This window comes from Coffea arabica, chromosome 8e (genome assembly GCF_036785885.1).
Source record: "Coffea arabica cultivar ET-39 chromosome 8e, Coffea Arabica ET-39 HiFi, whole genome shotgun sequence".
NCBI lineage: Eukaryota > Viridiplantae > Streptophyta > Magnoliopsida > Gentianales > Rubiaceae > Coffea > Coffea arabica.
The window spans coordinates 24,485,341-24,557,429 of record NC_092324.1 but is presented as its reverse complement, the minus strand read 5'-3'; the positions used below and the strand labels follow the sequence as shown (position 1 = coordinate 24,557,429).

The 72,089-nt window shown below is 39.9% G+C and overlaps 1 protein-coding gene across 1 annotated transcript; it reads left to right on the top strand.

The window, feature by feature from the left end:
* Positions 1 to 18,207: 18,207 nt before the first annotated feature.
* On the top strand, positions 18,208 to 39,138 carry LOC140012692 (uncharacterized). The gene is made up of 3 exons (XM_072060974.1): positions 18,208 to 19,130; positions 36,193 to 38,040; positions 38,214 to 39,138. The coding sequence occupies exons 1-3, from the start codon at positions 18,208 to 18,210 to the stop codon at positions 39,136 to 39,138; spliced, it is 3,696 nt and encodes a 1,231-aa protein (XP_071917075.1).
* The last annotated feature ends 32,951 nt before the right edge of the window (positions 39,139 to 72,089 follow it).

The window sequence follows — 72,089 nt, the reverse complement described above, 5'->3', positions numbered from 1 at the left end:
ATAATTTTTGGGGATTTTTCTGTTTTCATATGGATATGATTATGGGGTCATGTATGATGATTGGAAATGATGTTTAAGGACTCTATGAGGTGGAAAAAGTGGTTAATTGCAAACAATTTCTGTTTTGGAAGAAATTTTGGAAAGTTAGGGTTTATGATTGTGCATTCTGCCCGAATTTATAGCTCATAGATAGAGGCCGAATTGGCCTTGGCGTAAAACATGAAAGTTGTAGGGAATGATATTTTAGAGGTGCCTACAAAATGTCAGGTCGATCGGAACAGTGTAGCTTGTGAAAAGTTGAAATTACCCTTGCTGTCCTGGTTTTACTCGAATGTAAGAATTGCGCCTGTAATTGGTTGTTTTGGCTGGAATTGCTTCCGAATTGGTTGTTGAGGTATTCTGATGAAATGTAGCCCTGTTTCTTAGATTTCAGCTGGCTTTGGAATTTCTGGATTTGGACTTGGATAGCCTGCTTTATGATGTTTCCGCTAGAATGCGTTCTGTGAATCTGTTTTTCCGGTTCTGGTGTAGTTTCTTGCATTTTTGACCTGGTTACACTCAAAACTGGGTTGAGTGACCTTCTATAATATTGTAGCCCTATCTCTTAGCTTCGAAACGGTGTATCTTTCACCTTCATCCGACAATCATAGTGCCTTTGGTGCCATTACCGCAAAAGGATGTCAAAAGCTGTTTTTCTGGTTTTGAGCTTAACTTTCATTTCCGAACTTTTCCCTAGCTTGACTTGTACTAGTACTACTTGGAGCTTGCTGAATGGCTATTGGATGAACTTGTTGTTGTGTGTGTACCTTTGGGACTGGCTGAGGAAATAATGAAGCCATGATGGCTGGAAAAGTTAGCAAATTTAGGGGAAGTGCTATCCGAACTTTTAAAGGACTTGATTGCATTGAGTTTACGATCTAAGGCTTGGATTTGAGCAAGGCAATGATATATGATGGATGGTTTCTGAGCCATGGAGGTGAGTGACCTCAAACTATTTCTAAAGTGCTTTATGAACCGTTTCCTGCATTATTTACTCGATTGCATCTCATGCGTGCTTGCATGTGAATTCATGATATGATTTTGGCTTCAATGAGTTCTTGGGGAGTCTTGTGCTGGACACCAACGTCTCCACCTCTGTTCACGTGGAGCAAATGGCTCCGGAGCTCAAAAAGGGGCTCCCTCTTAATGTTAATGTTAAATGATCTATTTGAGCGTTGGGTGTTCAAGTACTATGATTTCACTGGCTCACGAGAGCAAAAGACGTACATTTGATCTCTGAATCATGACATCATCGAAATGCATTATTGTGAAATATATTTGATGACTGCTTTTACTTGTTACTCACTGAGCTTCTAGCTCACCCCAAAAATATTTTATTCCCCTCCACAGGGCTCAAGGCGAAGGAAGGGCTTGTTGTGCTTATTCACGTGAATGGATGGCCTATATTTTGTACAATTTGGATTTGGAATCATTTTATGTATAGTTGGGAATTGTTTCCGCTTCGCTTTTGATATGTAATTATTGGAGAATTTGATGTAATATTTGAGATTTGTCTCGTAATTCATTTGAGGATTGTAGTGAACGACTGAGTCCCGGCGAGAGCTGGGCAGGCGACCCGCCGAACCCTCTGGTTCGCCTTAGGGGGAGGTGGGGCCGTCACACAGTTGAGCTGTGAATTTTCAGCTCTTAGTTGCAGCTTTTGTTGAGTTTTGCTACGAAATACCTGATTAATACCTCACTTTATGTTATAAACATGTTATTGTGTGATTTATGGATGAAAGTAAATAAGAAAGGTGCTGCATTTGGTGTTTTTAAACAAGTGAAAGGTTGAAATTTTGGATGACAGTCACCCCTAGACAGGTTTAGTAAAATTGATCATAACTTAGTGTAGAAAAATCGAAATTGAGTGTCGTCAATTGCGTTTGAAATTAGACTCGGAGATCTTTCTAACGATATAAAATTTGGGCTGTGGTTCATTTTATACACACACCAGAAAATCAGCAAAGTTGACTGAAATTCTGCCCTGCACAAGTAAAAAAAACTGGAATGTTGCAGTAGCTTGCAGCTCAATTTGGACCAATTTATGAACTGAATCTCTTTGAGGAGTCTTCTAAGGATTGTTATTGCTTCGAGTCTAGTTTTGAATGGGGCAAGTTGTATGATTTTTTTGACATTTGTAACTCAAGTTATGATTTTTCAAACAAGCGATGCTTGCTGAAAATTTTTCGCGCAGGATACTCTAAGCAGTTTTGGGAAATCTGTTATATCTTGGTGTAGAAAAATCGAATTGAGTCTTGTTTGTTGAATTTGAAACTAGACTCATAGATCTTTTAACCATATAAAATTCATTGTTTGGTTCACTTTCTATAAATACCAGTAAAATTTCAAAGTGGGCTAAAAATCCAAGACTGTCCTATTTTTGCACTTTGTTGAGCAGTGAATTGAGGCTGAGATTTGACTAATTTATGGGCTGAATTTTATGAAGATATCTTCTAGAGAGATGCAGTCTTTTGAATCTATTTTCTAATTGTATAAGATTTATGATTTTTGGACTTACGAAACTCAAGTTATGACTCTTCCAAGAGTATTACAAAAACTGAAATTTTTCTTATGAAATGACAAAAAAAGCGTGGAAGGGCCTTGGAAATATTTTCTGGTTTTTAAACCTAACTTTCTCGATTACTTCCACTCCATTTCATACTTGAATCATGGATTTATTATGTATATGAGTTTTCTGTAGACTTGAACAAGAAAACTTGACGTTTTGGATCAAGAACTAGAGGTTTAAATCTTGAAAGTTATTAGCCCTTTTAAATGTATTTTTAGTGGTGAACTCTCATGCTTCACTCAAGCACCAAATTTGATCTCAAGATTTGGAAGTGATAACTTTGCATTTTAAAAGTGAAATGAGGAGTTTTTCTTTAACCTTGTTTGCTGGAAATTTTGAAAGGTTTGGCCGAATCTTGGATAGAAATTTGTCTCATTTTCTCTAGCTTTAAAGTGAAATTTTACTCAACATAGTTTGCTAATCAGTTGCCCTCGAATGTGATTTTAAAAGGAGCAACAAATTTGAATTAAAAAGGGGTGAAAAGTGGAGCGTCATGCCAAGAGTTTTGTGGGAAAATTTCACTTGCTTGATGTTCAAAACATGGAGGATTTGTTGGTGTCTTCGCTAAGAAATAAATGGTGATTTTGGGGAAGTTTTGACTTCATAAGTTTTAGTAAACTTGAACACTCATTTATATATCAAAACTTGGGCAAAAGATTAGGAGTTAAGGTGTGATACCCCGACTTTTAGGATATTACGGTTTCTATACTTTATTTTTTGTTTTAAGACATTGTTTTGTTTTAAAGATTAGAAACCCAAAATTCTAATCAAAAGAAAAAAAAAACCCTAGTTTACTTGTGACTAACCGGTTTTCTTAAATCTCTTATATTTTAATCGAAACCCTAATTGTAACCAATGGAATTGTAAAATTCCTCACATTTTCTTAAAATTCCTTTTATTTGGCATTTATTCCTTTCTAATAGCTTTACTACTCATTCACACCCTCAGTAATTGCAAGCAACTATAGAATCAAGGGTTTTTCCTGTAGGTTCTTAGTTCGGGTAAATCAGGGCTTTTTGCGTATTTTGACCGTGTGATCACTTGGTGAGATGTGTGCACTAAATTCGGTGATTAAAGGTGAGTTTAGATGATATTAAGTGTGTGAATAGAGGTGATAATAATAAGTTATTGAATTATAAGTTAAAACCCTAGTATACGCGATTTAAGGAAAAACGGTTCGGACCGACGGGTGTCGCGCGCTACCGATTGAACACACCACTTGAACACTACTCTATTACCTCAATCTCCTTACTTTTATTTCAACAAAAATCATCCCAAAATACCCTTCAAGGCAGCCGAAATTCTTGACGCCAAGAGAGAGAGAAAAGAAAAAAAATTGTGATAACCTAAGTGTGACAAGTGTTGGCCATTTAAGGCCCTTTGACCAAGCCAACTTTCTTACCTTTGTGAGGCCCCAGTTCGTACTATGTTGATATATTCATTAATTTGGCGGTAACGTTTGGTTTTGGGAGTATTTCGAAAACCCTAAGTAGGAATTAAGATTTAAACCCTAAGTTCCGGTTAAGATTGAAAACCCGTTTTTTTTCTACATTTTCTTGATTAGAAAATTCCCCAGACAAAGTTTATGAGCAAATATCGTTTTCAAATGATTTTTCTAGTATTTTAAAGTTTTTGAGAAATTACGGATATATAACGGACGTGGGACCCACTAGTGCGCAAAGTTCGGAAAAATTCGGCCAATTAGGTTAAATTCCGGATACTGTGTAAAATTTATCGGGTGTTAAGAGATAAGTAGAGTGTGTGAAATGATTGATGTGAGAGAGAAAAGAAAGGATAGAAATGCATTTAATGGAGTGACAAGTGTCACATTTCCATTGGTTGAAACCTAAGACAACTATTCACCTTTTTGACCTTTCTTACCCATGAAATAAATATCTCAAAAATTGACCAAAATTCACCATTTCTTCTCCTTCTTGTGGCCGACCAACATCAAGCAAAAGGAAAGGAAAAGCTCTCCAAATTTCATGCTCCAATCTTGCACAAATCAACAAACCAACCGATTAAACTTGAAACCTCTCCATAAAATCCCTTAAGTGAGTGATAGTGAGTTGTGTGGTGAAGTTGGTTGGAAGCTTAAGGTGCTAAGTGGTCTCTCTTCTTTGGTTCTAAGGTAAGTGACTATGGAACCCCTCTCTTCTATCTAAGATGCTTAATAAATGATTTGTGGTTATTATAAGTGTGATTTTGTGGACTATTTCTTGATTTTAGTCAAGATTGATGAAGTTTTCTATTTATTTGGGATTTTTGCTGGTTGCATATGATTACTATGATGTGGCTATGTATGATGAGTGGAAATGTTATGTAATGAAGCTAGAAGGTGGAAAAAGTGGACAATTGCAACCAATTTTGGGTTTGGAAGAAAATCTGGAAAATTAGGGTTCTTGGTTCTTCATTCTGTCCGAAATTTTTGGTCCTAGATAGAGGCCGAATTGGCCTTGGCTCAAAACATGAAAGTTGTAGGTATTGATGAGGTTGAAGTGCCTGCAAAATTTCAGGGCATTTGGAGTAGTATAGAGTGAGTTATGCCGTTTTTACTGTTGCTGTTTTTGGTGAACAGAATGTCCGAACTGCAATAGTAATCGTTTGTTTTCACTGGAATTGGTTTGGATTTTGTTGTTGGTGTCTTCTGATGAAATGTAGCTGGACGTTTTAGCTAACTTATGCCTTTGGAATTTCGGCATTTGGACTTGTATGGACTGAGATATACCGATTACAGTTTTATGTGATTTGCAAACCTGTTTTGGTAATTCTGGATTTGTATTTTGCATATTTGACCTAGTTGTGCTAGGATTTGGACTGAGTGGCCTTCTACATTGTTGTACTCCTATTTCTTAGCTTCGAAACGGTGGGTCTTACACCCCCATCCGATAACCGTAGTGAATTTGGTGCCATTACCGCATATTGAGGTCAAATACGGTTTGTGATTCTGGTACGTTTTTGGAAAGTTTATGGCTGGAACTTTGGCTTCACATTTGACTGAGTTACAAGCTGTTTGGACTTCCGACCAAAACACCAAACTTATAGCCCTATATCAGAGCTTTCTAACGCCCTTGGAATTTCATGAATCGGATTTATAAAACCTGAGATATAGCCGAGCAAACAAGGCTTGCCCGTGAAAATGACCAGAAATCTGTTTTGGTCCTGATGACCAATTTCCGTTCCGAATTTGGGTTGCCGACCTTCATGAAAGTTGTTCCATTTGGAATGAACTATCTAACTGCCAATTTTCAGCTCTTTTGACCATGTGTAGCATAGAAAACAGTTTGCACTCAAAACTGACCATTTGTGCATTTGCCAGATTTCGTAAGTGATTGTGTTTGGTTCATTTGGGACTAAAGCCTCCAGTTTCAGTTCTGGATGTCTTCATAACAGTTGTTGTTCATCCTTTAAGCTTCGATATGGCGTCTCATATGCCTTAATCCGATATTCGTAGCTCAACTTATGAGTAAACTAGAAACGAGTGTCAAATCTGCCGTTTCCGCTAACGGCCGTCTCCGTTTCCGTTCGTCATATTTATGTGCGCGCGTGCCGTTTTTGCCGTTTTGCTTGTTTTAGGCACGATAGTAGCCGTTTGCGATATTATGTGACACAATCTTCTATTTCAGACGGTGGTGAGCTGGGCGGAACTGGTGGGGCCCACTACTAGCTGTTCATTTCGATCCGACTTCGTACTTTTGCTATTTCAGTTTCTGAGTAAGTATTCAGGCCGGTTTGGTGTGTTTTCTTTGCTATGTGTTTGAGATATGTGAAAAGGGCACTTAGGCGAGGGTGTACTTTATCGCACTCGACCTAAACCCTAATTTGAATGTATAATTGTACTTGGCATCTGTATATGAACCTTTTGGAACCAAAACCCTTGAGCTTGTGGCTCGGGGCGACTTTCGAATAAAGTTTGTGAAGTTTGCAAAGTTTGTGATTTTGAATAATTTTGTGAAGTTTGTGAGTTTGGGGCGAACTCTTGACCTGGTTGGACTATTCGAGCCGGTTAGGGCTTGGTCGAAGGCAGTCCAACTTAGTCTGAGGTCACCAAGTTTGTGGGTTCATGTTATGAACCAATTTTGTGAATCCGGTTCACCGAGAAGGTGACCAAGTTTGTGGGTTCATGTTATGAACCAATTTTGTGAATCCGGTTCACCGAGAAGGTGACCAAGTTTGTGGGTTCATGTTATGAACCAATTTTGTGAATCCGGTTCACCGAGAAGGTGACCAAGTTTGTGACCCGAGCTTGTGACTCAAGCTCAAGTTTGTGATTTCGTTCGCTCGGGCAAGTTTGTGAGGTGACTGGCCAGTGAGGGTGATAAGGTGTCGGTGGGTGTACAAGTGAAGTTCTACGGACTATTTTTGTGGTCGACGGAGTGTCGGCAGGAGATCATACATGGCACATGAATTGGCTTTGGAGCCACCCGTATCCTTATTATGTGATGTTACTTTTCTGCTTTTGCTTTACTCTTATTGTGTAACTGTTATGTGAAATTTATGCTTTCGCCCCTGTTTACTTACTAAGCATATAGCTTACCCCATTCCTTTTGTTTTCCTTAGCAGGGGTCGACGCGGGGACTTTTGGCTCGTATACTAGTATAGTTAGATTGGCTTGTAATAGTTGAATAGTTAGAATGTTTGTTTTTGTTTTGGTGGTTTGTATAAGGACCTTTCTTAGGGTCTATCTTCTACTGGTTGTGATTGTAGTATATTAGAGTGGTTTGACTCGAGACTTTTGAAGATGTGAATATAACTTTTGGGATTGTATACATTGTATTTAGTGCTCTTTCGATCTTTAAGTTTTGAGTCCTGGCGCGAGCTAGGCAGGCGGCCCGCCGATACCCTTGGGTTCGCCCTTGGGAGAAGTGGGGTCGTCACAACCTTCTTATCTTCATTTTCGCTCATTTCTTCACCATTTTTTTCTTGTTTGGCCGAGAGCAAGGAGAGGGAGAAAGAGTGAAGAGAGTTTCTATTTCCAACCTCAAATCAAGAGTTGTGAGTGAAATCAAGAAAAACTAAACCGATTTACTTGTAGGTTGAGAGCTTGGGAAGCTTAAGGAACCCAAAATTTCAAGGAGAAGTGGAGGATAACTCTAGCAAGCTTTGTTTTTGAGGTAATATGGCTGACCACTCTTATCTTTTTTCCTTAATCATGTTGGAGTTGCTTAGTAGCTTGTATTTGTGGTTGTAATGCTTATATCAAGTGATTTTGGATGGTTGGGGTGATGAATTTGAGTTAGGATTTGAATGATTCACTTATCATACTTGTTGTATGGGTGGTATATGATGTATATAAGTTGGTATAAGAGGTGGTAGTGATGGTTTCAAGCTAAAAATGAGATTTATACCTTGATTGTAGCAAATTTCCAGAATTGAAGTTAAGGTATACCCTGTTCTGCCCGGTTCTGGTTGACCATGATGGAGGCCAAATTAGGCTTAGGACAAAACATAAAAGTTGTATGGAATGATGTTTTATAACTTCCTGTAAAATGTCAACTCAATCCGAGCACTGTAGCATGTGAAAAGATAAAAATACCCATGACTGCCATAGATAGAACTTGAGGGACAGTTTTGACATTTCACCAATCTGACCGCATCTGTTCACCCTGATGCGTACTGACTTAGCATTTGGCCAAAACATAGAAGTTGTAGTGCTATGTCTTATCTTTCCAACGCCCCTGAAAACGCCTCAATTGGACTTCGGTAGCCTGAGTTATTGTCATTTAACCATAGTCCGGTTAGCTAACTTGTTTGTGAGATTCTGGTTTTGTACATTGAAATTTTGACCTAGCTACACTACGAACTGGACTGAGTGGTCTTCATCAAAGTTGTAGCCCTTTATCTTATCTTCGAAATGGTATAAATTGCATCCCAATCCGATAAGCATAGCCTCGGTTGTGTCCTTTGTGTAAAACAACATCAAATCTGTCTTTTGTTTCTTGACTCAAACTTCATTTCCGCACATGTCCTAGCTTGATTTTGTACTTGTATGACTTTGAGCCTATTGAACGGCTATTGAACTGAGATTATTTTGTGTGTGACTTTGGTACTGATTGAGGAAACGGATGAAGCCATAAATGGCTCGAAAATAGGTAAATACAAAGGGCGTGCTGCCTAAATTTACGCTCGAGGGCTAGGTAGATATACTTGCGACACGAGTAAGACTTGAGAGCGAATACCACTTGAACCATCTAGGATATTTGCATCTTCTTTTATCGAGATATATAAGTTAGAACTTGGCCGACCTTGTACCCTTGGGAAAATGAAATTTACGACTCATAGAAATACGTTTTCTCCATTTCTTCGACTCAAATGGTATTTCAAGTGTAATTGTTTCAAAGTTTCAAAGGTTTAAGAGAGAGCATGAATTTTTTGAAATTTGATAAGTATCGTGAATACTACTTAAGCGAATTGCATTTACTTGATTTTCTTGAAGCAAAACTCCTATGTTTCGAACTCTAGAGAGTTTTACATTTACAAATGATATTTTATCGCAGATTTGGACTCCAACCAAGGAGTTGGATCTGAACGTGACTTTTGAGAGGCATTAGACCTTTGGTGAGTGCTTCCAAATACCTGATTGAACCGGACACTTGTCTTCAATACTTGACCAATGTGATTTAATGATAGGTCATTTGTTTGATCGGGCAAGAGTGTACTTTATCGTACTTGCCCTAATATGAGATATACTGTTTATTGTTGCCATGAATTTGAGATATTGGTGTATATGGTGCGCACTTCCTGAAATTCCAGAAACCCTGTGGCGAGTTACTCGAGTCGAGCCGGCACGGGCTTGGTCGATTGGATAACGAACCCTGGGTCTTTTGTTTTGTCGAGTGGAGTGATATCTCCTCGACTAATCGGTATACTCGAGTATTACCACCAGTGTTTATTGAGGATTTTGGGCCCAGTAGGGGGTTTGGATGGTGGACGGAGTGTAGTTTAAGTGCTGCTCTACTGGATTGGTTACTTACTTGAAAGTTGACGGAGTGTCAACTATTACTTGATCAAGCTCTGGTGATGCAATGGAAAGTTGGCTCCTGAGAGCCATCCGTATCCTTATACCTTGGAATGATTAGTACTTATCGTGTTATTGTTTCATTTTAAAAGAAAAAACTTTACACTTGCTCATTTTGAGATTTGCTACTTGAAGTGTTATTGCCCACTTTTATGAACTTTTCATGCTCATTACTTTGCTATATTGACACTTGTATTTGTAAACAATGGTTGATTTGCTATTTGGAACCTCACTGGGCTTTTAGCTCATTCCACGTCATTTGTTTTCCTTACAGGGGGTACGAGCGAGGCGTGAAACATGTTGATATAGGCAACCCTAGGGGAAGACCCTCCTAGAACCTCCCAACCTTGTAATTATCAGAGTTGGATCTTTTCTCCCAACAGAAATTGAACTCGATTGTTCTCATGAACTCAAGACCTCTGACACACAAAGGTAATCAGCAACCTTAAGCAAATAAGGATGGATGAAGCGACACCACGATTAGGGAACAAGCTAATCGATAAAGTCATATTTGAATCCTAAGCCATGAACTCAAGAATTCAAGAGTAAGTTCGATTAAGAACTTGAAGGAAAATTCCTCACGATTTCTGGTTGTAATAATCTGTGTTTTACTCTTACAAGAGGTGCCTTTTTATAGGCTAAAACTAGGGCAAAATCCGGCCCACATAAACCTGGAAGAGATTCGGTCCGCATAAAAGAGCTTAAAGAGCTAGCTCTTTAAGGCTTTCCGATAAGGCCCGATAAGTAATAAAATACTCAACGCCTAACAACTACTAAACTGGACAGTCTTAAAACAACTACCAACTAAGCTAACAAGTATGAGATCACTCCTTTACTTCAAATGTACAAGTGAACAAAGTAACTTCATGGTCCATCAAATCTTCAAACCTAACTTGTTCCTTGCTTGTATGGTGAATGATCAAGGCTCGTAAAGCTTCTTTCACCTTCTTGGTTCTTGACCTTGTCATCGGACCGCCAATGTGGACCAAAGGATCCTTGCCCCAAGGTTGAAGTTATTGCACACCCGTATCCGCATCATTCCCTCTTTCCTCGAAAAGATTCGTCCTCGAATCTTCAAAGTCTCCTCTTGAAAGTGAGTTGTCCACAAATCGATGTTGCGCTTAAAGGACAGCAATGTTGGAAGTAGACGAATGACTACAAGCCATGTTGCATGTCGTTTGGTCAGCTGCGGGAAGCTCTCAAACAAGAACATGCGCCAAGGTAGGAAAGAGCTTGTGTAAGGCATGTGAAAATCCCAAGTGGCAATGAAAAACTCTCTAATTAGTCTTTGGTCATGGATCTTCACATTGACACCTTGATTGTGCAAAGGTGTAAAATCCAGCACTAGTTGACATTGATTTGAATCATCTTGCATGGATAAATTGTGAGCATGTTGTTGCATGGATGAGGCACTAAACAACTCGTGGAGGACGGCTTTGGGATCTTGCGTGACACGCAATTTCTTTTCTTCCAACATATAAGGTAGCAAACAATTGAATTCCACTTCATGAGGGTTACTCGAACTAGCACAAGTTGAAGTTGACAAATTGAGCACTTGGCCACCAGCTTTTAGTTGTGTGACTAAGCATGAAAGATCACCACCTTTAGTTGGAATAAGCACGAAATCAGGTTGTAAGTCTTTAATCAAAACTGAAAAATTTTGGACAGCTTTACAACCTACAAAAACAAAATAACCTTCAACTTGAAACAAATTAGAAATCGGGTAAAGAAGTAATGGTACATTATCAACTAAATGGTAAGAAGGTATAGAACAAGTTTTAAATGTGAATACTCCCTTTGCCACTTCATTATTCCTTCCACCAATTGATTCAACTTGAGGAGGCATTGCTAGCCTTTTACACTTTCCTTCAAAATCTGCATCAGAAATACAAGTGTTAGGATGGAAATTATACTCAAAAGAAGGTAAAGATGAAGAATGAACCATAGGTAGTAAATGAGAGTCAAAGTTTGGAATTCTCCCTTCATGGTTGGTTTGAATTGATTCCCCTTTGGTATGGACAGATTTGAATTGAAATTGTTCCATGAGGTGATCCCAAATAGATTTAATTCCTAAAAGACAAACTCCATGGAAACTAGTGAATTGTACAAGTGACTTTGGAATGGAGCATGGCATGACTAACTTCACTTGACTTTGCTTAATCTGCACAATTGAAGAAACACTAAATAAAGCAAAGGTAAGTTCGTTAGAAAAACAATAAGCCCTCACATTTTTGCTCAAAATCGTCTCACTTTCTCTCTTTTCTTCCTTTTTACCACTCATCTCATCAGATTTTTCCATCTCTTTATCTAGTTTAACGCCCTCGATTGTTTTCTCATCATCAACCTCCTCAACAAATGGTTCAATAGGATGAGATACTCCTTTGTTGGGAATAGGGTCAGCTATCTCCTTCTTAGAAAACTCACTTTGATAGCATCCATTTGACTCCATTTGTTTTTGGTGTAGAAGACGTTGATATGTCTCCCAAAATGACTCCGCATGAGGTGGTTCAACTCTAGGTTTAGTCCTAGAAAATGTTGAATGAACCTTCTTGTCATCTCTTGTATAAACTGGCTTTAAAGAGGTAGATTGCATGGAACCCCTTCTCTTGAGAGATTCGTTCTCTCGTTGGAGCCGATTGTACAAGTCCGCAGTATAATGGGAGGGTACAAATCGTTTCCTCATCACTTGCTTCATTTCAGTCCAAGTGTCAATTGGTTGTTCCCTATTTCTCCTCCTTGTGGCACATACTTGCCCCCACCAAATAGATGCATAATCTTGAAATTCAATAGCTGCAAGTTTCACCTTTTTCTCTTCAGAGTAGTTGTGGACTTCAAACACTTGCTCAACTCGTCTAACCCAATCCAAGTAAGCTTCAGGATCATTTTTCCCATGAAAGGTAGGCATCTTGGTCTTGATCGAACCAAGATTGTCATCGGTTCTCCTAGGTCGGCCTCGACCTTCCCTCGCTTCCCTCTGGCTTTTCCTTGATCGAAAAGAGATGTTAGAATGATATCTCTCATCATCCGCATCATGATCAGCACTCTGAACACTCGAAACCCTATTGTGTGTATCTCCGGTACCTCGCATCGCAATGGCAGCCAACCTGTCGGTTATTTGTGCCATCGCAAATTCATGTCTCTCCGCTTGTTTTTGAAGAGTTTGGAGCACCAGTTTGAGTGACACGTCGGTCTCAGACGGCTCAGGCATGTTCCCTTCTTGAGACATATTATCCAACCTGTAAAACAAGTGTATCCTAATCTACCTTGCAAAGCACTCGTGTATCACTCAAGAAAACACACTCACTCTCAAATTTTTCCTCTCGAAGTTGTTAAAACAACTCAACTCTCAAAAATTCCAGAATTAATTACCCTATAAGTAATAAGACACAAAGCAGAATTTTTGCAAATCCTAGAAAACAAAACTCTACCTGAAGCTGGAACTTTTTTTTTTTTTTTTTTTTTGAGCAGTTGCTTTGCTGAGTTTCTGGTCAGTATTTTGGAGTATAAATGGTGCTTTTGGGGTGCTCAAATAATGCAAGAACCAGTCCTCAAATTTCAGGGAAATCGGCTCGCAAAGACTAGCTCAACCGATTTTAGAAACCCAAGAATTTAAAGGCGGTGTGGCTAAGGTGTTTGTGGCGGTTTAGGTTTGGTTTTGGAAACTGATTTTGGGGTGCTTGGGGTCTGGTTAGGTAGTTTGGAGTCGTTGAAATTCAATTAAGATTGGAACTCAAGAGTTGGAAACCAATCAAAATTAGGAAACCCAAGTTTTGGGAAATCAACCAAGATTTGGAGACTAATCAAGATTTGGGAACCCACCAAGAATTGGAAACTCACGATTTTTTTTGGAAACTTGATTTCCTTTGTATGAGAGCCAATTCCTTCTCTTCTTCCCTTTTTTTTTTTTTCTCTTTCGTTTTTTTTTTCTTTTTTTTTTTCGGCTCTTCAAGGAACACAAATTCAGATCACACCAACAAGTTCAAGAAAACGGATGAAAGGTTATGCCAATTCCAATAAAATCCTAGTTCTTGGTTTATTGTTCAAGAATTTTCAAAACAAGATTTGGTGGTCCAAGAACTTCAAGAATTTTGTTCAAGGAGCTCAAGAACTTCCCCAAATTATGTTGTGGTGTCTAGGGTTTGCAAGAACAACAACCAATACTCAAGAAATAGGCAAAAACAGAATTTCAGCAATACTCAAAAGAAAATTCCAGCAATACTCTGAACACTAAACAATATAAGGTACGTGACTCTCTTTTTTTTCTTTTTTTTTTTGTCTTTAAACCCTAACAACCCAAACAAAAGTATAACAGACTCAAGAACAAAAGTTGGACAGAAAAACACAAAAAAAACAACACCAAACAGATATTTTTTTTGACTCGGATGAACAGTAACGTGAACAGTACGCTACAGTACGATTAACAGTAATTCGGAACAGTAACGATGAACAGTATCGCTACAATTTTTTTTTTTTTTGACAAAAGACATAAACTAACAGGATATGAACAACTTCAATTAAAAGAGAATTAACCTGATGCTCTGATACCAACTGATATAGGCAACCCTAGGGGAAGACCCTCCTAGAACCTCCCAACCTTGTAATTATCAGAGTTGGATCTTTTCTCCCAACAGAAATTGAACTCGATTGTTCTCATGAACTCAAGACCTCTGACACACAAAGGTAATCAGCAACCTTAAGCAAATAAGGATGGATGAAGCGACACCACGATTAGGGAACAAGCTAATCGATAAAGTCAGATTTGAATCCTAAGCCATGAACTCAAGAATTCAAGAGTAAGTTCGATTAAGAACTTGAAGGAAAATTCCTCACGATTTCTGGTTGTAATAATCTGTGTTTTACTCTTACAAGAGGTGCCTTTTTATAGGCTAAAACTAGGGCAAAATCCGGCCCACATAAACCTGGAAGAGATTCGGTCCGCATAAAAGAGCTTAAAGAGCTAGCTCTTTAAGGCTTTCCGATAAGGCCCGATAAGTAATAAAATACTCAACGCCTAACAACTACTAAACTGGACAGTCTTAAAACAACTACCAACTAAGCTAACAAGTATGAGATCACTCCTTTACTTCAAATGTACAAGTGAACAAAGTAACTTCATGGTCCATCAAATCTTCAAACCTAACTTGTTCCTTGATTGTATGGTGAATGATCAAGGCTCGTAAAGCTTCTTTCACCTTCTTGGTTCTTGACCTTGTCATCGGACCGCCAATGTGGACCAAAGGATCCTTGCCCCAAGGTTGAAGTTATTGCACACCCGTATCCGCATCACATGTACAGACTAGCGTAGTCTAGTTGTTTTGACTTTTGAATTTGTACTCACGCTAGTACCCGACTAAGGTTGATTGTACTCGAATTGTAATCACTTTGAAGTATTTTGGTGTGTAGAAGCTTTGTATCTGGATTTGAGCATTCATGTATATATTAAGTTGAGGTGGATGTGTTATTTATTTTCTATGAATGTACGTTATTTTTCTTGAGTTATGAGTGAGTGAGTCCTGGCGAGAGTTGGGCAGGCGGTCCGCCGAACCCTTTGGTTCGCCTTAGGGGAAGGTGGGGCCGTCACAGATGGTATCAGAGCTCCTATCGAGCTCGTGCCGGGAGAGGGTTCTCGGACTGTGGGGATTGGCTTGATAAGTGTGAAATAAATGTCTATTGTTGGGGACTTTAGATATGTATGTTGGGTAGGAATCTCAAAAGTGGTTGATTTCCTCTTGAGCCTAGCTAACTCGTGTGGGGAATGATCATATTTTCGGATTCCTATACCCGAGTACCAAAGAGTGATACCTTTATGATAAGTTGGTATCCTGAGTAATATGAGGATAAGTTTGGATGGCGAAAACCAAGGCAAGGGGGATGCGAATAGTCTGGACTTGGGATAAATTGAAGATATTAGTGAGCTTGGGGACCCTTACTATTCACGCGTATATACTTGGTTGTACCTCGTCAAGTTTTGATTAAGTATAGTGCCTGAGCAATACCTATGGTTACTGTCCCGTAGGATGTGTGAATTACTATGATATACACAAAGAAAGTGTGTTATTTTCAATGTGTTTTATTAATTTTCGTTTTATGATTTGAAAATGCTTTTATTGAACCTTATAGCTATTTTAAGCTTTTTTACGAATAAATATATGAATTTACGAATAAATGAATGAATTTCGAGGACGAAATTCTTTTAAGGAGAGGAGATTGTGATACCCCGACTTGTAGGATATTACGGTTTCTATATTTTATTTTTTGTTTTAAGACATTGTTTTCTTTTAAAGATTAGAAACCCTAAATTCTAATCAAAAGAAAAAAAAACCCTAGTTTACTTGTGACTAATCGGTTTTCTTAAATCTCTTATATTTTAATCGAAACCCTAATTGTAACCAATGGAATTGTAAAATTCCTCACATTTTCTTAAAATTCCTTTTATTTGGCATTTATTCCTTTCTAATAGCTTTACTACTCATTCACACCCTTAGTAATTGCAAGCAACCATAGAATCAAGGGTTTTCCCTGTAGGTTCTTAGTTCGGGTAAATCAGGGCTTTTTGCGTATTTTGATCGTGTGATCACTGTGACGACCCCACCTCCCCCCAAGGCGAACCAAAGGGTTCGGCGGACCGCCTGCCCAGCTCTCGCCAGGACTTACTCACTCGTAACACGTGCATACATCCATGGACCATAAATAGCGTCGCAATTCAAGCTTAGAATTTACATTGATAAAAATCAAGGTACAAAGCCTCAGGGCTCAGTTGACTTCAACCACTATCTTCTTCAAGGCGACATTCCCATAACAACCATAACAACTGGAGTTTTTCTTAGGTCTAGGGTTAGTTGCATGGAGGGGCCGCAGTGGCCGCCGCCGGCCACTGGGGGGTCCTCTGGCGGAGCGGCATTGACCAAGTCGTTTGTCGATGCGCTCTCGGGTTCATGTCGGAAGGAGGGGGCTGCAATTCCAGATCTGGGGTGTTGTTCGACTCATCGTGGAGAGCCTGCACTGAGGTTATCCCAGCACGAGTTGAACTTGCTGTCGTCTCCTTTTCAGAATGCATTGGTGGGTCGGTTTCCTTTTCGTCGGCCGCCAATGGATATCATTAGGGGTTTTTTTGTGTCGCTTGGGCTCAAGGGTGATTGTGAGGTTGGTCTGTTGGATTTGAATCACGTTCTGATCAGGCCGTCGTTAGAGGAGGATTTCACGCGGCTCTTTGTGCGTCGTTCCTGGTTTGTGAAGGGCGCGCAGATGCTGATATCCAAATGGACACTGGATTTCAAGGCGAATCAGGACGCTACTTTGGCGCCTGTGTGGGTGTCCATGCCGTGTCTTCCACTGCCTTTATTTAATGCGGTGTATATTGCTAAACTGGCTGGGTTGCTGGGAAGATGCCTGAAGATTGATTCGGCGACTTTGTCCCTTAGGCGGCCTTCGGTGGCGAGGGTTTTGATTGAGATGGATGTTTCGAAAAGGCCCCCCCATCGGGTTTGGATTGGGGAGGAGCAGGAGGGGTTCTGGCAGGAAGTGGTGTATGAGAGTTGGCCAAAGTTTTGTGGTTTTTGTCATCGTTTTGGGCATGAAGATGGTGAATGTTTTAGGAAGCACCCCGCGCTTAAATTGGACAAAAAGGATGTTAGGTCAGAAGGGAAAGCCACAGCAGTCTACCGGCCTAAGGGAACATTGGATCAGCATGGTCCTGGTGGAAAATTTCTGCTACGTGGGGAGTGTCATCAAAGCCCTGGGGGGAGTGTCGATCCTGGACAAGGCAGTGGAGGGAAAAGTGTGGATGATATGGATCCTGGGGTTTCTTCAGCTTTGGGGCCGGTGGAGGTGGAGAAGGAGATGGAGCGGGAGGGAAGGGCCACAGCAGTGGATACGGGCATTGAGGCTCCAGGGTCGTCGGCTCTGGTGGCGGAGTCTGTGGTCCAGTTGGAAGGGGTTGAAGGGAGAGGTGATGAGACGAATGATGGTTTGAACATCGTTTCGGTAAGAGAGGCAGATTGCCCTGTGTCTCCGGCCAGGGAGAGGAGAGGGGAGAGTAGGCAGATTGGAGGGATGGAGAAGACGTCTCCCAACTCCTTTGGGATTCTCCAGTCACTGTCAAATATGGAGATTCAGGATTTTGTGCGTAATCCATCTAGTTCGGTGGGCTGTGCACGGGTTGCCGGACACAGACATAGACGTCAACTCTTGGAGGGAGATACTCCGGGGGAGACAGTGCCATGGGAGCAGCTAAGGCAATTCCAAAAACTATTGCATCACCAGCTTCCTGACGCTCCGAGTGGGGGGCTGGGGAGTGGGGTAGAGCAGGTGGAAGGTTTGGAGCAGCAACACGCTTTGGAGTTTGGCCCTCGTGGAGCTCGGCAGAAGGGAGGTAGGCCGGCTAAAGCTAGTTTGAAACAGGTTCCTCATCAAACACAAACTCATTACTCTTTGCGGTCTAATGTTAAATCCCATTAAGTTTGTTGTGTGGAATATTCGAGGGGCTTCACGTAGGGATTCACTTAGATATTTACATAACATTTGTAAATCTCATAAGGTTCGGCTATTAGTCCTGCTGGAACCATTGTCGGATCCGCCACAGATGGAGGTGGTACGTCGATCACTGGGATTTGATAAGGTTTGGGGTGCACTAAATAACAAGGTCTGGGTTTTCTGGTTTAATGAGATGGCAGTGAGCTTCAGGGAACTGGCCGAACAACTTCTTCATATGCACATTGTTTTCTCTTCGGGCTGTTCGGTTCATTTTTCGGCAATTTATGCTCGATGTTCCAGGGTGGGGGGCCGCGAGTTGTGGGCAGCAATGGAAGGTTTGTCGGGTGATGTATGTGACCCATGGTTATTGGCAGGGGATTTTAATGTTATTTCCAGTTTGGAAGAGCGAGTGGGGGGGTCCCCGGCGAATCAAAGAAATATGGAGGAATTTAATGAGTCGATTGGAATTTGTGGGTTAGCGGAGGTGCCTTTCGATGGTGCTGCTTTTACATGGACGAATGGGAGGGTGTGGCAGTGCTTGGATAGGGCATTGATGAATCGGGAGTGGGCTGACGGGTATGATCTATCGCATGTCTCACATTTGGCCAGGGGCCGTTCGGATCACGCTCCTTTGCTGATATGCTGTCGGAATGGAAGTCCTCCCAAACGCTCATTTAAGTTCCTAAATGTTTGGCGGGGCCAGCCTGGGTTTAAGGAGGTGGTCAAGCGATTTTGGGAGAAGACGGTGGAGGGAGAGGGGATGCCGAAGTTCTATAATAAATTGAGAGAGGTGAAGGGTGGTCTACAGGTCTGGAATGCCCAGGTTTTTGGAAATATCTTCAACAATGTAAAGCAAGCTGAGGCCATTATGAAACAGCGAGAAGAGGAGTTTGACACAGGCCGAGATCCTGCGTCCAGGGCTTCACTGGAGGAGGCCAAGGCGGTTTATGCAAGGGCATCGGCTGTGGAATGTGAGTATTGGAGACAGAAGGCGGGTATCAAATGGTTACAGGTGGGGGATGCTAATACGGTGTGAGAACCCGTAAAACCCTAATATTTTCCCTAGGGTTTATTTCCCCTTAATTGCATGTTTTCTGCATTTTCTGGCTTAGGAATATTTTCCTGGTGAATTTTATGAGTAATTATAGTTTTAAGATGAGTTTTCTCGTATTGGATAGTTTTTAGAAAATTAAGAATATATATTGGACGTGGGACCCACGAGTGCGAAAAGTTCGGGAAAATTCGGCCAATACGGTTAAGTTTCGGATACTGTGGAAAAGTTATCGGATGTTACGAGATAAGTAGAGAGTGAGATTTGATTGATGTGAGAGAGAAAAGAAAGGATAGGAATGCATTTATTAGAGTGCCAAGTGTCAATTTTCCATTGGTTTGACTTTAAGAGTTACTATTCACTATTTTGACCTTTGACCAAAATTGGTTAAATATCTCCAAAAATTCACAAAATTCACCATTTTCTTCCCTTGTGTTGGCCGAACCTCTCATCAAAGAAGAAAGAAAAACTCTTCCAAGTTTAAGCTTCCAACAAGCTCAAATCACCCAACTCAAGTCCTTAAACTAGAATCTACTCCATGAAATTCCTTCCTTTGGTGCTCTTGAGTGTATTAGTGAAGTTGATTTGAAGAGCTAAGGTGTCCACACTCCCTATCTCTCTTGATTGCTTGGTAAGTGATGCTTGAACACCCTACTACATCTAATGATGGTTATATTATGCTTAGAAGTGGCTTGAGTGTTGGAAAATGTGATTTATTTCTTGATTTGAAGAGTTTTGGTGAAGTTTTCCATTTTATGATGAATTTTCTGGTTTCATATGATTTTGATGTTTTGGACTAGTATGATGGTTGGTAATAAGGGGCTTTGGCTCTAGTAGGTGTGAATTGTGGTTAAATGCAACCAAGTTTGGATTTGGAATGAAATGTGAAAAGTTAGGGTTCTTGAACCCCTATTCTGTCCGAAATTTTAGGTCATAGCTAGAGACCGAATTGGACTTTGCTAAAAACATGAAAGTTGTAGGTATTGATGATTTTAGTGTGCCTACAAAATTTTAGGGCATTTGGAGTAGTATAGAGAGAGTTATGCCGTTTTTACTGTTGCTGTTTTTGGTGCACAGAATGTCCGAACTGTGATAGTAATTGCCTGTTTTGACTGGAATTGGTTTGGATTTTGAAGTTGGTGTCTTTTGAGTAAATGTATCTGGATGTTTTAGCTAACTTATGCCTTTGGAATTTCGGCATTTGGACCTGTGTAGGCTGAGATTGACGTATTACAGTTTTGTGTGTTTTGCAAACCTGTTTTGGTAATTCTGGTTTGGTATTTGGCACTTTTGACCTAGTTGTTCTAGGATTTGGACTGAGAGGCCTTCTACATTGTTGTAGCTCTGTTTCTTGGCTTCGAAATGGTGGGTCTTACACCCCCATCCGACATTTGTAGTGAGAGTTGTGCCATTACCGCATTATGAGGTCAAATCCGGTTTTCTTATCAAGGCTTAGGTTAAAGCCCTTTCTTAATTTCTGGTTTGCTTTCATGCTGGTATATGTTTATAAAACCCTATTGGGGTTGTGAATTGGTGTTGTTTATGGCTCGGTATGGTTTCTTGTTTTATGATATTGTGAGCCTATGGAACGGCTATTGACATGAAATGCTTATCTGTGTGTTGTTGGGTTGTGATTGAAGAAAAATAATGAAGCCTTAATGGCTGGAAAAGTAAGAATTTTAGGGGAAGTGCTGCCCGATTTTCTAGGCCGTTGGTTCCTTTAAGTTGGATTTGCCTTTTGGTAGAATGAAAGGCTTTTGGGTTGTTTGCGCCTAAGTCTTCATGTTACCTTTTTGTTTCCAAGAAAATCATGTTTTCCACCCTTGCATTAGTAATTATTTTGGCGAGGCATACGACTAGTAGTCGAGCCTCATGTGCATTGTGTTTACTCGATTCTGGAAGTAAAACCTTCAATTGATTTATTTTGATTATTTTAGGGTTTCTTGGCGATTAAGGCCAATCTGAAGTGAAAACTTTTGAAGTTGAGCCGGTGAGTGTACCACTCCCCTCCATTGCTATTTAACTTGATTTCTGCTCTGCAATCTGTTTATTTGTTCGAGACGAGGGTGTACTTTATCACACTCGTTCTCTAGTCTGCTCATATGCCAATTTACTATGCAAAATTTGAATCTGTTATCTGTGTCTGCATCTGTTCGGATTTCTGTTCGGATTTCTATGACCTATGAGCTCAATCCTGTGGCTAAGTTATTCGAGTCGGGCCGGCAAGGGCCTGGACGATTAGATAACGAACCACGGTAGTCTGTTCGGGGATTTTGGGTATTGAGACCCTTGATTCCGGGTATACTCGAGTATTACCATTTTTGTTCGTTTGAGGTGAGCGGGCCCGGTAAAGGGGTGTTTGGTGGACGGAATTCGGTGATAAGAGGGGTCTACGGACGCATTGGTTCTATATACGTTGACGGAGAGTCAACCGGTTTGGATCAAGTATTGCGCTGGAAATTTGGCTCCTGAGAGCCACCCGTATCCTTCTGATTTGAATCATTGGTTCCTTTGCTTTACATCTGACATGTGTATCTGATTTGTTAAATGTGAAATGCCATGATTTTAATGCTATCTGTTTGGTACCTCATTGAGCGCAAGCTCACCCCGTTCTGTTCCTTTTGTTTTCCTTACAGGAAAAATAAATACTTTTGGACTGGATTTGACAAATGGCTGCCAAATTGAGCTAGTTGAACATATCTTTTGCATAGCTCATGTATTAAAACCCTAAGTGTACTTTTGGGGCGTTTGTTTTTGATTTGGCAAACCGTGTGTATATATTAACTTTTGAAACTTTTGTATGTCATTTTGATTGGTAAACGCTAAAGTTCAGATGTGAATGTTTGTTAGCTATTTCGGTTGGGTTCTGATGGGTCGGTTACTATTCATGGCCGACTCCGGATTTCATTTTTCTTATTTTGGGTTATGTTGCCATTTTGACTTGCTTACGCTCGTTGGTACGTTTCGGAACTTGTTAGATTGACGTAAACGAATCCGTAGTCCTGGCGAGAGTTGGGCAGGCAGTCCGCTAACCCCTTTGGTTCGCCTTAGGGGAAGGTGGGGCTGTTACAATTGGTATCAGAGCCACTTCGCGTGGTCTCTGCGCGGAGTGAGACTGGGCCAAGTGGTGTTGTGGTCCTAATTTCATGAATATGTCTAAGTGCTCGTTTGAGCGTAAGTTATGAACCGGGCATGTGATAAGTGTGCGAATCATTATCATGGGACTCGAGGAAACTAGGTATGTATGTCGGGTAGGAATCTTTAATAAGGATGGTTTACTCTTGGGACCGGCCGGCTCGAGTTGTGAATTATCTTAGATGGGATTCTTGTGCCCGGATACGGAAGAGATGAGAGCCTAGGTAGGCAATTTGGGCTAGTCATTTGCTTGATCCGTTGGGTACCTTAGATTTGAGGGATTCCGCTGATAAGGAATTTCGAGGACGAAATTCTTTTAAGGGGGGGAGAGTGTGAGAACCCGTAAAACCCTAATATTTTCCCTAGGGTTTATTTCCCCTTAATTGCATGTTTTCTGCATTTTCTGGCTTAGGAATATTTTCCTGGTGAATTTTATGAGTAATTATAGTTTTAAGATGAGTTTTCTCGTATTGGATAGTTTTTAGAAAATTAAGAATATATATTGGACGTGGGGCCCACGAGTGCGAAAAGTTCGGGAAAATTCGGCCAATACGGTTAAGTTTCGGATACTGTGGAAAAGTTATCGGATGTTACGAGATAAGTAGAGAGTGAGATTTGATTGATGTGAGAGAGAAAAGAAAGGATAGGAATGCATTTATTAGAGTGCCAAGTGTCAATTTTCCATTGGTTTGACTTTAAGAGTTACTATTCACTATTTTGACCTTTGACCAAAATTGGTTAAATATCTCCAAAAATTCACAAAATTCACCATTTTCTTCCCTTGTGTTGGCCGAACCTCTCATCAAAGAAGAAAGAAAAACTCTTCCAAGTTTAAGCTTCCAACAAGCTCAAATCACCCAACTCAAGTCCTTAAACTAGAATCTACTCCATGAAATTCCTTCCTTTGGTGCTCTTGAGTGTATTAGTGAAGTTGATTTGAAGAGCTAAGGTGTCCACACTCCCTATCTCTCTTGATTGCTTGGTAAGTGATGCTTGAACACCCTACTACATCTAATGATGGTTATATTATGCTTAGAAGTGGCTTGAGTGTTGGAAAATGTGATTTATTTCTTGATTTGAAGAGTTTTGGTGAAGTTTTCCATTTTATGATGAATTTTCTGGTTTCATATGATTTTGATGTTTTGGACTAGTATGATGGTTGGTAATAAGGGGCTTTGGCTCTAGTAGGTGTGAATTGTGGTTAAATGCAACCAAGTTTGGATTTGGAATGAAATGTGAAAAGTTAGGGTTCTTGAACCCCTATTCTGTCCGAAATTTTAGGTCATAGCTAGAGGCCGAATTGGACTTTGCTCAAAACATGAAAGTTGTAGGTATTGATTATTTTAGTGTGCCTACAAAATTTTAGGGCATTTGGAGTAGTATAGAGAGAGTTATGCCATTTTTACTGTTGCTGTTTTTGGTGCACAGAATGTCCGAACTGCGATAGTAATTGCCTGTTTTGACTGGAATTGGTTTGGATTTTGAAGTTGGTGTCTTTTGAGTAAATGTATCTGGATGTTTTAGCTAACTTATGCCTTTGGAATTTCGGCATTTGGACCTGTGTAGGCTGAGATTGACGTATTACAGTTTTGTGTGTTTTGCAAACCTGTTTTGGTAATTCTGGTTTGGTATTTGGCACTTTTGACCTAGTTGTTCTAGGATTTGGACTGAGAGGCCTTCTACATTGTTGTAGCTCTGTTTCTTGGCTTCGAAATGGTGGGTCTTACACCCCCATCCGACATTTGTAGTGAGAGTTGTGCCATTACCGCATTATGAGGTCAAATCCGGTTTTCTTATCAAGGCTTAGGTTAAAGCCCTTTCTTAATTTCTGGTTTGCTTTCATGCTGGTATATGTTTATAAAACCCTATTGGGGTTGTGAATTGGTGTTGTTTATGGCTCGGTATGGTTTCTTGTTTTATGATATTGTGAGCCTATGGAACGGCTCTTGACATGAAATGCTTATCTGTGTGTTGTTGGGTTGTGATTGAAGAAAAATAATGAAGCCTTAATGGCTGGAAAAGTAAGAATTTTAGGGGAAGTGCTGCCCGATTTTCTAGGCCGTTGGTTCCTTTAAGTTGGATTTGCCTTTTGGTAGAATGAAAGGCTTTTGGGTTGTTTGCGCCTAAGTCTTCATGTTACCTTTTTGTTTCCAAGAAAATCATGTTTTCCACCCTTGCATTAGTAATTATTTTGGCGAGGCATACGACTAGTAGTCGAGCCTCATGTGCATTGTGTTTACTCGATTCTGGAAGTAAAACCTTCAATTGATTTATTTTGATTATTTTAGGGTTTCTTGGCGATTAAGGCCAATCTGAAGTGAAAACTTTTGAAGTTGAGCCGGTGAGTGTACCACTCCCCTCCATTGCTATTTAACTTGATTTCTGCTCTGCAATCTGTTTATTTGTTCGAGACGAGGGTGTACTTTATCACACTCGTTCTCTAGTCTGCTCATATGCCAATTTACTATGCAAAATTTGAATCTGTTATCTGTGTCTGCATCTGTTCGGATTTCTGTTCGGATTTCTATGACCTATGAGCTCAATCCTGTGGCTAAGTTATTCGAGTCGGGCCGGCAAGGGCCTGGACGATTAGATAACGAACCACGGTAGTCTGTTCGGGGATTTTGGGTATTGAGACCCTTGATTCCGGGTATACTCGAGTATTACCATTTTTGTTCGTTTGAGGTGAGCGGGCCCGGTAAAGGGGTGTTTGGTGGACGGAATTCGGTGATAAGAGGGGTCTACGGACGCATTGGTTCTATATACGTTGACGGAGAGTCAACCGGTTTGGATCAAGTATTGCGCTGGAAATTTGGCTCCTGAGAGCCACCCGTATCCTTCTGATTTGAATCATTGGTTCCTTTGCTTTACATCTGACATGTGTATCTGATTTGTTAAATGTGAAATGCCATGATTTTAATGCTATCTGTTTGGTACCTCATTGAGCGCAAGCTCACCCCGTTCTGTTCCTTTTGTTTTCCTTACAGGAAAAATAAATACTTTTGGACTGGATTTGACAAATGGCTGCCAAATTGAGCTAGTTGAACATATCTTTTGCATAGCTCATGTATTAAAACCCTAAGTGTACTTTTGGGGCGTTTGTTTTTGATTTGGCAAACCGTGTGTATATATTAACTTTTGAAACTTTTGTATGTCATTTTGATTGGTAAACGCTAAAGTTCAGATGTGAATGTTTGTTAGCTATTTCGGTTGGGTTCTGATGGGTCGGTTACTATTCATGGCCGACTCCGGATTTCATTTTTCTTATTTTGGGTTATGTTGCCATTTTGACTTGCTTACGCTCGTTGGTACGTTTCGGAACTTGTTAGATTGACGTAAACGAATCCGTAGTCCTGGCGAGAGTTGGGCAGGCAGTCCGCTAACCCCTTTGGTTCGCCTTAGGGGAAGGTGGGGCTGTTACAATTGGTATCAGAGCCACTTCGCGTGGTCTCTGCGCGGAGTGAGACTGGGCCAAGTGGTGTTGTGGTCCTAATTTCATGAATATGTCTAAGTGCTCGTTTGAGCGTAAGTTATGAACCGGGCATGTGATAAGTGTGCGAATCATTATCATGGGACTCGAGGAAACTAGGTATGTATGTCGGGTAGGAATCTTTAATAAGGATGGTTTACTCTTGGGACCGGCCGGCTCGAGTTGTGAATTATCTTAGATGGGATTCTTGTGCCCGGATACGGAAGAGATGAGAGCCTAGGTAGGCAATTTGGGCTAGTCATTTGCTTGATCCGTTGGGTACCTTAGATTTGAGGGATTCCGCTGATAAGGAATTTCGAGGACGAAATTCTTTTAAGGGGGGGAGAGTGTGAGAACCCGTAAAACCCTAATATTTTCCCTAGGGTTTATTTCCCCTTAATTGCATGTTTTCTGCATTTTCTGGCTTAGGAATATTTTCCTGGTGAATTTTATGAGTAATTATAGTTTTAAGATGAGTTTTCTCGTATTGGATAGTTTTTAGAAAATTAAGAATATATATTGGACGTGGGGCCCACGAGTGCGAAAAGTTCGGGAAAATTCGGCCAATACGGTTAAGTTTCGGATACTGTGGAAAAGTTATCGGATGTTACGAGATAAGTAGAGAGTGAGATTTGATTGATGTGAGAGAGAAAAGAAAGGATAGGAATGCATTTATTAGAGTGCCAAGTGTCAATTTTCCATTGGTTTGACTTTAAGAGTTACTATTCACTATTTTGACCTTTGACCAAAATTGGTTAAATATCTCCAAAAATTCACAAAATTCACCATTTTCTTCCCTTGTGTTGGCCGAACCTCTCATCAAAGAAGAAAGAAAAACTCTTCCAAGTTTAAGCTTCCAACAAGCTCAAATCACCCAACTCAAGTCCTTAAACTAGAATCTACTCCATGAAATTCCTTCCTTTGGTGCTCTTGAGTGTATTAGTGAAGTTGATTTGAAGAGCTAAGGTGTCCACACTCCCTATCTCTCTTGATTGCTTGGTAAGTGATGCTTGAACACCCTACTACATCTAATGATGGTTATATTATGCTTAGAAGTGGCTTGAGTGTTGGAAAATGTGATTTATTTCTTGATTTGAAGAGTTTTGGTGAAGTTTTCCATTTTATGATGAATTTTCTGGTTTCATATGATTTTGATGTTTTGGACTAGTATGATGGTTGGTAATAAGGGGCTTTGGCTCTAGTAGGTGTGAATTGTGGTTAAATGCAACCAAGTTTGGATTTGGAATGAAATGTGAAAAGTTAGGGTTCTTGAACCCCTATTCTGTCCGAAATTTTAGGTCATAGCTAGAGGCCGAATTGGACTTTGCTCAAAACATGAAAGTTGTAGGTATTGATGATTTTAGTGTGCCTACAAAATTTTAGGGCATTTGGAGTAGTATAGAGAGAGTTATGCCATTTTTACTGTTGCTGTTTTTGGTGCACAGAATGTCCGAACTGCGATAGTAATTGCCTGTTTTGACTGGAATTGGTTTGGATTTTGAAGTTGGTGTCTTTTGAGTAAATGTATCTGGATGTTTTAGCTAACTTATGCCTTTGGAATTTCGGCATTTGGACCTGTGTAGGCTGAGATTGACGTATTACAGTTTTGTGTGTTTTGCAAACCTGTTTTGGTAATTCTGGTTTGGTATTTGGCACTTTTGACCTAGTTGTTCTAGGATTTGGACTGAGAGGCCTTCTACATTGTTGTAGCTCTGTTTCTTGGCTTCGAAATGGTGGGTCTTACACCCCCATCCGACATTTGTAGTGAGAGTTGTGCCATTACCGCATTATGAGGTCAAATCCGGTTTTCTTATCAAGGCTTAGGTTAAAGCCCTTTCTTAATTTCTGGTTTGCTTTCATGCTGGTATATGTTTATAAAACCCTATTGGGGTTGTGAATTGGTGTTGTTTATGGCTCGGTATGGTTTCTTGTTTTATGATATTGTGAGCCTATGGAACGGCTCTTGACATGAAATGCTTATCTGTGTGTTGTTGGGTTGTGATTGAAGAAAAATAATGAAGCCTTAATGGCTGGAAAAGTAAGAATTTTAGGGGAAGTGCTGCCCGATTTTCTAGGCCGTTGGTTCCTTTAAGTTGGATTTGCCTTTTGGTAGAATGAAAGGCTTTTGGGTTGTTTGCGCCTAAGTCTTCATGTTACCTTTTTGTTTCCAAGAAAATCATGTTTTCCACCCTTGCATTAGTAATTATTTTGGCGAGGCATACGACTAGTAGTCGAGCCTCATGTGCATTGTGTTTACTCGATTCTGGAAGTAAAACCTTCAATTGATTTATTTTGATTATTTTAGGGTTTCTTGGCGATTAAGGCCAATCTGAAGTGAAAACTTTTGAAGTTGAGCCGGTGAGTGTACCACTCCCCTCCATTGCTATTTAACTTGATTTCTGCTCTGCAATCTGTTTATTTGTTCGAGACGAGGGTGTACTTTATCACACTCGTTCTCTAGTCTGCTCATATGCCAATTTACTATGCAAAATTTGAATCTGTTATCTGTGTCTGCATCTGTTCGGATTTCTGTTCGGATTTCTATGACCTATGAGCTCAATCCTGTGGCTAAGTTATTCGAGTCGGGCCGGCAAGGGCCTGGACGATTAGATAACGAACCACGGTAGTCTGTTCGGGGATTTTGGGTATTGAGACCCTTGATTCCGGGTATACTCGAGTATTACCATTTTTGTTCGTTTGAGGTGAGCGGGCCCGGTAAAGGGGTGTTTGGTGGACGGAATTCGGTGATAAGAGGGGTCTACGGACGCATTGGTTCTATATACGTTGACGGAGAGTCAACCGGTTTGGATCAAGTATTGCGCTGGAAATTTGGCTCCTGAGAGCCACCCGTATCCTTCTGATTTGAATCATTGGTTCCTTTGCTTTACATCTGACATGTGTATCTGATTTGTTAAATGTGAAATGCCATGATTTTAATGCTATCTGTTTGGTACCTCATTGAGCGCAAGCTCACCCCGTTCTGTTCCTTTTGTTTTCCTTACAGGAAAAATAAATACTTTTGGACTGGATTTGACAAATGGCTGCCAAATTGAGCTAGTTGAACATATCTTTTGCATAGCTCATGTATTAAAACCCTAAGTGTACTTTTGGGGCGTTTGTTTTTGATTTGGCAAACCGTGTGTATATATTAACTTTTGAAACTTTTGTATGTCATTTTGATTGGTAAACGCTAAAGTTCAGATGTGAATGTTTGTTAGCTATTTCGGTTGGGTTCTGATGGGTCGGTTACTATTCATGGCCGACTCCGGATTTCATTTTTCTTATTTTGGGTTATGTTGCCATTTTGACTTGCTTACGCTCGTTGGTACGTTTCGGAACTTGTTAGATTGACGTAAACGAATCCGTAGTCCTGGCGAGAGTTGGGCAGGCAGTCCGCTAACCCCTTTGGTTCGCCTTAGGGGAAGGTGGGGCTGTTACAATTGGTATCAGAGCCACTTCGCGTGGTCTCTGCGCGGAGTGAGACTGGGCCAAGTGGTGTTGTGGTCCTAATTTCATGAATATGTCTAAGTGCTCGTTTGAGCGTAAGTTATGAACCGGGCATGTGATAAGTGTGCGAATCATTATCATGGGACTCGAGGAAACTAGGTATGTATGTCGGGTAGGAATCTTTAATAAGGATGGTTTACTCTTGGGACCGGCCGGCTCGAGTTGTGAATTATCTTAGATGGGATTCTTGTGCCCGGATACGGAAGAGATGAGAGCCTAGGTAGGCAATTTGGGCTAGTCATTTGCTTGATCCGTTGGGTACCTTAGATTTGAGGGATTCCGCTGATAAGGAATTTCGAGGACGAAATTCTTTTAAGGGGGGGAGAGTGTGAGAACCCGTAAAACCCTAATATTTTCCCTAGGGTTTATTTCCCCTTAATTGCATGTTTTCTGCATTTTCTGGCTTAGGAATATTTTCCTGGTGAATTTTATGAGTAATTATAGTTTTAAGATGAGTTTTCTCGTATTGGATAGTTTTTAGAAAATTAAGAATATATATTGGACGTGGGGCCCACGAGTGCGAAAAGTTCGGGAAAATTCGGCCAATACGGTTAAGTTTCGGATACTGTGGAAAAGTTATCGGATGTTACGAGATAAGTAGAGAGTGAGATTTGATTGATGTGAGAGAGAAAAGAAAGGATAGGAATGCATTTATTAGAGTGCCAAGTGTCAATTTTCCATTGGTTTGACTTTAAGAGTTACTATTCACTATTTTGACCTTTGACCAAAATTGGTTAAATATCTCCAAAAATTCACAAAATTCACCATTTTCTTCCCTTGTGTTGGCCGAACCTCTCATCAAAGAAGAAAGAAAAACTCTTCCAAGTTTAAGCTTCCAACAAGCTCAAATCACCCAACTCAAGTCCTTAAACTAGAATCTACTCCATGAAATTCCTTCCTTTGGTGCTCTTGAGTGTATTAGTGAAGTTGATTTGAAGAGCTAAGGTGTCCACACTCCCTATCTCTCTTGATTGCTTGGTAAGTGATGCTTGAACACCCTACTACATCTAATGATGGTTATATTATGCTTAGAAGTGGCTTGAGTGTTGGAAAATGTGATTTATTTCTTGATTTGAAGAGTTTTGGTGAAGTTTTCCATTTTATGATGAATTTTCTGGTTTCATATGATTTTGATGTTTTGGACTAGTATGATGGTTGGTAATAAGGGGCTTTGGCTCTAGTAGGTGTGAATTGTGGTTAAATGCAACCAAGTTTGGATTTGGAATGAAATGTGAAAAGTTAGGGTTCTTGAACCCCTATTCTGTCCGAAATTTTAGGTCATAGCTAGAGGCCGAATTGGACTTTTCTCAAAACATGAAAGTTGTAGGTATTGATGATTTTAGTGTGCCTACAAAATTTTAGGGCATTTGGAGTAGTATAGAGAGAGTTATCCCATTTTTACTGTTGCTGTTTTTGGTGCACAGAATGTCCGAACTGCGATAGTAATTGCCTGTTTTGACTGGAATTGGTTTGGATTTTGAAGTTGGTGTCTTTTGAGTAAATGTATCTTGATGTTTTAGCTAACTTATGCCTTTGGAATTTCGGCATTTGGACCTGTGTAGGCTGAGATTGACGTATTACAGTTTTGTGTGTTTTGCAAACCTGTTTTGGTAATTCTGGTTTGGTATTTGGCACTTTTGACCTAGTTGTTCTAGGATTTGGACTGAGAGGCCTTCTACATTGTTGTAGCTCTGTTTCTTGGCTTCGAAATGGTGGGTCTTACACCCCCATCCGACATTTGTAGTGAGAGTTGTGCCATTACCGCATTATGAGGTCAAATCCGGTTTTCTTATCAAGGCTTAGGTTAAAGCCCTTTCTTAATTTCTGGTTTGCTTTCATGCTGGTATATGTTTATAAAACCCTATTGGGGTTGTGAATTGGTGTTGTTTATGGCTCGGTATGGTTTCTTGTTTTATGATATTGTGAGCCTATGGAACGGCTCTTGACATGAAATGCTTATCTGTGTGTTGTTGGGTTGTGATTGAAGAAAAATAATGAAGCCTTAATGGCTGGAAAAGTAAGAATTTTAGGGGAAGTGCTGCCCGATTTTCTAGGCCGTTGGTTCCTTTAAGTTGGATTTGCCTTTTGGTAGAATGAAAGGCTTTTGGGTTGTTTGCGCCTAAGTCTTCATGTTACCTTTTTGTTTCCAAGAAAATCATGTTTTCCACCCTTGCATTAGTAATTATTTTGGCGAGGCATACGACTAGTAGTCGAGCCTCATGTGCATTGTGTTTACTCGATTCTGGAAGTAAAACCTTCAATTGATTTATTTTGATTATTTTAGGGTTTCTTGGCGATTAAGGCCAATCTGAAGTGAAAACTTTTGAAGTTGAGCCGGTGAGTGTACCACTCCCCTCCATTGCTATTTAACTTGATTTCTGCTCTGCAATCTGTTTATTTGTTCGAGACGAGGGTGTACTTTATCACACTCGTTCTCTAGTCTGCTCATATGCCAATTTACTATGCAAAATTTGAATCTGTTATCTGTGTCTGCATCTGTTCGGATTTCTGTTCGGATTTCTATGACCTATGAGCTCAATCCTGTGGCTAAGTTATTCGAGTCGGGCCGGCAAGGGCCTGGACGATTAGATAACGAACCACGGTAGTCTGTTCGGGGATTTTGGGTATTGAGACCCTTGATTCCGGGTATACTCGAGTATTACCATTTTTGTTCGTTTGAGGTGAGCGGGCCCGGTAAAGGGGTGTTTGGTGGACGGAATTCGGTGATAAGAGGGGTCTACGGACGCATTGGTTCTATATACGTTGACGGAGAGTCAACCGGTTTGGATCAAGTATTGCGCTGGAAATTTGGCTCCTGAGAGCCACCCGTATCCTTCTGATTTGAATCATTGGTTCCTTTGCTTTACATCTGACATGTGTATCTGATTTGTTAAATGTGAAATGCCATGATTTTAATGCTATCTGTTTGGTACCTCATTGAGCGCAAGCTCACCCCGTTCTGTTCCTTTTGTTTTCCTTACAGGAAAAATAAATACTTTTGGACTGGATTTGACAAATGGCTGCCAAATTGAGCTAGTTGAACATATCTTTTGCATAGCTCATGTATTAAAACCCTAAGTGTACTTTTGGGGCGTTTGTTTTTGATTTGGCAAACCGTGTGTATATATTAACTTTTGAAACTTTTGTATGTCATTTTGATTGGTAAACGCTAAAGTTCAGATGTGAATGTTTGTTAGCTATTTCGGTTGGGTTCTGATGGGTCGGTTACTATTCATGGCCGACTCCGGATTTCATTTTTCTTATTTTGGGTTATGTTGCCATTTTGACTTGCTTACGCTCGTTGGTACGTTTCGGAACTTGTTAGATTGACGTAAACGAATCCGTAGTCCTGGCGAGAGTTGGGCAGGCAGTCCGCTAACCCCTTTGGTTCGCCTTAGGGGAAGGTGGGGCTGTTACAATTGGTATCAGAGCCACTTCGCGTGGTCTCTGCGCGGAGTGAGACTGGGCCAAGTGGTGTTGTGGTCCTAATTTCATGAATATGTCTAAGTGCTCGTTTGAGCGTAAGTTATGAACCGGGCATGTGATAAGTGTGCGAATCATTATCATGGGACTCGAGGAAACTAGGTATGTATGTCGGGTAGGAATCTTTAATAAGGATGGTTTACTCTTGGGACCGGCCGGCTCGAGTTGTGAATTATCTTAGATGGGATTCTTGTGCCCGGATACGGAAGAGATGAGAGCCTAGGTAGGCAATTTGGGCTAGTCATTTGCTTGATCCGTTGGGTACCTTAGATTTGAGGGATTCCGCTGATAAGGAATTTCGAGGACGAAATTCTTTTAAGGGGGGGAGAGTGTGAGAACCCGTAAAACCCTAATATTTTCCCTAGGGTTTATTTCCCCTTAATTGCATGTTTTCTGCATTTTCTGGCTTAGGAATATTTTCCTGGTGAATTTTATGAGTAATTATAGTTTTAAGATGAGTTTTCTCGTATTGGATAGTTTTTAGAAAATTAAGAATATATATTGGACGTGGGGCCCACGAGTGCGAAAAGTTCGGGAAAATTCGGCCAATACGGTTAAGTTTCGGATACTGTGGAAAAGTTATCGGATGTTACGAGATAAGTAGAGAGTGAGATTTGATTGATGTGAGAGAGAAAAGAAAGGATAGGAATGCATTTATTAGAGTGCCAAGTGTCAATTTTCCATTGGTTTGACTTTAAGAGTTACTATTCACTATTTTGACCTTTGACCAAAATTGGTTAAATATCTCCAAAAATTCACAAAATTCACCATTTTCTTCCCTTGTGTTGGCCGAACCTCTCATCAAAGAAGAAAGAAAAACTCTTCCAAGTTTAAGCTTCCAACAAGCTCAAATCACCCAACTCAAGTCCTTAAACTAGAATCTACTCCATGAAATTCCTTCCTTTGGTGCTCTTGAGTGTATTAGTGAAGTTGATTTGAAGAGCTAAGGTGTCCACACTCCCTATCTCTCTTGATTGCTTGGTAAGTGATGCTTGAACACCCTACTACATCTAATGATGGTTATATTATGCTTAGAAGTGGCTTGAGTGTTGGAAAATGTGATTTATTTCTTGATTTGAAGAGTTTTGGTGAAGTTTTCCATTTTATGATGAATTTTCTGGTTTCATATGATTTTGATGTTTTGGACTAGTATGATGGTTGGTAATAAGGGGCTTTGGCTCTAGTAGGTGTGAATTGTGGTTAAATGCAACCAAGTTTGGATTTGGAATGAAATGTGAAAAGTTAGGGTTCTTGAACCCCTATTCTGTCCGAAATTTTAGGTCATAGCTAGAGACCGAATTGGACTTTGCTAAAAACATGAAAGTTGTAGGTATTGATGATTTTAGTGTGCCTACAAAATTTTAGGGCATTTGGAGTAGTATAGAGAGAGTTATGCCGTTTTTACTGTTGCTGTTTTTGGTGCACAGAATGTCCGAACTGCGATAGTAATTGCCTGTTTTGACTGGAATTGGTTTGGATTTTGAAGTTGGTGTCTTTTGAGTAAATGTATCTGGATGTTTTAGCTAACTTATGCCTTTGGAATTTCGGCATTTGGACCTGTGTAGGCTGAGATTGACGTATTACAGTTTTGTGTGTTTTGCAAACCTGTTTTGGTAATTCTGGTTTGGTATTTGGCACTTTTGACCTAGTTGTTCTAGGATTTGGACTGAGAGGCCTTCTACATTGTTGTAGCTCTGTTTCTTGGCTTCGAAATGGTGGGTCTTACACCCCCATCCGACATTTGTAGTGAGAGTTGTGCCATTACCGCATTATGAGGTCAAATCCGGTTTTCTTATCAAGGCTTAGGTTAAAGCCCTTTCTTAATTTCTGGTTTGCTTTCATGCTGGTATATGTTTATAAAACCCTATTGGGGTTGTGAATTGGTGTTGTTTATGGCTCGGTATGGTTTCTTGTTTTATGATATTGTGAGCCTATGGAACGGCTCTTGACATGAAATGCTTATCTGTGTGTTGTTGGGTTGTGATTGAAGAAAAATAATGAAGCCTTAATGGCTGGAAAAGTAAGAATTTTAGGGGAAGTGCTGCCCGATTTTCTAGGCCGTTGGTTCCTTTAAGTTGGATTTGCCTTTTGGTAGAATGAAAGGCTTTTGGGTTGTTTGCGCCTAAGTCTTCATGTTACCTTTTTGTTTCCAAGAAAATCATGTTTTCCACCCTTGCATTAGTAATTATTTTGGCGAGGCATACGACTAGTAGTCGAGCCTCATGTGCATTGTGTTTACTCGATTCTGGAAGTAAAACCTTCAATTGATTTATTTTGATTATTTTAGGGTTTCTTGGCGATTAAGGCCAATCTGAAGTGAAAACTTTTGAAGTTGAGCCGGTGAGTGTACCACTCCCCTCCATTGCTATTTAACTTGATTTCTGCTCTGCAATCTGTTTATTTGTTCGAGACGAGGGTGTACTTTATCACACTCGTTCTCTAGTCTGCTCATATGCCAATTTACTATGCAAAATTTGAATCTGTTATCTGTGTCTGCATCTGTTCGGATTTCTGTTCGGATTTCTATGACCTATGAGCTCAATCCTGTGGCTAAGTTATTCGAGTCGGGCCGGCAAGGGCCTGGACGATTAGATAACGAACCACGGTAGTCTGTTCGGGGATTTTGGGTATTGAGACCCTTGATTCCGGGTATACTCGAGTATTACCATTTTTGTTCGTTTGAGGTGAGCGGGCCGGGTAAAGGGGTGTTTGGTGGACGGAATTCGGTGATAAGAGGGGTCTACGGACGCATTGGTTCTATATACGTTGACGGAGAGTCAACCGGTTTGGATCAAGTATTGCGCTGGAAATTTGGCTCCTGAGAGCCACCCGTATCCTTCTGATTTGAATCATTGGTTCCTTTGCTTTACATCTGACATGTGTATCTGATTTGTTAAATGTGAAATGCCATGATTTTAATGCTATCTGTTTGGTACCTCATTGAGCGCAAGCTCACCCCGTTCTGTTCCTTTTGTTTTCCTTACAGGAAAAATAAATATTTTTGGACTGGATTTGACAAATGGCTGCCAAATTGAGCTAGTTGAACATATCTTTTGCATAGCTCATGTATTAAAACCCTAAGTGTACTTTTGGGACGTTTGTTTTTGATTTGGCAAACCGTGTGTATATATTAACTTTTGAAACTTTTGTATGTCATTTTGATTGGTAAACGCTAAAGTTCAGATGTGAATGTTTGTTAGCTATTTCGGTTGGGTTCTGATGGGTCGGTTACTATTCATGGCCGACTCCGGATTTCATTTTATTTTATTCTGGGTTATTTTACTATTTTGATTTGTTTACGCGCGTTTGTAAGTTCCGGATCGCAATAGATAGCTCTAATCTGATCCGTAGTCCTGGCGAGAGCTGGGCAGGCAGTCCGCTAACCCCTTTGGTTCGCCTTAGGGGAAAGTGGGGCTGTTACATACGGCATATTTCCACTCGCGTTATAGGCAGCGACGGAATTGTAATTTTGTGGCTCGCATTAAGGATGCGACAGGAGCATGGTTGGAGGATGAACAAGACATTCGGAGGTCAGCAGTGGAGTTCGTGTCCTCCTTGTTTACTTCTGAGCAGAATGGGTGGCAACCTCCAGCGATTCCCTTCACGCTACCACAGCTTTCGGAAGAGGATAATGGGATGCTTTCTGCGCTCCCTGAGCTGGCAGAATTGCGAGAGGTGGTTTTTGGTTTGGAGGCTGATAGTGCACCGGGGCCTGATGGATTTGGAGCAGGTTTTTACCAGGATTGCTGGGAGTTTATTAAGATGGATTTGGTAGAGGCGGTGAAGGCATTTTTCCAAGGTATGGGGTTACCGAGGAGTTTTACTAGCACATCTATTGTTCTCTTGCCTAAGATCGCGGGTGCCATGTGCTGGAAGGATTTTCGGCCAATTAGTCTTTGCAACACTTGCTCCAAAATTATTTCAAAATTGGTTGCTCGCCGGTTGGGGAGGGTTCTTCCGACATTAGTTTCACCGTGGCAAACGGGCTTTGTTTCGGGACGGGGGATAACGGATAACATTCTTCTCACCCAGGAGTTGGTGATGGATTTAGATAGGCGATTGCGTCATCCGAACATCATGCTAAAATTGGATATGGAGAAGGCTTATGACAGGGTCGAGTGGCCATTTCTGTTGTTTATGCTGAGGCAATTTGGTTTTCAGGAACGGGTGGTAGATATTTTCTATAGGTTGGTGTCCAATAATTGGTTTTCGGTCTTGGTTAATGGTGAGCCTGCTGGTTTTTTCAAGTCATCCCGGGGTGTTCGGCAGGGGGACCCGGTGTCGCCTGGGCTGTTCGTGTTAGTGACCGAATTTTTGGGTCGTGGCCTGCACCATTTGTTGGAATGTCGGCCGGGAAGGTTCTTTGTCTCGGCCGGGACTCAGGTTCCTTATCTGGCTTTCGCGGATGACATGCTTGTTTTTACCCGATGTTCCGAAGAATGTCTGAGTGCAGTCAAGGTTTTTCTAGAGGGGTACCAACAGGTATCAGGCCAACGGGTGAATGTCAATAAGAGTGCCTTTTTCTTGGCGGTGGGAGCCACTTTGGGGCAGGAGCAGATGGTAACGAGGGTCCTGGGATTTCATAGGGCTTGTTTCCCTTTTACGTATTTGGGTGCCCCTATTTATAAAGGGCGCCGGCTAAGTTCGCTGTTTGATGGTCTTGTGGCTAAAATGAGGGACCATCTTGGGCACTGGAGTACTAAGATGCTATCTTTTGGGGGTAAGCGGGTTTTAGCTCGGCATGTTCTATCTTCGCTGCCGATGTACTTGCTCCAGGTGTTGAGCCCTCCTAAGGCGGTGATCACACGTTTGGGCATCATTTGTAACTCCTTTTTGTGGGATTGTAGAGGGGAGAAGCGTCTCCATTGGGCCGCATGGGACAAGCTGTGTTTCCCTACTGATGAAGGGGGTCTGGGTTTTAGGTCGTTTAAGGACATGGCTCGGGCTTTTGCAGCTAAGCTATGGTGGCATTTTCGAAGTGGAGACTCCATTTGGGCGGAATTCATGCATGCAAAATACAGTAATGGATATCATCCTTTGGCGGCCTCGTCTGTCCGGCCTTCCCATACTTGGAGACGTCTTGAGGCGATTAGGAGTTTGGTGGAGCCCAACATTAGGTGGTGTGTAGGGGAAGGTCTGGTGGATTTTTGGAAGGATAGATGGGCTTTGAATGAGCCTTTGGAAGATGTGATGGATGGAGCAGAGCAGCCGCATTTTTTGGTTTCGGAGTTTTTGACGAATGAGGGCTGGGATGAGGTTCGTCTTGGCCAATGGCTTCCGGATTGGGGTTGTTTACGGTGAAATCGGCTTGGGAGGTGCTACGGCAACGGAGGTGTCCTTCCTTGGTCGACTCACTCCTTTGGCAGCCAGCTTTGCCGGCCAAGATGTCGTTCTTAGCGTGGCGTTTCGTGCGGAGTTTTATCCCTTTGGATGTCGTGTTGAGGTCACGGGGACTGGTGGTTCCTTCCAGGTGTGGGTGTTGCTTTGCGGAGGAGGAGGCTCTCTTGCATGTGTTTGTTTCAGGGCCGATTGCATCGGAGGTATGGAAGAGAATGTCTAGCCGGTTTGGGTTTCAGTTGAGCAACTGCACAAGCATGGCCGCGGTGTTTATCGCATGGTTTCTGACGTATGAGGCTTTGTTGAAAACCCATATTAAGGTACTCATTCCAATTGTGGTGTGCTGGTTTCTCTGGCTGGCAAGGAACCAGGAGCGTTTTCAAGGAGGGCGTTGGGAGGTCAACAGGATTATTCGCGAGGTGGATAGTTTTATGGAACAGTTGGGGAGGGCAAATAAGCTTTGTCGGTCCCAGTTCTCAGGTGATGCCGATTGTGAGTTGCTTCGGTGGGTCAGAGGGTCTCCGAGGCGACGTTCCCCATGTGCGATTGCCTGGGAAAGGCCGCCCTTTGGGGAGTTTAAGTTTAATTCGGACGCCAGTGTGCTTCAAGGGAGGGCCACGGGGGGTGGGTTGCTACGTGACTATCAGGGGAAGTTGGTTTTTACCTTCTATAAGGAGTTCGGGGATCAGGGGGTGTTAGAGGCAGAGTGTATGGCATTACTCTGTGGGTTGCAGTTGTGTCTACAACGGGGAGTGTATCCTTCATTGGTTGAGGTTGATTCCAAGGCCTTGGTGCAGTTGGTTGTCTCTGGGGCGATTGCGAAGTGGCCTCTTTGTAACAGTTTAAGGAAGGTGAGAGGTCTGCTGGAGGTTTTTTCGGCTGCCATTTCACATGTATATCGGGAGGCCAACGTACCCGCAGATAGGCTTGCAGCGGTTGGGTTAAGTGGCTCTCAGGTTTATGAGCAGGGACGCCAGTTGCCGGCGGTTGTTCGGTCTGCCATTTTACTGGATTCACGGGGAGTGCCAGGGGTAAGGTGGTTAGCGGAGGATGGCTAGGTTGTAGTCTTCAGGTTTTCGGGAAGGTGGCTCAAAAAGTGATAAAAGAGGTGATTTTTCAAGAGTTTTCCAATTCAAGATGGAGTCTATGTGGATTATTGGCGGAAGATTAGGAAATTACCATTTTTCTTAGATATTTTATTTAGAAAACAATGGGCATTATTCTTGGAGTTTTAAAAAAAAAAAAAAAAAAAAGACAGTTATTTTCACTAATTTGAATGCAGAAAAGAAAATTAAAATTTCAAAAAAAAAAAAAAAAGGTACAAAGCCTCAATATACTCAAACTGGTTCAGGGCGTATACAATCCAAATACAAAACATTCTATTCGAGGAATAGCGCGAGTACAAGTCAAAAGTCAAAAGTCAAAAACAACTAGACTACGCTAGTCTTTACACCTCTCACGCCTCGCTCGTACCCCCTGTAAGGAAAACAAATAGCGTGGTATGAGCTAAAAGCCCAGTGAGGTTCCAAATCACAAATTGACCATATTAAAAGTACACGTATCAACGTAGCAAAAGATAGCGAGCTTAACAAGTTCATGAAGATGAACACTAACACTTCAAGTAGCAAATTTCCAAACGAGCAAGTATAAAGTGCTTTTGGTTTTCAAAAGGTACAACAATCCGATAAGCAATAATCAATTTCAAGTATAAGGATACGGAAGGCTCTCAGGAGCCAAATTCCCATTTGCACCTCCAGAGCTTGATCAAGTAACAGTTGACACTCCGTCAACTTTCAAGTAAGTAACCAATCCAGTAGAACACCACTTAAACGACTCTCCATCCACCGTTCAAAACCCCAGCTGGGCCCAAAATCCTCAAGAAACACGGGTGGTAATACTCGAGTATACCGATTAGTCGAGGAGATATCACTCCACTCGACAAAACGAGAGACCCAGGGTTCGTTACCCAATCGACCAAGCCCTTGCCGGCTCGACTAGAGTAACTCGCCACAGGGTTTCTGGAATTCCAGGAAGTGCGCACATCATAAACAAGTATATCAAGTCAATTGCAATCAATAAACAAGTATATCACGTAAGGGCAAGTGCGATGAAGTACACTCTTGCCCTATCAATTCACGTATATAACATGTACTCATATTGGTCACGTATCAAGTTCAAGTATCTAGTGCAATTCGGTATTTGAAAGCACTCACCACAAGATATAGTGCCTTTACTGGTCACTTTCAGGTTATACTCCGGGTTCGGAGTCCAAATCTGCGATAAAACTCAGTTTGAGAACTTTGAAACATGACTAAGATTCGAAACTTAGACGTTTCATTCAATAAAAATCAAGAAATTGGAATTCACTTGGAGAGTAGTCGTGAAACACTTGCTCGCCTTTTTAAACAGTAAAACTTTGTAATATTTATACTTGAAATTGTCATGCGAGTTGAAAGTACAAGGAAAACATACTTCGAGCAATCATGATTGCATTTCTCAAGGGTACAAGTTCGGCCAAGTCCTTACTTATATACCTCGAAACAAGAAGACTCAAGTACCCTAGATGGTTCAAGTACTATTCATATCAACTCGACCCAAGTCGCAAGTGTATTTTTATAGTCCTCGAGCGTAAATTTGGGCAGCATGCCCTTTGTGTTTACCTAATTTTCCAGCCATTTAGGCTTCATTATTTTTCCTCAACCAATCCCAAAGTCACACATATCAGAAATTCAAGTCAAAAGCCGTTCCCTAGGCTCATAATATCATAGGAATAAGAATCAAAGTAACAACAAGTGCTGAAATACAATCTAGCAAAAGACAGATTCGACGTGTGGTTGCGTAAATAACACATCCGAGGCTACGCTTATCGGATTGAGGCGTAACTTATACCTTTTCGAAGCTAAGACACAGGGCTACAATGTTCATGAAGATTACTTAGTCCAGTTTCTAATGCAACCTAGTCAAATCCTCAATTTACAGAACCAAAATCTAACTAGTCGGCTATCTAACCGCACTGTACTGGAATGGTCATATCTCAGGTTACCAAGGTCCGATTAAGGTGTTCTTGGAGGCATTTAAAAGATAAGTCAGAATACTAAAACTTTCATGTTTTGGCAAAAAGCTAAGTCAGTACGGATCCTAGTAAATAAACGTGATAAACTGGATAAACTGACCAAACGGACTACTGGGAAAAACCTTAAAACAGTGAGGGTATTTTGGTCTTTTTATGGCCTACGTTGCTCAGATTGAGATTAAATTTTGTAGGAACCTATAAAATACCATTATCTACAACTTTCATTTTTTAACCTAAGGCCAATTCGGCCTCTAACATGCCGCAACAAAACCGGGCAGAAAGGGGGGAAATTTTCCAGAAATCTGGAATTTTCAGTTTTCAATCCAACCTTCCTTGATTTCTTACTTCCAACACTACCAAAGCCCCTTATATAACCTTATATACAACATATACTAGCTATACAACAAGTTTAGGCAGAAATTTATTAAACCCTAACTTGCATATATCATCCAAAAATCATCACAACAACTTGCATATCTTGTAATCAAGCCAAAACAGGAGCTAACTATCATCTTAAACCAAAATTTAAATGGACAACAACCATGATCAGATTTTATACCTCAAAACAAAGCTTGGAAGAGTGATACTCCACCTCCTTTGGAAATTTTTGTTTGCTCTAGCTTCTTAAGACCACAACTAGTACTTTAATCGGCTTGGAAGTTGATTTTCCCACTTGGATAGCTAAGATCAAGAAGAAGGAAATTGTTTTCTTGCTCTCACTTTCTCTCTCTCTTTGGTCGGCCAAGGAGCTGAAATAATGAAGAGGAAAGGTGCAAAAATTGGTTAAGAAGGATGGTAACTCTCTTGGCCAAGAAACTCTAGGGTGGCGACAAGTGTCGCCACCACCGCCTTTCATTTTTTTCTCTTTCTTTCCTTGCTATTTCTAGCCTCTAATTTCGGTCAAGATAGCTGGAAATTGAGAAGATATTTTGCTCAAATATCAATAAGCTTGTATGGTAAGAAAGTGGTGCGTTCAATCGGTAGTACGCGGGACCCGCTGGTTCGCGCCGTTTTTCTTAAAAACACACGTACTAGGGTTTTTACTTCCTATTCACCAACCTTATCTCATTGCTCCTAATCACATATTATTTCTCACTTAAAAGTCACTTTTAATCACCAAATTCGATCTTTGCTCCGTACCAAAAATTCATCCGGCGAAAAATCGCAAAAACCCTAATTTGCTCCAATCTTGAAATCGAAGAGTGAAACCCTACTTTCTAGGTTTATTTACACTTATTGTGTAATGATTGGGTTGTAGGGCTTTAATAAATAGTAATTTCCAAATAAAAGGCATTTTTGAGAAAAATATAAGAAATTTGCGGGTCCTCACAATCACTTGGTGAGATGTGTGCACTAAATTCGGTGATTAAGGATTAGTTTAGATGATATTAAGTTTGTGAATAGAGGTGATAATAATAAGTTATTGAATTATAAGTTAAAACCCTAGTATACGCGATTTAAGGAAAAACGGTTCGGACCGACGGGTGTCGCACGCTACCGATTGAACACACCACTTGAACACTACTCTATTACCTCAATCTCCTTACTTTTATTTCAACAAAAATCATCCCAAAATACCCTTCAAGGCAGCCGAAATTCTTGACCCCAAGAGAGAGAGAAAAGAAAAAAAATTGTGATAACCTAAGTGTGACAAGTGTTGGCCATTTAAGGCCCTTTGACCAAGCCAACTTTCTTACCTTCTTATCTTCATTTTAGCTCATTTCCTCACCATTTTTTTTCTTGTTTGGCCGAGAGCAAGGAGAGGGAGAAAGAGTGAAGAGAGTTTCTATTTCCAACCTCAAATCAAGAGTTGTGAGTGAAATCAAGAAAAACTAAACCGATTTACTTGTAGGTTGAGAGCTTGGGAAGCTTAAGGAACCCAAAATTTCAAGGAGAAGTGGAGGATAACTCTAGCAAGCTTTGTTTTTGAGGTAATATGGCTGACCACTCTTATCTTTTTTCCTTAATCATGTTGGAGTTGCTTAGTAGCTTGTATTTGTGGTTGTAATGCTTATATCAAGTGATTTTGGATGGTTGGGGTGATGAATTTGAGTTAGGGTTTGAATGATTCACTTATCATACTTGTTGTATGGGTGGTATATGATGTATATAAGTTGGCATAAGAGGTGGTTGTGATGGTTTCAAGCTAAAAATGAGATTTATACCTTGATTGTATCAAATTTCCAGAATTGAAGTTAAGGTATACCCTATTCTGCCCGGTTCTGGTTGACCATGATGGAGGCCAAATTAGGCTTAGGAAAAAACATAAAAGTTGTATGGAATGATGTTTTATAACTTCCTGTAAAATTTCAACTCAATCCGAGTACTGTAGCATGTGAAAAAATAAAAATACCCCTGACTACCATAGGTAGAACTTGAGGGATAGTTTTAACATTTCACCAATCTGACTGAGTCTGTTCACCCTGATTCGTACTGACTTAGCATTTGGCCAAAACATAGAAGTTGTAGTGCTATGTCTTAGCTTTCCAACGCCCCTAAAAACTCCTCAATCGGACTTCGGTAGCCTGAGTTATTGTCATTTAACCATAGTGCGGTTAGCTAACTTGTTTGTGAGATTCTGGTTTTGTACATTGAAATTTTGACCTAGCTACACTACGAACTGAACTGAGTGGTCTTCATCAAAGTTGTAGCCCTTTATCTTATCTTCGAAATGGTATAAATTGCATCCCAATTCGATAAGCGTAGCCTCGGTTGTATCCTTTACGCAAAACAACATCAAATCTGTCTTTTGTTTCTTGACTCAAACTTCATTTTCGCACATGTTCCTAGCTTGATTTTGTACTTGTATGACTTTGAGCCTATTGAACGGGTATTGAACTGAGATTATTTTGTGTGTGACTTTGGTACTGATTGAGGAAACGGATGAAGCCACAAATGGCTCGAAAATAGGTAAATACAAAGGGCGTGCTGCCCAAATTTACGCTCGAGGGCTAGGTAGATATACTTGCGACACGAGTAAGGCTTGAGAGCGAATACCACTTGAACCATCTAGGATATTTGCGTCTTCTTTTATCGAGATATATAAGTTAGAACTTGACCGACCTTGTACCCTTGGGAAAATGAAATTTACGACTCATAGAAATACGTTTTCTCCATTTCTTCGACTCAAATGGTATTTCAAGTGTAATTGTTTCAAAGTTTCAAAGGTTTAAGAGCGAGCATGAATTTTTTGAAATTTGATAAGTATCATGAATACTACTTAAGCGAATTGCCTTTACTTGATTTTCTTGAAGCAAAACTCCTATGTTTCGAATTCTAGAGAGTTTTACATTTACAAATGATATTTTATCGTAGATTTGGACACCAACCAAAGAGTTGGATCTGAACGTGACTTTTGAGAGGCACTAGACCTTTGGTGAGTGCTTCCAAATACCTGATTGAACCGGACACTTGTCTTCAATACTTGACCAATGTGATTTAATGATAGGTCATTTGTTTGATCGGGCAAGAGTGTACTTTATCGCACTTGTCCTAATATGAGATATACTGTTTATTGTTGCCATGAATTTGAGATATTGGTGTATATGGTGCGCACTTCCTGAAATTCCAGAAACCCTGTGGCGAGTTACTCGAGTCGAGCCGGCACGGGCTTGGTCGATTGGATAACGAACCCTGGGTCTTTTGTTTTGTCGAGTGGAGTGATATCTCCTCGACTAATCGGTATACTCGAGTATTACCACCAGTGTTTATTGAGGATTTTGGACCCAGTAGGGGGTTTGGATGGTGGACGGAGTGTAGTTTAAGTGCTGCTCTACTGGATTGGTTACTTACTTGAAAGTTGACGGAGTGTCAACTATTACTTGATCAAGCTCTGGTGATGCAATGGAAAGTTGGCTCCTGAGAGCCATCCGTATCCTTATACCTTGGAATGATTAGTACTTATCGTGTTATTGTTTCGTTTTAAAAGAAAAAACTTTACACTTGCTCATTTTGAGATTTGCTACTTGAAGTGTTATTGCCCACTTTTATGAACTTTTCATGCTCATTACTTTGCTATATTGACACTTGTATTTGTAAACAATGGTTGATTTGCTATTTGGAACCTCACTGGGCTTTTAGCTCATTCCACGTCATTTGTTTTCCTTACAGGGGGTACGAGCGAGGCGTGAGACGTGTACAGATTACCGTAGTCTAGTTGTTTTGACTTTTGAATTTGTACTCACGCTAGTACCCGACTAGGGTTGATTGTACTCGAATTGTAATCACTTTGAAGTATTCTGGTATGTAGAAGCTTTGTATCTGGATTTGAGCATCCATGTATATACTAAGTTGAGGTGGATGTGTTATTTATTTTCTATGAATGTACGTTATTTTTCTTGAGCTATGAGTGAGAGAATCAAGGCGAGAGTTGGGCAGGCGGTCCGCCAAACCTTTTGGTTCACCTTAGGGGAAGGTGGGGCCGTCACATAAGGAAGTGAAAGTGGTTTTCCCTCCCACGTGTGTTTCGTTAAACTCTTAAGCGGTTTGGCTAACTTTTGAATCGAAAACTCTTGCCATGTTTTGACTTACAAATGGAGCACTTTTGAATCTTCCCTTGAGTGTTATCTTAGTGGTTAAGAGAAGAGAGTTTCTCTCTTAATTTGACAAGAAATTGAGCATGCTTGAGTGAAGGTTTAAGGGGAAAATGTTTGGCCTTGGTTGAACGAATATATGTAATTGTTGATTGTGCATGTCTCAGGTATTCAAGAGGAATTTGAGGGAAACCCTGAGGAGAACTTGTGGAAGCTTTCTCTTGTCTTGCTTACTTGACTTTTGGTGAGTGTCAAGTGCATGTTTCTTGATATCTTAATTTGAATGATACATGTTGCCACGTTTTATGTGTTTGAATATTAAACTTGATGAGGTGAGGGTGTACTTTATCACATTCGTCTTCTCCTTCTTGAATGATCATGTACTTGCTTAAATTTAATTGACTTGTACTTATGCTTGTGCTTGTACTTGACTTGTAAGTGTTGAGCGGCAGCATGTACCACACTCAATTCAAGTAGGAGGTACCTCTCATCCCGTCTCAGTACCATTATCTTGATTAAGTCGATTGGAGAGTTATCTCATCAACCCTAGTGTTGAGCGGCAGCATGTACCATACTTAATTCGAGTAGGAGGTGTCTCTCATCCCCTCTCAGTACCATTATCTTGATTAAGTCGAGTGGAGAGTTATCTCATCGACTCTAATGCTGAGCGGCAGCATGTACCACACTCAATTCGAATGGGAGGTGCCTCTCATCCCACATCAATACCTTTATCTTGATTAAGGCGATTAGAGAGTTATCTCATCGACCATACTTGTTCTTGCATGGGTATACTCGAGTATTACCAAAGCCCTTGTGGACGTTCGGGCCCGGTAGAGGGTGAAACGGTGGATGGAGATTTGTGTCAAGTGAATTCTACGGACTTGTTACTTGCATGGTTGGCGGAGTGTCAACAAAAGAAAATGATATCCAAGATCGTGAATTGGCAAGCTTGTCGATTAGCTCCTGAGAGCTCCTGTATCCTCTTAATGAACGTGTTTTAGTCCTTTTATGGCTTTACGTGAAACTATTGTTGTTATTTTGTACATGTGCTACTTGAGTTGATTTATGGTACTTGCTTTACTTGCTTGCTTGCTTTCTTGGCCTCACTGAGCGTCCATGTGACGGCCCCACCTCCCCCTAGGGCGTACCCCAGGGTTCGGCGGGTCGCCTGCCCAACTCTCGTCGGGACTCACTCACTCACTACGATCCTCAAATAGTTTACAATATAAATCTCAAAAATTACATCAAATTCTTCAATAATTACATAAACGAGTATATCAAGTTATACAAACCACGAGTACCCTAGAAAAGCTAATAACTCTAACCACCATGACAAATATATACAACTTACTAGTCCACTTATAACAAGTACAAGTTCAACTTATCTAAACACCTTCCCGAGCGATCCCCGCGTCGGCCCCCTGCTAAGGAAAACAAATAGAATGAGGTAAGCTATATGCTTAGTGAGTAACCAGGGGTAAAAATGTAGTTTTTACATGTCAACATTTGACCAGTAAGAGCAAAGCAAAAGCAGAAAAGTAACACTACATAGTAAGGATACGGGTGGCTCCCAAGCCAACTCTTTTGTCGAGTTTGATCACTGGTTGACCCTTAACATCCTGAGCTACACAACTCACTTCTCTTGCCCAAGTCACGAGCAATAAATGCTCTAAAATATTTTTCAAGCAATAAATACTCTAGTTCAAGCAATAAATGCTCTGGTTCAAGCAATAAATGCTCTCAAGCAATAAATGCTCTGGTTCAAGCAATAAATGCTCTGCAAATATTCACAAGCCATGAATGCTCTATAACAAATCATAAAAATCATATTTCACAGGTATGAATAGCAATTAATGGGGTTTAGATCGAGTGCGATAAAGTACACCCTTACCTAAGTGCCCATTCATAGTAAACTCATTTTTTGTATTGAGTTACACAGAAATCCTGATCACTCACCTAAAGAGCAAGTATAACGAGAGAAAGTACGGAAATGAATTCAAGTCGCCAGCTAGTGGGCCCCACCGGCTCCGTCTAGCCCGCCTTCGCCTGTAGCAGAAGGTTGAGCCATATCATCACACAAACAACTACTAAAGGACGCAAATTAAACAAAACGGCAAAATCGGCACATGCACGCGTGCGGAAAGGCAACGGAAACGGCCAGATTTGGCACCAAAAACCGTTTTGATCAAAAGTTTGGCTGGGAATGTCGGATCAAAGTGGGTGAGACACCGCTTCGAAGCTATGAGGAAGGGCTACCATTCTCATGAAGACACCTTAATCTAGATCTGAATGGAAGCAGGTCGAAATTATGGAAAACAGTACCAGAAATTTACGTGTTCGGGGTGACAAACAGGGTTTGTTTGCTGGACCATAACTCACAGCTCACAAATCCAAATCAAGAAATTCCAAAGGCGTTGGAAAGCTAGGACATAAGGCTATAACTTTCACGTTTGGATCAAAAGCTGAATCAATACAGAGCATGGAGAAAAATGGGTCCAAACATTCCTGTCAGAACTGTCCAAATTCGAAGGCAGTTCTGACAACCGATCTTGTTTTGGTCACAACTGGAGCTACGGGACTCGGATTTGGATGAAATTTATACCGTTTCGAAGCTGAAATCAAGATCTATATTTCTTATGAAGGGGTCAACACCCATATCGTACGTTATCAAAACAGACAAAACAGGGCAGAAGCTAAATGCAGAACGTACGTAAATTCCAGGGTACAAAACAGGTGCGAGTGTTTTGGCTATAACTCGGGTTACCTCAGTCCAAATCAAGTAATTCGAAAACCATATGAAAGCTAAGAAACAGGGATACATTTCATCAGAAGGCCTCAACAACCAATTCGGAAACATTCCTGACCAAAACAACCAATTACAGAAGCAATTCTCCAATTCGGGTAAAACCAGGACAGCAATAGTAATTTCAACTTTTCTCATTCTACACTACTCCGATTGACCTGAAATTTTGTAGTCACCTCTAAAATGTCATTCCATACAACTTTCATGTTTTAATCCAAGGCCAATTCGGTGTCTAACTAGGAGTTATAAAACCGGACAGAATGTAGCTTCATGAACCCTAGGTTTTTCCATTTTCTTCCAAAACAGAAATTACTTGCAATCTTCCACTTTTTCCACCTTCTAGATGCCTTATATACCATTTCCAATCATCATACAAAGCCACAACATATGAATCATATTAAATCAGAAAATTCATGATTAAATAGAAAATGTCATCAATCTTCACCATAAGTCATGAAATCATCCAAAAAATCACTTGTTCAACTACCACACCTACTAATTTCATCTCATAACCAACAAGGAAACAATTTCTTAACCACTTACCTTACAAACACTAGATACAAGGTAGATGAGAGTCTCTCCCTCCAAACAAAAACCACCAAGCACTTCAATCACTCCTAGCAAGTAAGTTTTATGAAGGAATTTGAGAAATAAATGGTTGGATTACAAGATTTGGGCAAGAAAAGGGAGCAAAAATTGAAGAGCTCTCTTTCTTTTCTCTCTAGAGTTGGCCGACCAAGAAGGTGAAAATGAAAGACAAATTTTGGTCAAAATTGGTTTAGTAAAGGTAAAGAAAGACTACTCAAATGCCAAGCTCCAATCACAAGGCAACATGTGTCCATTCCAAGCTTATCTCATTTCTTTTGTCTTGCAAGAATTAATGAACTAACCAAACCCCTAATTATCTCATAACACTATGTAATATAAACCATATATACAAAGCTACTCCAAATGAACCATATTTACCGCACTTATCACACTAGTGGGTCCCACGTCCGGTATACGCTCTTAAATTCTCAAAAACTACCCGATACTAGAAAAATCATTTTAAAACTATATTTGCTCATAAACTTTATCTGGGGAATTTTTTTTAAATAAAGAAAATGTCGAAAAAGGCGGGCGATTAAATAAAATAAACTCTAGAAAATTAGAAAATTTCCGGGTTCTCACTCTCATTCTTTTCGGGGCGTCACAGTCCACCCATCCCTTTAAGTTTGTTATTCCTTAACAGGAATTTGAAGTGAAGAATTAGAAGCGCTAGACTAGCCAGCTTTTGTTTAGAGCTAATGTAATTTCCTGAGCGACTTTTGGACATTTGGAAGTGTAGATTTCATTTGTATTTGAAATATTATGGCTGTAATAGTTAATGCTATTGCCTAAGGATTGTGGATGTTGTTATTCAAGTACTTTCTTAGTTTTAAGAAATTGTTTGGCTTAAAAATCTTGATTGGGTTCGAGTAAGTACGTGAGTCCTGGTGAGAGTTGGGCAGGCACCCCGCTAAACCCTCTGATTCACCTTAGGGGGCGGTGGGAGCATCACACTTAGTCGGCGTATCCTTGCTGAAGTACAAGCAATCTTGCATGCTTAGCCTTTGGCGTATAAGGACTATGATGTTAAACTCCTTTCTGTGGGTATGGTTTCTTTTCTTATCCCAAGAAGACCTCGATCAGTTAAACCCCTTACTTGGCAAGCGCTACCATTCCCCTTTGCAAAATTAAATATGAATGGGTCCCCACTTGGAAACCCTGGCCACTTAGGTGGGGGTGGGGGGGATGCTCCGAGACCACTCAGGTCATGTCATTGCGGCTTTTTCTACGTTCTATGGCCATTGTGCCAGTTTGGAGGCAAAGGCGCAAGCGCTATTGGAAGGGTTTTTGCTTGCCATTCGCTTGGTCACTCCCAGGTTTTGGTAGAAATGGATTCTAAGGTGCTGCTTGATGTGATTCAAAGGAGAGCTAAATGTCTATGGCGCATTGATAATGTTGTTTGCCAAATTTGGTATGCTTCTCAGGATGGACAATTTCACTTTCTTCATGGTTATACAGAAGTCAATTCTGCAGCGGATGCACTTACTTTGCTTACCAATACCAATCAAACTTCCACTTGTTATCGATCCCATAATCTGCCACGCCTTGTCAAATGAATAGTTAATTTAGATAGGGTTCAGTTTCCTTTTTTGAGTATTTCATGAGATTGTACTTTTCAAGCTTAATAAATAATGTAGACACCAAATTTTTAATTTATTTTTATTTTTATTTTTCATTGGTTAAATGTTAATTATTATTCATTTCTAGTCTCTTAGTTTTTGTTTTAGACATTTTTAGTATTAAATTTCAGAGAAGGAAAATTTCCACAAAAAAATTTGTTTTAATCATTTGTTTGTTTACATAAATTAATTTTTGAAGGAAAAAATATAATGTGTGAATAGGTGAAATCTTGCATGTGGGACAAATGTCCTCATTATAGGTTGACAACACAACACCTAAGGGGTGAGGTGTCTAGACATTTGGTTGGATTAGAAAATTTTAGGGGAAATAAAAAGAAAACAAAAGGAATTGGATTGGGGGGTAGCGGAAAAAGAAAGAAAGGAAAAAAAAGAACAACGCCGCCAGAGGAGATGGAGAACGGAGAGGGAAGCTCGGCTGAAGAAAAAAAATAGAGGTGAAGCTAGGGAGGATTGGGAAGTTTCCGGGCAGAGCGAAGAACCGAGAGGAAGTAAAGAAAAAAGGAAACAAAGAAAGAACAGGGGGAAAGGGAAAAATCTGGGCAAAAGGGAGAGAACCGAGAGACGGGCTTTGAGGGAGAAAATCTGAAAACAAGAGTGTGAGCAAGAGGGAGCTTGGTGAGGCTAGGTAGGGAAGAAAAGCCAGAAAAACAAGAAGGAGGCAAGGGAGAGTTTCGGGTAGAGGCAAAAGAACCAGAGGAAGAAAGTTTCGGCAAAGTGAAGGATGAATTTTAGAAAAAACAGAGCAACCGGAGCCGCTACCATTCTGTCGGAATCCACCACTGCCATCTGCGAATCTTCACCGTGGGAGACCACTGTAAGTCATCCTTTTCCTTTACATTTCAGCCTTCTTTCAGAGCATGTCTCCCGTGAGTTGCTGTTTCAATTTTCATGTGGATTGTTCATGGATTTTAGAATACACATGCGTTATGTATTTGATTGGATTGAAATTGTTTTTGATTGTTTATGCTGAAAAATTTTGGGGTCGATTATGGCTTCCATCGAGTAGAGAATCAATGACCTTTTTATGCTCATTCGTTGTTTGATAAAATGCCCAACTGAAAATTCCCCTTGCATGATGATTTGTCTGTATTGGTGTAAGGAAAACGAATGGGCAGCAAGTTCAAAACATGATAGTTGATTTTTCATGGTAGCGAGAGATGGGTTTGTTCAAACAATGCTCTGATTCTCTCTGTTGTATGATGTGGCTATGCTGATTAGCACAAAAATCTTGATTTGCTAGACTGCAGGATCTTGTTTTAAATGCTTGTAGACTGATGTTTGAAGCTGTGATTTTTTGTGCCTTGGTAAATCACTGGAGAATTGCACTAAGCAACCCAGAATTGCATATGATTAAGTTAAAACTGTTCTTTTGATCTCCCTTGTGCGTGGTCTGGGTAGAAAATTGTTGGGGGATGCATAGTGTACTTTTGGGTTTGGATGCTAAGATGTAGAAAGGGTCATTTTAATTCGGAAAAATTGTTGCATGAGATTGTTAAACCTGTAAAGAGGTAGAAGAAATCAGTGAAGAAAAGTGGCATGTTCTGTTTCCATTCCAAATTTTTCGTTGCTTGTTCGGATGTTGAAGTCTTTTTCGGGTTTTGTTGTTGAAGCTAAGCTTTTAGTTTGATGTAAATCTGTGATTTGTTGTCCAGTTGATATGCCATATGCACGTTCATCCTAAGTTTCCTCCTCTTGTACCTTTGCTGCATTTTATGTCTAGCTGCCGTGATTGGATATTCTAGGGATAGATGATTGTGTTCGGATGATGTTAATTGAATGGGTTGAAGCTTTGTTGATTTTAGATTGATAAACTAGGGAGTTTTTGGCTTGAGTTTTTGCATTTAATCTACCTGGTAGAATAAGAAAGCATATTGCTGAAGTAAAATTGCAGAAGCATTGTTAATGAAGAAGAAAACTGTTCTTCGTAAGCTTGCTTGGGATTTTCCCAAAGAATTGCACTTTATCCCCTCAAGTCTCCCCTTGTTTCGCCAAGGCCCAAAAACTTCTGCAAATAAATCATTTTTGCCCCTTTCAAGCTTAAATCTTCTTTTTTTTATGTTTTAATTGTGCTTTTAGTTAATTAATGCTGGATTTTGGACCCCTAAAACCTTTTAATTGCTTCAATTGGATCCTGATTTGTTTTAACTTGATGAATATGGGTTTGTTTAGTTTATTTGAATGCTTCGTTTAATTCAATTTCATGTTTATTTCTATTTCATGTGATTATTTGTTAATTAAAGTGATGCCTTGACCCTTTTTATTATTTTGGAGGGTAAATAAGTAATTTCACTCCATTAGGGCCCCAACTCAAGGGAGGTACACCCTAACCCTTATTTCTCACTTTATTTGACCCTATGTGCCCTATGTGACTTTACGTGTTTAATTGCATGCCTATTGAAAGTGTTTTATATTTATTTTTTTATTTACTTATTTATTGGCTTTAGTTTTATATATTTATTTTAGTTCAATTTTGATCATTTGAAAGGCACTTGAATGCCAAATTTGTAATAGTTAGGTATTTATTTTAATTATTTATTTCATTTCCCCCTTTTAGATTGTAGTAGGGCCTCCCTAATGTAATAGTTAGGGCTTGTTTGCCTTGTGTGATTTGCATGTTTATGCTTATGTGTTTAATTGTTTTCCCTAGGTTTCTGCATCTAGATAAGCATGCTTATGTGCTACGTGCTATGTGAAACTATGTGCTTGGCATGTCTATTTGCTTTTAGTATTATATCTGATTATGTGGATGGAATGCACGTTACCGTGGCTAGTCCAATGCTAGTCATGGTCTTCCCCTCGAGCTCTTACAATGTCCAATGCTTGTGAGAGAACGTTAGGTAAGGGCTAGTCCAATGCTAGACCCAATAGGGCCGCCCTTCGCTAGTGTCATATCTGCATGCCTAACTGCAACTTCATGCATATTTTCATTTTAGTATTTCTCATTTCTGCATGCTCCCCTAACTTTTCCCTTATACATTTAGGACTTTGCATTTCATTCTAGTTATTAGGGTCATGTCATCTGCTTGATTAGGTTAGGGAGTTACCCTTCTGGTAAGGGAAACGGACGAGTTTGGCTACACATAGCCTTAGCACGCTTGTTTTCTTTCTAACCAAAAGGCAAATCAAAAGTCACGATTTAGGGTCTCCCCGTACCCGTCTTGCTTGCATTCCTCTAGGGCTCATGCATTTCCAAGGCACATTACACATTTTCACTTCACACACTACCACTTTTCACTTTTCACTTCACACACTACCATTTTTCACATTTTCACTTCACACACTATCAATTTATACATTCTCACTTTTCACACTATCATTTTACACTCTCTCACATTTGTACACATGCACTTTTACATACTCATTTGCACCTTTGCACTTTACCCACCCATTTGCGCACTTGCACTTTGTACATTTGCACCTGGCACTCGTCTCTACACTCAAAGACATTTTCGCACACTCTCATTTTTTCTCTTTATTACTCGAGCATTCATTTGCATTTATTCGTGACCTCTTTGAGGATTCACCATTGGCTGTCACAATTCATGTGATTAGGACCAATCGAGCCTCAAAAGAGACATTCTATCCCTTTCAAACCACTCATTAGATTTAGGTTTTCATTCTTGTTAGACACATCCAACATGCAATACATTTTTTGGGTAAAAATTAGGAAAATTGACACTAAATCACGCAACTAGCTTAGGCTAGGGTAAAAGGGTGCCTTAGACTTCGTCTTTGCCTTCCCTTTTATCAACCGTGACCCCCGAATTCGTCTCTTTGATTTTCGTAGACTAGGAGTCATCTAAAAAGGTTTTTGCTTCATTTTTTTTAAAAACTACTTTTTGGGTGACTTGGTACACGCCAACTCAATACTAAGTGGCGACTCCTACTTTTCTGTTTAAAAACCTTTTTAGATTATCATTTTGGCCAAATCGTCGCATTTAAAAGTCCCATGGCCTTTCCCTTTATTTCACACACTTCACACATTTCATGCACACTACGCATTGTGATTTCAAACAACTTTATTTTCCTTTTTCTCAGAAAATGGGGCGCGACAAATAAAGTTCTTTCTTGGAAAAAAATGGAGCAACATATGATTTAACGATAGAAGTAGATTAAAGAATAGTTTGCCTTCTTGATTTTTATATTTGTATCTATTCTTTGAAAATATCACGATTTTCAGTCGATTTTTATAGGCAAACTCTTAAAAATAACCTGATCCATGGCTCAAATTTACTTCTGTCAAATAAAATTTCAAATATGTCTTTTGCTTATTGCCAATAACTTACATGACCTGCACCAATGCTTTTGCTTTCGTCTTGTCCAAACCCATTGCTTCAATTTAGTGATAATAGGACTTGAAAATCCCAGTAACTTCCAACTTTTCCACAAACATATTGGTACCAATACTAATATTAAATAAAAAGAGTCCAACGAATCCATATACAAGTGTAGTATATAGATTTCAGATAGTCAACCATGAAACTCCTTAAACTTGGCTAGGAAAAAGAATTATCAAAATTTATTTGTACGTAAAACTTACTTTGATCTGAATAGGTTTAAGGCTTACGAGGAAAACTAGTGCTAAGGGCACATCCATATGTGTGCAATTTAAGAATAAATTAATTTTTATGAACTTTTCTTTAATGAATTGATAGTTATCTTGGTAATTATGTCAATTGGTAGTTACACCTCTTTTTATAATAAAAAGTTTGGATATTTAAACCTATTGGTAGTTGCAATGAAAATTATGTTGGTTATATATAATTAGATAGTTAGGATAAAATTTAGTTTTTATGAGGATAAAAATAAAAATTTAAAAACTAACAAAAGATGTTTACCCCAACCTATTTCTCTCCCTTTATATATGGTATAGATATCTAAACCACAAAAGGTAAACATGTAAGAAATACTAACAAGATTCATAGTCTTACATGTTCATAGCCTAAAATATAATAAAATTGAAGAAAAATAATTTTCCTACTCAAACATGAATTCTAGTAGTTTCAATGGTCAGAAATATATACAAGTGAAATCTAAAAAATTTAAACAAAACAACATAGGGAAAGAACATTACTACTTCTGAAGAGCTACTTATGTGCTTGTACTTGGTTGCCTGCCTTGAATGTCTGATTAGTTGCTAAAGTCTATTTCTCTATCTCTCTTTGACACTGTTTTCTAATAAAAGAGGGAAAGGGGAAATGAAAGATTGATAAAATTCTCTATAGGAGTTACTTTCTTCATAACTACCCATTTTACTCTCAACATCACTTTCCATTTTCCTGACCCAACTATTTGCCTAGGAAAGTGAAGTTAACCCATTATCCTCTTCCCATGCTAGGAGTTTTCAATAATTAATTATTATTATTTTAAATAAGATTTAACTGCTCAATAATTAGTAACTTGATTTTCGTTTAATTACTATCAATATTTCTCTCTTTCTTGGTAAGAGAAAAGAAGAAATAAATAAAATAAAGCAAATATTATGCTTATTACACAGTGGTTTATTCAACTAGAAGTTGAGGAAATGGATAGCGTATCTTCTCACATTTGTAAATTTACTCATCATTTTTAGAAAGTCTTAGATGCTTGCAGATATCTTATCCAATATTGCGTGTCGTAATAGTTACAATCGAATACTCAAAGTTGAGAGATCTTATACGAGAGAGTGAATTTCTTGATATATTATTGATATATGAAAACATCATAAAAGTGGTGTTTTGTAGGAGTTGGTTTTGAAATAAGGGTCTCCACAATTGAGAAAATCAGCGTACAAAAATTTTGATTTGTTTTTGGTTTTTTTTTAAATGCTAGGCGTTGCTTAGAAAATTGTTTTTAAAATGCTTCTAGATGTGTCAGACGCTGCATCCATTTTTGGATGCAGTAAAACCTCATGACCATTGATCAAATGTGATCAATGGTCATGGTTTAAGGTCACAAAATTGTTTTTAACTCTATAGCCACAAATGAAAAATGCAGCGTACAAAAAATTCTTCATGTCAGAGACTGCTGCATCCAAAAATAGATGCAACGAAACATGATTAACTGTTGATCACAAGTTGTGGAAAAAAAAATTTAAAATTGTATAACAACAAATATTAAAATCGGTGTAAAAAAAATTTTTTGGTGTTAGACATTGCCACATCCATAACATGATTGACCTTGATCAAATGTGACCAATGATCAGGTTTTAAAGTTGCAGAAATTTTTTTTGACTATGTCGTCGCAAATAAGAAAATCAGCATTCAAAAAAAAATTTTAAATGAGGTATTAGAGATTGCCGCATCGAAAAATGGATGTGGCAAACGAGATTGGCCATTGATCACGTGCGATCAATGGTCGGATTTTAAACTTGGCTTACTTTTTTAAAATTTTTGAATAGTTGCATGATGAATTTTAGCCATTGAGTATAATGAGATGAATGGTTTGGTTTTTCCGACACACACGATGTAAGATCGACACAAACAATAACGATGAAGTTTTGCTATAAAAGATATCCCAAATTCATCAATTTGTCACGCACCAGCCACAGTTTTCTCTATTTTCCATCCCCAAATCCCTTCTTTCCCTCCAATGTCTTCCAAAAGAAGTGGTTTCGTAAGTGTCTTTTCAAAAGCATAGTTACAAGCAACATGTTCCCTCGACGGAAGCTACGGGCTCAACCCTCGACGGGTTGGGCCTCACGTGGGCTTTCCTTCCTAGGCAGCCCACTCTAGCAAATAATAATGAACAAAATAGCAATCCTACCCTTGGAGATTCTACGTGCAACATGCACTTAGCCAATTATTCAAGCTAATCAACTAATGTGGAAATAACTGACTATGATGCTAAAACGGAAACTAAGGTTTGGCAATAACCCTAATCCTCAGGTGTAGCTTCAATGCTCATTACTGGACCGCGATCACCTTCACTTGAGTGTATGAATCCTTCAAAGGACTTGTGTATGGCCTGAATAAGTACATTGAGCTGCTCACGAAGTCTCTTTGCGCGAGCCCAAGTAATGGATCCGCTTAGAGCTTGCACGCGATCCTCAGCCCCTCGGTCACTCGAGCCATTGTTGGCGTGCCCACAAACCATGATGCTATCATTCCCCTCCTCTTGAGAAGGATTTGCCCTCAAATCAAATGCATCATCTGCATCAAAAGGAGCTAAGTCAGAAACATTAAATGTAGCACTAACTCCATACTCACCAGGAAGATCAAGTTTGTAGGCGTTGTCGTTGATGCATCCCAACACTTGAAAGGGTCCATCACCCCGTGGTTGTAATTTGTTTCTCCGTTGAACAGGAAAACGTTCCTTGCGCAAGTGCAACCACACCCAATCGACAGGTTCAAAAATTAACTTTTGGCGACCCTTGTTAGCTTGCTTGACATATTGAGCAGTTCTCCTCTCAATGTTGGCCCTGACTTTCTCATGCAGTTGCTTAACAAACTCTGCACGTTTCTTACCATCCAAATGTGCGCGCTCATTACTAGGTAATGGCACTAGATCAAGTGGTGTTAGCGGATTAAAACCATAAACACATTCAAATGGAGAGAAACCAGTAGTAGAATGGACAGCCCTATTATAAGCAAACTCTACATGAGGTAAACACTCTTCCCATGATTTCAAGTTCTTTTTTATGATGGCACGCAACAAGGTACCTAATGTATGATTCACCACCTTAGTTTGACCATCAGTTTGGGGGTGGCTAGCAGTAGAGAATAGCAATTTGGTGCCTAACTTAGACCAGAGTGTCTTCCAAAAATAGCTCAAAAATTTGACATCTCTATCAGATACAATGGTCCTAGGAATGCCATGCAACCTCACAATCTCCTTAAAGAACAAGTTAGCAATATGAGATGTATCATCCGTTTTATGACAAGCAATGAAGTGTGCCATTTTGGAGAATCTATCAACTACCACATAAATGGAGTCATGACCATACCTGGATCTAGGCAAACCAAGTATAAAATCCATAGAAACATTGACCCATGGTGCACTAGAAATAGGTAACGGGGTGTAAAGGCCATACGGGTGTACCTTGGATTTAGCTTTCTTACAAGCTAAGCATCGGTCCACCACCCGTGCAACATCTCTCCTCATGTGCGGCCAATAGAAGTGTTCCTGCAGCATGGCAAGAGTCTTATCAACCCCAAAGTGTCCCATAAGTCCACCTGAGTGGGATTCCCTTACCAAGAGTTCTCGGAATGATCCATGTGGGATGCAAAGCCGATTGGCACAAAACAAGTAACCATCGAAAATGAAGAACTTACCTTGTCCAGTGTGTTTGCAAGAAGTGTAAAGCTCACCGAAGTCACTATCTTGGGTATAGAGCTCTTTAATCAGCTCAAACCCTAACAACTTAGCATTTAAGGAGGTGAGTAAAGAGTACCTTCGGGAGAGTGCATCCGCAACCACATTAGACTTAGCAACCTTGTATTTAATCACGTACGGAAAGGACTCCACGAATGCAATCCACCTTGCATGCTTCTTGCTCAAGGTGTGCTGGGCCTTAAGGTACTTAAGGGACTCATAATCGGTATGTATCACGAATTCCTTAGGTCTTAAGTAGTACTACCACACTTGTAGTGCTCGAATGAAGACGTACAACTCTTCATCATAAGTTGAGTAGTTCAGTGCAGCCCCATTGAGTTTCTCACTAAAGTAGGCAATAAGCCTTCCACCTTGGTTCAACACAACTCCAACTCCAATACCTGAAGTATCACAATCAATTTCAAATGTCTTAGAAAAGTCAGGTAAAGCAAGTACAGGTGCGTGTGTGAGTTGGTACTTTAAAGCGTGAAAAGCCTATTCTTGAGATTCTCCCCAATGGAAGTTCTCATTCTTCTTGATCAACTCGGTCAAGAGGGCAGCAATGGTGCTAAAGTCCCTCACGAATCTCCTATAGAAACCCACAAGTCCATGGAAGCTCCGAACATCACCCACAGATCTTGGTGTTGGCTATTCTTGGATAGCTTTCACCTTTTGGTCATCCACCTTCATTCGCTGCGCACTTATAACAAACCCTAGAAACACAAGCTCATTAGTGCAAAAATTGCACTTGAGATTGGCATAGAGCTTCTCTCTTCGAAGTACATCCATAACAGCCCTAATATGCTCTAGGTGTTCATCATAAGATTTGCTATAAATTAGGATATCGTCAAAGTAAACTACCACAAATTTCCCTAAGAATGGACGCAGAACATGGTTCATTAACTTCATGAAGGTAATAGGTGCATTAGTTAGCCCAAAAGGCATCACTAACCACTCATACAATCCATACTTAGTTTTGAAGGCAGTTTTCCATTCATCCCCCTCCTTAATTCTAATTTGATGGTACCCACTTTTGAGATCAATTTTGGTAAAGAACACAGCCCCATGTAACTCATCAAGCATGTCATCTAAGCGAGGTATAGGGTGGCGATACTTTACCGTGATGGCATTTATGGCTCTACAATCGGTGCACATTCTCCACGTACCATCTTTCTTGGGCACCAAAATGACTGGGACAGCACACGGACTTAAGCTCTCACGTGCCCATCCTTTGCCAAGCAACTCATCCACTTGCCTTTGTAACTCCTTAGTCTCCTCCGGGTTGCTCTTGTAAGCTGGTCGATTTGGTAATGAAGCCCCAGGGATGAAATCAATTTGATGCTCAATGCCTCTAAGTGGCGGCAATCCACTTGGCACATCCTCGGGGAAGACATCAGCATACTCCTGTAGAAGAGACTTAACCTCGAGAGGTATGTCAATATCAAGTTCATGCATATTCAGAGCTACTTCTTTGCTAACAAGCATAAGAAGTGGCTGCTCATCTCTTATTAACTTCCTCACTTTCTTGGCTTTTATCAGAAGCATTTGTTTTCCCTTGAATTTTACCTCACTTGCCGAGCTATCTATAGCCTTTTTCCTCTCTTTTTTTGCCTCAGCTCTCTCATTTGCTTTCCTTTCTGCACTATACTTCTCAAACTCTTGTTGCAATTTCAATTGGTCCTCATGCACTTGTTTGGGGGAAAGGGGAGCTAGTGTGACTTTCTTACTATTGTACAAGAAGCTATACTTATTAGTCACACCATCAAAAGTTACCTGTCTGTCAAACTGCCAAGGCCTACCTAGTATAATGTGACTAGTCTGCATAGGAACTACATCACATAATACTTCATCAGAATATTTATGGATTTGGAAGGATATAAGAACCTGCTTGGTTACTCGAACCTCCCCAGAATTGTTGAGCCATTGAAGTTTGTAGGGTCGCGGGTGATCCCTTGTAGGCAACTTCAAGTTGTCCACCATGAGTGAACTAGCTATATTTGTGCAGTTCCCACTATCAATAATCACACTACAAAGTGCTTGGTTGACGAAGCATCTGGTGTAGAAAATGTTCTCCCGTTGAAGCTCGTCCTCCTTAACACGTGCAGTTAATGCTCTCCTTGCAACCAATGCAGTTCCAAAATGACCCTCGGGGGCACTAAACTCCTCTTCATTTGGCAATTCACCATCACTACCTCCGTCAAGACGTGGCATGCCTTCGTACTCGGCTTCGTCCTCACTCACGATCTCGCCATTTTGCATCATAATCATAGTCCTTTGATTGGGACATTGACTAGCAATATGGCCTCTACCTTGGCATTTGAAGCATAGAGTATCACGAGCTCTAGTTTGTGCCCTAGGCTCCTCAAATTTTGGAGTAGAAGATGGTGGCTTACTAACACTAGGGTTGCCCACCTTACCTCCCTCGAATCTCGGCTTTGGTGTAGGAGCATTTGGCGAAGGCCGAGAATCATTCCTTGGTTGGAATGGGCGGTTGGTAGAGTAGGTGGTATTGCCGAAGTTCGATCGAGTGGTACCCCTCCTCTTGAGCCTTTGCTCGACCTTAATAGCCTTGTCTACAAGCTCATGCAACTCCATATAGTGTTGAAGTTCCACTCGTTCAGCAATATCGGGTCGTAACCCGCTCAAGAATCTAGCCATGGTAGCCTCGGGATCCTCTTGTACATCCGCTCTGAGCATCAGGATCTCCATCTCCTTATGGTACTCATCCACACTCCGGTTGCCTTGGACTAGGGTTTGTAATCGGTGGTACAAATCCCTAGTATAGTGTCCAGGAACAAATCGGGTGCGCATCATGGCGCGAAACTCGGGCCATGGAATGAGCTCAGGTAGCCCACTTCTCCTTCTAGACTTCTTGATTTGGTCCCACCAAACCACAGCGTACTCGATGAATTACATGGTTGCCAACTGCACCTTTTGCACCTCAGTGTAGTTTTGGCAAGAAAAGACCATTTCGATCTTGGATAACTATTCGAGAAAGGTCTCGGGGTCGGACCGTCCTTTGAATTCAGGGATGTTCATCTTGATTCTCTTGAACACATCGGTATGTCCAGTCTGGTTCCTTTGCCTTGGTCAAATTCGAGGTTCCTCATCATCATCATCATTGTTGGAACCATCGGACTCCTCCACGTCTCTTCGCCTTCGTGTGGACTTAGAAGTTTTTGGTGTTCCAGACGCTCGGAGCTACAGCAACTCATCTTGAATGGGTTCTAGCATGCGTTGGAAACGCCTCTCCATTTGCTCCATCATCTATTCAAAGTTCATGGGACGGGATACTCCTTTGTTTCCACTAGACATGGAGTCTCGAGTGTACCTGCAAGGGTTAGTAGAAAAGAAAAAGGAGATAGGGGAAAAAAGTAACATTTTCTTTTGCTTCCTTCTTTTTTTTTTGTTTTGTCACTTCACTCCCTAAGTGTATACTCTCACACTCGTTTATGGTCACTCAGATCACTCTAATGTGCTCGCCAAAGATTCTCTCACAACCCCTTGCAAACCTTGAAGAAATTAGAATTCCTCAAGTGCTCAAGTGTAGCTCAAAAATCAAGTTCACGCTAGAATTTGAGGTTCGTAAGAGAAGAGATTTTCTGGAAAAACAAAATTAGGACACTAAGAATGGAGTGGTAGAATATATTCAAGAATAAAAATCGGAAAAAGACTTGACACAAAAGCTACAAAAAATTAGGAATGGCACTCAAGGTTCTAACTGTCGCGCCCCATTTTTGAGAAAAAGGAAAATAAAGTTGTTTAAAGTCATAATGTGTAGTGTGCATGAAGTGTGTGAATGTGAGAAATAAAGGGAAAGGCCATGGGACTTTTAATATGCGATGGTTTGGCCCAAAAATGATGATCTAAAAAGGTTTTTTAAACAAAAAGTAGGAGTCGCCACTTGGTATTGAGTTGGGGTGTACCAAGTCACCCAAAAAGTAGTTTTTGAAAAAATGAAACAAAAACCTTTTTGGATGTCTCCTAGTCTACGAAAATCAAAGAGACGAGTTCGGGGGTCACGGTTGATAAAAGGGAAGGCAAAGACAAAGTCTAAGGCACCCTTTTACCCTAGCCTAAGCTAGTTGCGTGATTTAGTGACAATTTTCCTATTTCTACCCAAAAGATGTATTGCATTTTGGATGTGTCTAATATGAATGCAAACCTAAATCTAATGAGTGGTTCGAAAGGGACAAAATGTCTCTTTTGAGGCTCGATTGGTCCTAATCACATGAATTGTGATAGCCAATGGTGAACCCTCAAAGAGGTCACGAGTAAATGCAAATGAATGCTCGAGTAATAATGAGAAAAAATGAGAGTGTGCGAAAAATGTCTTTGAGTGTAAAAATGAGTGCCAGGTGCAAGTGTGCAAAGTGCAAGTGTGCAAATGGGTGTGTAAAGTGCAAGGGTGTAAATGAGTATGTAAAAGTGCACGTGTACAAATGTGAGAGAGTGTAAAGTGATAGTGTGAAGAATGAGAATGTATAAAGTGATAGTGTGTGAAGTAAAAATGTGAAAAGTGGTAGTGTGAAAAGTGAAAATGTGTAATGTGCCTTGGAAATGCATGAGCCCTAGAGGAATGCAAGCAAAATGGGTATGGGGAGACCCTAAATCGTGACTTTTGATTTGCCTTTTGGTTAGAAACAAAACAAGCGTGCTAAGGCTATGTGTAGCCAAACTCGTCTGTTTCCCTTACCAGAAGGGTGACTCCCTAAGCTATGCAAGCAAATGAGCTAGTCTAAAAATGAGAATGCAACCCTAAATGTGTAAGGGAAAGGTGAGGGGTTCATGCAAAAATGTAAAAAATGCTAAAAAAAATGTATGAAATGTAGTGAAAGCATGCGAGTATGTACTAGCGAGAGGCGGCCCTATTGGGTCTAGCATTGGACTAGCCCTTAACTGACGTTCTCTCACAAGCATTGGACACTGTAAGAGCTCGAAGGGGAGACCATGACTAGCATTGGACTAGCCACGGTACGTGCATTCCATTCACATAAGCAGATATAATGTTAAAAGCAAATAGACATGCAAGGCACATATTTTCACATAGTACATAGCACATAAGCATGCTCATCTAGATGCAGAAGCCTAGGGAAGCGGTAACACATAGCACATAAGCATGCAAATCACACAAGGCAAACAAGCCCTAACTATTACATTAGGGGGGCCCTACTACAATCTAAAAGGGGGAAATGAAATAAATAATTAAAATAAATACCTAACTATTACAAATTTGGCATTCAAGTGCCTTTCAAATGATCAAAATTGAACTAAAAGAAATATACAAAACTAAAGCCAATAAATAAGTAAATAAAATAATAACTATAAAACACTTTCAATAGGCATGCAATTAAACACGTAAAGTCACATAAGGCACGTAGGATCAAATAAAGTGAGAAATAAGGGTTAGGGATGTACCTCCCTTGAGTTGGGGCCCTAATGGAGTAAAATTACTTATTTACCCTCCAAAATAAAAGAAAAGGTCAAGGCATCACCAAATAGTAAAATATAAGCAAAAAATAAATTAAACCAACAAATCACCGAATCCCTCCCAATTTGCAACTTAAATGTAATCAAATAGTGCATAGTTACAAAGAAGGTAAATTATCAATCAAAATTCTACAATAGAAACTACTAAGGACCCAATAGCAAACATTAACCAATCATTCAAGTCCAATTAAAATATTTTGGGAACTTCAAAGGTCCATAAGTAATGAAAAGGTCAAGTAATGATTCAAATTGCAATTACTCTAGGACCTAATTGCAAGAAATTGGAGCATAATTGGGCCTTTGTAGCATTGCTTCAAAATCACAGGGACCAAAGTGTAATTTTTTGAAAGCTATTTTGCATGCAAGTTCCATGCAAAGCTTCTGCAACTCTTCGGCTATGTAGTTTCTGCAATTTCCTACTTATTCGGCCGAATCCACATTCATGCAAATAACCCAAGCACATCCCCACTCAATCAAACACAAAATGCAAATACTTGAAACAAAGGTAGGGGAAAGATCAAACAGGCTTTTGAACTCAAAAATGCAACAAAATGATCTGGAAAACATGCTAACTTTGAAGAACAAGAGCTTCTGCAGCTTTCTCATGCAAACAGAAATATGATCATGCAGAATGCTGGGAATGAAGCTTATTGATTTATCCACCGAACCCCAATATTATAGCTTCCTACTCCTGTGGTTAACCTCAAAACAATCATTTATTCCCCAAAAGATCTACTCAAAGAAACCGAACATAAAATGCAGCAAAACCGTGAAAACCCATCTATTGACAAAACCCATCTCTCGCTACCATGAAAATCAGCTACCATGTTTTGACAAAACATTGAACTTGCTGTCTATTCGGTTTCTTCACACTAAAAAATGCAGACAAATCATCTTTCAATTAGAATTTTCACTCAGGCATTTCATCGAACAGATTAGGGGCATTAAAAATTTCATCAATTCTTTGCTCCATTGAGACTATAATTGGCCCCAAAATTATCAGAAATCCAAAAATTTAGCCCAATCAACACATAAACCATGTATGTTCTTAAAATCATGAACAATCGCCATGAAAATTTGCCATAGCAACTCACGGCAGACATGCTTTGAAAGAAATACTGAAATGTAAAGGAAAAGAACAACTCACGATGTTCTCTCGGTGAAGCTTTGTAGATAGTAATGGACAATTCCGGTGAGATGGTGGCGGCTATGAGCGGCGGCGGCTCCGGCAGCTCTTCAGATGAACCTTCCTTGCTCTGTTTTTCCGCAGCTTTGCTCCTCTGCTTTTCCTTGGCTCTGGTTTATTGCCGAAGCCTTCCACTCAGCCCGTCACTCTCCCAGCTCTTTTCTCTCCCTCCAGCTCTCTTTTCAATTTTTCTCTCGGTCTCTCCCTATCTCTCAAACTCAGCCGGCCCCCCTATACCTTACTCTATCTCCCCTTCTAGCCACCGAACTATCTGTGCTTTCTACTGGCTCCTCTCCCCTAGCTCTCTCTCGATTTCTCTCTCCAAACCCTTTCCTCTGCTTTTTCTACTCAGCCCAGCCGCCAACTCCTCTTACTTCTCCTCTCTTAGCCGTCGGTCCTTTTATTCACTCTCTCCGCCGTCACCCTTCCTTTTCTCCTCTCTAAAACCTCTCTTAGCCGTCGGTTTTCTCTCTACCCCACTCGACAATCCTTTTTCCTCTGGCCCCTCTCTTGTTTTTTGTTCCTCTGCCCTCAAGACCTCAAAGCTCCCCCTTTTTTTTCTTTTTTTCTCTCTGTTTTTTTGTTTGATTTTTCCCAAAATTACCTAAACCAACCAAGTGTCCCAACACCTCACCTTCTAAGGTGTTGTGTTGTCAAAGACACAAAGGGACATTTGTCCCACATGCAAGCTAACACCTATTCACACATTTTTCTTATTATTTTTTGTATTTTTCCTTCAAAAATTAATTTAAGTGAACAAACAAAAACACAAATGATTAAAACAAAAAAAAATTTTGTGAAAATTTTCTTTCTCTGAAATTTAATACTAAAAATGTCTAAAATAAAAGCTGAGAGACTAGAAATGAATAATAATCAATATTTAACCAATGAAAAATAAAAATAATACTAAATAAAACTAAATTAAAAATTTGGTGTCTACACTAACCGACAAGGAAGTTGGTTCCTTCTGCTTTGCTGGATTTTCTTGGAATGCTTACTCCTGCTCTAGCCGACTCAAGGTACTGGTTTTCCTTTTTGTAGAGGTGCGGGCACACCTTAGGGGTAACTTCTAGGCAAGGGTCGGCTACAAATAGGAGACAAGTGAATTTGAGAGCCACTTGGTCTTGTTGGAATCCCTATTGGTTTTAGAAACCAGTTGGGCTGAGGAGTCTTTGCGACTGTTTCCTTTCCCTTTTTTTTTTTTTTTTGATGTTTAGCCGACTGGATTCCTCTTCCCAGGTGCTCTAGGAATGCACAAGACTAAGATATAAACTTCCTTCTGGCTGCTGACTTACAAGGAACACGGACAACGATCCAGATGACGACGCAATCCCACGGTGAGACTTAGGCTTCCCCATAGGCTCCCCCTCTTCGGGTGACCCAAGAGCCTCCTAAGATACGTGCAAGAGCTCCTCGAAGGCCATTTACAGATGCTCGAGGGTACTTCAAGTTGTTCAAGAAGCGAAAGGCCCAAGTTTTCAAGGACCAACAATCGCAAGAAACCCAAGAAGTTGTTGATCAAAATTTTTGAGTATAGAATAGGCTCAATGTAATCTGCAATTGGTTTCCAACAGGGCTCTAGTTTCTTGTTTGAGTTTCCCAATTTAATAATAAGTATTCAAGACCCCTTTGTTTTCGAAATTTGCTTGCTGTATGATTTTTTTTTTCCTTTTGTTGTTTGTGTATACAGCAGCAACTTGGGATGAACGAGGGTTTTTGGGTTATTGAAAATTCCCTTGGTCAGGTTTGGAGTGTTGTTGCGGTCTGTTTTGGAATTTTGTCGAGGTCAGGCAGGCTGGGTTTGGTTCACAAATGGATCCAGGATCAGCCCCAGGTACCAACCAGCCTTTAACAGCAAGAATTGTAAGCCAAACACAAGAAAAAGAAAATGTCCAGCAAAGAACTTCAGGAAGTTCGCGGCAATTTCCAGATTTCACGGAGTCAAGGATCTCTTCTAGAACTCCAAGAATTCGTGAAGTTTGCTCACGAAATTCAAGAACAAGGCACCAATACAACTCAGGAACGGAACAAGAACAAATTCAGAAACAACCAATACTCAACAAGGGACACGGACAAAACGTGGCACTCTAAAAGTTGCAGCTTTGCGACTTTGAGGAAGTCACCGACCAGAAGGTTTTTTTTTTTTTGACTCAGGTTAGGGCTTACTTACGACAACAACAAGATGTTGATCAAGAGACAAGCACAGACAATTGGGAGACAACTCGGTCAGATTGACCCATGCAAGGGAACAACGTCAAGTGCGGCAAATAGCAATTCCTAAGACTCGATATCCTATGACTACTAGCACCGTTTGATACTTCAATTTACTGGTCCCAAGCGGTGGAGATAGCAATGGCAAGACACGATGAGATTTCACACAAGACTCAATAGAAATTAACAATAAAGAAGACACGAACAGATTGCACAAGATTCAATAGAACGGCAATAAAGGATGCGACAACTAGAATTTGAAAACAAAGGAAACTCGCGGCCAGAATGCAACGTGCACAAAAAAATTTTTTTTTTTGAGCGACCGAGACAGACACGAATTAAGGCACGAAAAGAAGGATAACGATGTTACCAACAAGCTAGCTCTGATGCCAGCTGATACGAATCTCGTTGGAGAAGGAGATTCGCGACCCAAGATCGCTTGTTGGATTTGTGATCGACGAACAAGACGGTAGCAGCGGAAACCCTACGACCCCTCTAATCCCCGTGACTACGAACTTGTTGATATTATCTCAACCCGTAATCAAACGAATTAGTGAACCTCAGGCAAATGTAGAAGGCGCCACAATTCAAGTGCGATTCTTGAATTGATAAGCCGAACAAGAACACTAGAGTATAACTCTAAGTTGTTCAAGGGTTGCTCGAAAGCTATGGAGAAAATTCTCTCAAGTATTTTATGATAAAAGTGTCTACCCTTTATTGATGTAATGTAGTGCCTTATATAGGCTACAAGTAACAAAACCCTAATCTAGTACGGAAAAGGACTAAAGGTGCGGATGGGCATGGGCCCTAATAAGAGACAAAAACGGAAACGGAAGCTACGGGCTCAACCCTCGATGGGTTGGGCCTCACGTGGGCTTTCCTTCCTAGGCAGCCCACTCTAGCAAATAATAATGAACAAAATAGCAATCCTACCCTTGGCGATTCTACGTTCAACATGCACTTAGCCAATTATTCAAGCTAATCAACTAATGTGGAAATAACTGACTATGATGCTAAAACAGAAACTAGGGTTTGGCAATAACCCCAATCCTCAGGTGTAGCTTCAATGCTCATTACCGGACCGTGATCACCTTCACTTGAGTGTATGAATCCTTCAAAGGACTTGTGTATGGCCTGAATAAGTACATTGAGTTGCTCACGAAGTCTCTTCGCGCAAGCCCTAGTAATGGATCCGCTTGGAGCTTGCACGCGATCCTCAGCCCCTCGGTCACTCGAGCCATTGTTGGCGTGCCCACGTACCATGATGCTATCACTTCCCAAAGCAGAGGTAGACTAAAGAAGTGGGCTACTCTCTCCTGTCTTCCAAGCTTTGAAGCAGTCAAAGCAGTGGTTCACCACGCCTATCTTCCAAGCTTTGAAGCAATGGGTTGCAATCCTCTTGTCAATGATTTGAAACTTTGAAGAAGTGCGCATCCGGAGAAGATGGACCTCTATCCTCCAATTAAGGTACTTTTGTTAATAATTAGTATTAGTAATTGTTTGATATAATGGATTTCATGGTGTACATGAAGTTGAAACTGAAGAATTAATAGCATTTAGTAAATTTTTTATGTGAACTAATGTGATGTTGTTACTAAATAGTAAATAGTAATACTAATGGTAAATAATAATAATAAGAAATAGTAACAGTGAATAGTAAATAGTAAAAATAACAGTAACTAGTAATAGTAAATCGTTTTAGTAAATAGTAATATTGATAGTAATAGTAAATGGTAATAATAAATAGTAAATAGTAAATAGCAATAATAAATAGTAAAAGTAATAGTAAATAATAATAGTAACAATAAATTGTAATAGTAATAGGAAAGAGTAAATAATAGTAGTAGTAGTAAATAGTCAATAGTAATAATAAATAGCAATATTAATAGCAATAGTAAATAATAAAAATTAAATACTAATAATAATAGTAAATAGTAAATGGCAAATACCAATAATAAATAGTAAATTGAATTATTAATTAGTAACTAATAGTACTAGTAATTGGTAAGTAATACTAGTAGTAACTAATATTAATACTAAATAGTAATAGGTAGTAGTGAGTAGTAATCAGTAGTTAAATAGTAATTAGGATTAGTGAATAACAAATAATAATGTGTACTAGTATCTAGTCATTACAAGTTAATAGTGAATGATAATTAAAAGCAATCAGTAATAATTATTTGATTAATAGTACAGAAGAACCATTAAATTAGTATTTAATTAATAATAGTGATTAATAACTTTATCTTTAATTATTCATCAGTAATTATCTAGGCACTTTATTATTTTTACCTATTAGTAATGACTAGTAATTTTTAATTTTTTTATTATTGATGTTATTAATAATGACGACGTTTGTTGAGTTAATAATAATGATTATGGCAAATTACTTGTAATCAATATATTTTGAGTTTTTGGCATATGTGGTATTATTTGGTGGATGTTTATGTGTATGCATAATTAATTTTAGTTTTCTTAGTTTAAACTTGCAATAGTAAATTAATGTTTGTTTTGTTCAATTGTTAAGGAATCAATTTCTACATAGTTAATGAAATTTAATGGATGGAATAATTAGTTTTACATAAGCAATAGAAGCAGACTTTAATTGGTGGAATAATTAGTTTTTTGGGCCATGAGAGATAGCTTGATATTAAACAAACTGACGGATTTTACTTAGATCTAGTGTAGAATGATCTGAACCCCCAAATAGCAAACTATCTTCATACGGCAGGTTTCTAAGAGATCGTATAGGCAGGCTACTTTGAAATTGATCATGGATTAATCAATGCGCTTATTGAGCGATGGAGGTAGGAGACCCACAAATTTCATCTTCTATCTTCCTATGGGTAAGGCCGTCACTTTGCAAGACGTGGAGGTATTATATGACCTCTGTGTTGATGGATTACCAGTTACGCTGGTCAATCGAAATAGATCTGTGAGGACTTGCAAATTCCTTATATATTCCTTAAAAATTCCCTTTTATTAGGAAATTATTACTTTATAATAGCCCTATGATCTAATCATCCCACAATAAATGCAAATGAACCTAGAAAGTAAGGATTTTTCCTTTGGTTTTTAAGTTATCGCAAATTAGGGTTTTTACGCCTATCCGTAGTGTGATTATCCGGTACAGAATGGGGATCAAATTTGGTGATTAAGAGTGAGTTTTAGATGATATTAAGTGTGTGATTAGAAGTGATAATAATAAGTTAGTGAATTATAAGTTAAAACCCTAGTATACGCGATTTAAGGAAAAACGGCTCGAACCGGCGAGTATCGCTCACTACCGATTGAACACACCACTTGACTACCACTTCCCTACCACCACATATCCTTGATATTGTTGCAAAATATCTCCCTCATCCTCAGCCCTTATAGCCGAAATATTTGACCCAAAATGCAAGGAAAAGAAAACAAAATTTTAGTTGGTTTTGGTGGTGACAAGTGTTGGCCACCTATGGTTCCTTGACCAAGCCAATGTCTTACCTTCTTATCTTTCATTTGAGTTCATTCTTCACCAATTTTTTTCTGTTTTGGCCGAGAGCAAGGAGAGGCAAAAGAGTGAAGAGAGTTTTCAATTTTCAACCTTGAATCCAACCTTTTGAGTGCAAACAAGAAAAACTAAACCGATTAGTCACTAGTTTGGAAGCTTGGGAAGCTTGAGGAACCAAAAAATTTCAAGGAGAAGTGGAGGATCCTTCTTGCAAGCTCTTGTCTTGAGGTATAATGGCTGATCAACCTTTCTTTCTCCATGAATCATGATTAAGTTGGGTATTAATGTTAGAATTGTGCTTGTGATGCTTGTTTCAAATAGTTTTGATGATTGGAGTGATGAATTTTGAGTTAGGGTTTTGATTGATTCACTTATATTTCTTGTGGGTTAGGTGTTATATGCTGTATATATTTGGTATATCATCTTGTAAAGGAGAAAGTAGTGGTAGTTTTAAGGTAAAAATGTGAATTATAGCTTGAATATAACAAAATTCCAGATTTCTAGAAATTGTAGCTTCAGTTCTGGCCGGTTCCAGTTCATTATGTTAGAGGCCGAATTAGGCTTAGCATAAAAAATTAAAGTTGTATAGAATGATGTTCTATAGTTTCCTACAAAATTTCAGCTCAATCGGAGCAACGAATCCTGTGAAAAGACAAAAATACCCCTGACTCTCATAGGTTTAGTCCAATGGACAATTTTGA

Coding starts and splice junctions, on each gene's coding strand:
- LOC140012692 (XM_072060974.1), top strand. CDS start 18,208: ATGGAGGTGGTACGTCGATCACTGGGATTTGATAAGGTTTGGGGTGCA. Junction 19,131..36,192: donor GTGGGGGATGCTAATACGGT/GTGAGAACCCGT, acceptor CTCGCGTTATAG/GCAGCGACGGAATTGTAATT. Junction 38,041..38,213: donor CCGGATTGGGGTTGTTTACG/GTGAAATCGGCT, acceptor GGTTCCTTCCAG/GTGTGGGTGTTGCTTTGCGG.